This window comes from Gymnoscopelus microlampas (assembly GCF_963454915.1).
Source record: "Gymnoscopelus microlampas genome assembly, chromosome: 9".
Classification (NCBI taxonomy): domain Eukaryota; kingdom Metazoa; phylum Chordata; class Actinopteri; order Myctophiformes; family Myctophidae; genus Gymnoscopelus; species Gymnoscopelus microlampas.
In genome coordinates this window covers 46,761,384-46,833,472 of record NC_139946.1, presented here as the reverse complement: position 1 = coordinate 46,833,472, position 72,089 = coordinate 46,761,384, and the positions used below count along the sequence as shown (strand labels likewise).

The following is a 72,089-nucleotide window of genomic DNA, read 5'->3' as shown; positions in this document are numbered from 1 at the left end:
AATCCTTCGGGATTAATAAAGTATATATCTATCTATCTATCTATCTATCTAATAGAAGCGCAAAGAAACTAAATACAACCACCCCAATTGTATGAGTTATATTGTATTAACATACTCTACCATACAGATTGGACAAAAAAAAAATCATACAAATAAAGTTACATAGTGAGGCATTAGCTCTTGTTTAAACTGTATTGCTGTTTATGTTTCTTTTAACTATGCAGTATTTTAGTCTATGTGATGTTATTTTGAATGGAAAGCACTTTAGGTCAACTTCAACTTTAGTTGTTTTTAAATGTGCTATACAAATAAAGGTGACGTGACTTGTATCCCGGTCTCAATTCAGTGAGGTCCAGACACAGATTGAAAAGCAAGAGCACCTCTGAACCAGTCACACCACTGGACAGCTGGTCAAGTCAAACAACCACACATCACCTGTTGAAACACAAAATAATATACCTTTAGGATGTAGGACTTTTAGTCACTGTGATGTTAGAGTACACTGAATCATGACACTCCACACTGTTGGACTGAAACCTTGTATCTGCTTATTTCATCTAGTTTTTTTTCTTGTTTATAAATTAATGTTCTATGTTATACTTGGTCGAATAACAGTTTCATGTAAAAGTAGCCAAAATATCTACAAGCTTGGTTCTTGACTCTTGCCAGTAACTCTGCTGTTTCATTCCCACTGCTGTTGCTGCTATGACACTTGAATTTAATCAAAGGTTTATCTAATCTGGATGTGAACAAATTATTACAGTATTACAGTAGATTTGTGATGTGGGATAATGCCTGTGGATCTCACCTCATGTTATGCAGACCTTTTATGAAAGATCAACATGATCACTCATTTCGTCTCTGTCGAGTGGAAACTCAAAACGTTTACTTTTGAGGATAAAAAAAACTAAAACCTTATTACCATATCTACAAGCTCAAAATGTGTCGTTTTGCCCCGCGTTTCGAGCTTGTAGATCTGCTACGTTTGATGCTTTTGTGTGACGCTTTAGTATGATCAAGTAGGGCATTAATTTAAGAAGAAATGAGATAAAGAATATGGAGATAAGAGGTTTCTGCCGGACAGCAACTATAAGGCCTTTATTGATGTAAATACTGGAACAAACAGTTTCCTTCAACTCAATTTGACCAACACATTCCCCCACAAAAAACAATTAAGTGTACCCCACAATATTTAGGCTAATATCCCTCTAATCAGAGACTGGATACTGGTCATTATAGTCAGGACTTCATCTAGGTTTCCTTGCATGCACCCCTGGCCTGTATTGTACCAGAGTATGTAACAGACACTTTGCTTAAGAACTATAAAGCACAGAAAGGTCAAACACTAGATCAGCCGTTTGCTTAACTAAGGAGTATGGGTATTGTAGTCAAAATGACTGCATGTTCCTATATGTTCAATAGCTGTCTTTAGCAGAGAATGTTTAGTGCATCAAAAACATTACTAACCAAAAAAAAATTCTCAAGGAATAATTCAGTATAATTATAAACTCAAGGTGTGCACTTAGGAAATGAACAGTAAGGGTTAAATGTTAACAAACAGTCAAGGTACTTGACAAAAGTGGAACTTTATCACACAGTATATTATTAATTAACACTTTCCCATTTTAAAGAGATTCTGCCAGTGTAGTGATACATGACTGGAGGCACTGTCTTCATGTGGGTCTGAATGAGAGAGAGAGAGAGAGAGAGAGAGAGAGAGAGAGAGAGAGAGAGAGAGAGAGAGAGAGAGAGAGAGAGAGAGACAGAGAGACAGAGAGACACAGAGACACAGAGACACAGAGACACAGAGAGAGAGAGAGAGAGAGAGAGAGAGAGAGAGAGAGAGAGAGAGAGAGAGAGAGAGAGAGAGAGAGAGAGAGAGAGAGAGATGATAAATACCAATATCAGGATTTTGGATATATGCATGTCATGCTTTTTGTTTAAACTGTATTGCTGTTTATGTTTCTTTTAACTATGCAGTATTTTAGTCTATGTGATGTTATTTTGAATGGAAAGCACTTTAGGTCAACTTCAACTTTAGTTGTTTTTAAATGTGCTATACAAATAAAGGTGACGTGACTTGTATCCCGGTCTCAATTCAGTGAGGTCCAGACACAGATTGAAAAGCAAGAGCACCTCTGAACCAGTCACACCACTGGACAGCTGGTCAAGTCAAACAACCACACATCACCTGTTGAAACACAAAATAATATACCTTTAGGATGTAGGACTTTTAGTCACTGTGATGTTAGAGTACACTGAATCATGACACTCCACACTGTTGGACTGAAACCTTGTATATGCTTATTTCATCTAGTTTTTTTTCTTGTTTATAAATTAATGTTCTATGTTATACTTGGTCGAATAACAGTTTCATGTAAAAGTAGCCAAAATATCTACAAGCTTGGTTCTTGACTCTTGCCAGTAACTCTGCTGTTTCATTCCCACTGCTGTTGCTGCTATGACACTTGAATTTAATCAAAGGTTTATCTAATCTGGATGTGAACAAATTATTACAGTATTACAGTAGATTTGTGATGTGGGATAATGCCTGTGGATCTCACCTCATGTTATGCAGACCTTTTATGAAAGATCAACATGATCACTCATTTCGTCTCTGTCGAGTGGAAACTCAAAACGTTTACTTTTGAGGATAAAAAAAACTAAAACCTTATTACCATATCTACAAGCTCAAAATGTGTCGTTTTGCCCCGCGTTTCGAGCTTGTAGATCTGCTACTTTTGATGCTTTTGTGTGACGCTTTAGTATGATCAAGTAGGGCATTAATTTAAGAAGAAATGAGATAAAGAATATGGAGATAAGAGGTTTCTGCCGGACAGCAACTATAAGGCCTTTATTGATGTAAATACTGGAACATACAGTTTCCTTCAACTCAATTTGACCAACACATTCCCCCCCAAAAAACAATTAAGTGTACCCCACAATATTTAGGCTAATATCCCTCTAATCAGAGACTGGATACTGGTCATTATAGTCAGGACTTCATCTAGGTTTCCTTGCATGCACCCCTGGCCTGTATTGTACCAGAGTATGTAACAGACACTTTGCTTAAGAACTATAAAGCACAGAAAGGTCAAACACTAGATCAGCTGTTTGCTTAACTAAGGAGTATGGGTATTGTAGTCAAAATGACTGCATGTTCCTATATGTTCAATAGCTGTCTTTAGCAGAGAATGTTTAGTGCATCAAAAACATTACTAACCAAAAAAAAATTCTCAAGGAATAATTCAGTATAATTATAAACTCAAGGTGTGCACTTAGGAAATGAACAGTAAGGGTTAAATGTTAACAAACAGTCAAGGTACTTGACAAAAGTGGAACTTTATCACACAGTATATTATTAATTAACACTTTCCCATTTTAAAGAGATTCTGCCAGTGTAGTGATACATGACTGGAGGCACTGTCTTCATGTGGGTCTGAATGAGAGAGAGAGAGAGAGAGAGAGAGAGAGAGAGAGAGAGAGAGAGAGAGAGAGAGAGAGAGAGAGAGAGAGAGAGAGAGAGAGAGAGAGACACACACACACACACACACAGAGAGACAGAGAGACACAGAGAGACACAGAGACACAGAGAGACAGAGAGAGAGAGAGAGAGAGAGAGAGAGAGAGAGAGAGAGAGAGAGAGAGAGAGAGAGAGAGAGAGAGAGAGAGAGAGAGAGAGAGAGATGATAAATACCAATATCAGGATTTTGGATATATGCATGTCATGCTTTTAATCATTGAATCACTTAAACCCTATATACAGTACTTCTATAATCTATAATATAGTCTTTCCTAAAATGTCCACTATGCAAGCTCACATTAGAGTTTGGAGAGCTGCTATTTTCACCACATTTTTTAGCTAGTATGACATGATCAAAATAGGGAAGTTAGGGTCCATCTGGTTAAACACTATTTTATATGTTCAAATGTGTTTTGGGGGAAATGTTCCAAACTAATCTGCTATAATAAAAAAAGACACATCACATCACAATTGAATTATCATCACAATCTAAATATTAAGTTATTTGGTCAATATTGTGATATTAGATTTTGCCCATATGGCCCAGTCCTAGTGGGGAATTTGTGGGAAAAGCTAATAATCAGGCAGACACACTGACAACCACCAGAGAGCCATGTGTCACAATGATCTGAGGCAGTTAGTGCTAGATTAGATGGACCAGAGGGAGGGGAGCACTTGTTTTGTTTCACTCTCAACTTATTAAAGGACACTTTACATGTATGACAGAGGTAGGATTTATAACTCTATGGGTAAGACCCATGCACAGCACACAAAACCTAACAAAGGAGCCTTACATCGTGCAATTATTACTGTATTGTGTTTAGTACACATTTTTCAACTATTTCAATTATTGTTTAGTTTTTTTGGTTTGTTTGTTTTATATAGATGTATATAGATATATAGATTAGATGTACCTGAAGTCTTTGTCTTTACTTTTGGAGCCCTTGGGCCGGCCTGCCCTCTTCCTCTTGGACTTGTTGTCACCCTTCACTCCCATCAATGAATGAACCTCTGTACAGAAAATGATACACAATCCAATGCAACTCTCCAAATATTAACCTTTAGCTCATGCTTCAATAGTGGTATATTTATGAATGATAACTATAAACACCACCATAAAATTGTCATCCATTAGTAATGGATAGTTTGATGCTAAAATAGAATAATAGCAAAATGGCCAGAACCAAATCAATGCTTGACATCTAAACCCTTTAAAGTAAGGCCTGACAATCTCTATTATTGTTCTATTCTTTCTTTTATCCTTAGATAGTAAAGCAGATATACTTATATTCAGAAATACATAAAATAATATTGATAATAAGAATAAGGAGAAGAGTACATATTTTGTCTCCATTACCGTCACTGGGCGCCTCCTGCAGTTCAGAGGTGGTAGTTCGGCCCCTCTTTTTAACAGGGTCTCCATCAGTGGAGGACTGTCGCTGCTTCTTGTCTAATGGAACACACACACATTATTCTATTTTTAAGGTCATTATAATATATAATAATAGTTAAGTGTGTTTGGTGTTCGGTGTTTGGGATGGGTTATGTAGAACAGGGTGTAATGAAAGATTAATTGTGTTGATTTGATTTGATCATGTTGACATCATCAGATTGTGTAATTCATCTGCTTTAGTATTCAAGACTTTTCACTTACAATATTACATTTACATAATATTACATTTCATTTACAATAAATAAATGATATAATTGTTGCTGTCGGGCAGAAACCTTGTATCTCCATACTGTATCACATCTGTTTGCCTTTTTCCCCTTTTTTATACCATGTTGTATCACAGTGTCACACAAAAGAGTTAAAAAAAACTACAGATAGTGCTATATTTTTACCTGTATGGATCCTCATGTGCTTCTTCAGATTTCCATTGAAGCTCTTTTGACAAAATGTACAAGTGAAGGGCTTTTCCCCTGTATGAGTCTTCATGTGTGTCTTCAGATGATCCATTCGAGCAAAGCCCTTGGCACAAACTGTACAAGCAAAGGGCTTTTCCCCTGTATGAGATCTCATGTGCATCTTCAGACGATCCATTCGAGCAAAGCCCTTGGCACAAACTGTACAAGTGAAGGGTTTTTCCCCTGTATGAGATCTCATGTGTCTCTTCAAATCACCCATTTGAGCAAAGCCTTTGGCACAAACTGTACAAGTGAAGGGCTTTTCCCTTGTATGAGTCAACATGTGTGACTTCAGATGATCCATTCGAGCAAAGCCCTTGGCACAAACTGTGCAAGTAAAGGGCTTTTCCCCTGTATGAGATCTCATGTGTATCTTCAAATCACCCATTTGAGCAAAGCCTTTGGCACAAACTGTACAAGTAAATGGCTTTGCCCCAGTGTGAATGTGTGATGTGTGAATGCCTGTGCCACACTGTGTACAATTAAAACTTTTCTTCCCTGTGTGACTCCTCATAGATGTAGTTTGTTTTAATGATTTCAGGTCCTGGGACAGCCGGTTGCTCAAAGACGATCTTTGTTCTTCCAGATGTTGTGTCTTGTGTGATTTCACTGTGTTTAAAACTGACTGATCTTGCCTAGTCTCCTCCCACGCATCACTGTCTTCAGTGTCAGATTCAGAACAGTGTGAAGAGAGGAGATGGCCATCACTAGTTGTTTGTGATGTTCCACAGTTCTCTACATCAGCTTGTGTTTTCAAGTGTAGAGTTGAGGTGATGGCTAGAGGCTCTGTCTCTCTGTTTTCATCATCATCTTCATGTTTTACTGCTAGTAATGTCAGCGTTGACCCAGCAGCCTCCTCTGGTCTTTGAGGTAGCTCCTGCTGTTCCTCTTTGATCTGTGGATGCTCTGTTTCCTCCTGGATCAGACTAGTACTCCTCTCCTGCTGTTCAGTGGAAACCTCCTCTTTACACACAGGGAGGTGCAGGAAGTCTAGACAAAAGATAAAATGAGTAAACCACCAGACTCATTTTAGGTCACAATCTGATTGGGAAAAATTAAACTTTTTAGGACCACTTGTGTATGCTGTAGGAGTACACATGTAAAACAGCATCTGAGACACTAAGATATGGTGTCTCTGACAATTCTTGGACAGTATATTTCACTGCAAATAAAATGATATGCGTTTTGGTAAATTATGTTCCTATTTATAAAATTGACGATAAAGTAGCTTATGCTCTAGGAGTGGCCGGATGATTTGATTGACAATCGCCTTCATTTACTGTCTGTAAAAAAACAGGGGTGTGGCTTAGTCCATTATTTTTTACATTCTATGCTTGAACCTTAATTCACAAAAAACATCTGTTTGTATATCGATACTTGTGCCTGATCCACCACTCATTAGCTCTCTGACATTAAAAGAACAGCTGTCATTACGCACTGTTGTTAATAGGCTAAAGACCATTATGGACCAGGCTATCAAGCTGCATGCAGACCTGGAAACGATTCTGAAATGTACGTTTCAGCTGTGATATTTTGTCCATGTTGTAAATATTCCCATGAGCAACACACACAGACTGCAAAGAGCGGAAATGTCTGGGTTGCCCCAGGAAACAGAGCTAATTTAATTTGAAAGGCACTAATGCTGTCGTAGTATTCTGTAACGACTCTGTTGCAGCCTTACATGTTAACATTAAACACATTTAAATGATCTATTATATGCCCCAAAAATGTAAGCTCATGAAGCCTGTCTGGGTCATCCAACTCTGCCACTGGCTTCCCTTTCTCATTAATGAGCAGTTCAGTTTCTGCACGTAATATTAAAAGAAAAAGAAAATAAGCTCCTCTGCTCAACCAGTGGACTTCAGTGTGGTAGAGTATGTTTAATAAAATCAATTATTTGGATTACTACGAGGCTGAAGAACATATTGTTCCTTGTGTCTAATTATGTAATTGGAGCTCTAATGGTGCTCAATAAACACAAGTTAAAAAATAAAAGGACACAGGTATGTGGGGATGTTTGCTTTTTGCAGTGGAGATTAGTGAACTAATTTTGTTTTCACAATAAATAATTTTGAGAAATGCACTTCACCTCCTCTATAAGTGACCACACTCATTTACTGTAAACTAGAGTGGCAACCATATTTAATACAACACTGTATTGAAACTTAACCACATGAACCAAGGCATCCCTATGCTGTACATGTCATAATAGGCAAACATCACACAGTCTAACAGATTTAACGGATATATTAAATAAAGGTATAATATAAGTATAAATGTACAATATATCAACATTGACAGATCACCAGTGATTGTAAATTGATTGAATATTAAAAGATATGTACATTGTACAGACTGTCAACAGTGAATAAGTATGAGACTGATTTGCATCTATGACATTTAATGACATGGCCAAGAGGGACATCAAGTTGAAAGTGGTTCAGTACATCAAGGAGATGAGTGTAGTTAAAGTGTTTATTTAAACAGACATGATAAAAACACCACAAGGCCTCAGTCTTCATCAGAGTAAAGAAGGAATGTTCATATACATCATTGGAGGTGTTCTAAGTGCCCTGGGAGGAAAACTGAAGGCCCAAGTGGAGACAATTCTATTCAAGTCCATTTTACACAGAGGAATGACATTCAATACAATATATTTTTTTTAAATGAATACGAAAAAACACAGCTATAAAATATGGCTATGAAATTAATATCATAATGAAAGTCAATCCTAAAATAAATACATCCTGAAATAAATACATCCTGAAATAAATAAATCAGGCAATACATACATGAATACATTTAAATATATAAATGAGTCAGTTACAGAGCACTGTGGCTGCCAGGGTTTTACCCTCAGTCTTTCTAAGCATGGATGGATTATTATGGACTGTGCCAATAGGGCCAGCAGGGGCCCTTGTCAACCATCATTCATTTTACTACATAAACCCTGGGGATGACATTTGGCAAAAATAGCAGATCTACAAGCTCACAACACAGCATGTTTTCAGTGAAGTGGTTAAATGTAAATATATATTTAAATAGAGAACCGAACCACTAAAGGCCACTATCCCCTAGGGTCTCAGATTATGTTTCCATTGAAAATAAACAAATGAGCCTGGTGATTTTACTCATTTGGATATGAGGCATTTAATGACTAATTTATGAGTATCTAATGAGTGCAAAATAAATATATATATATATTTTCCAAACACAGTCTTTATCAAATGTAACTCAATATCATCAACAACACAGAGTCACATACTGTACCTGACAGAATCGCCGGGCTGATTTGTTTGTTTTTGGAACACAGTTCTTATATGACACGATTCTATGATGACCATACGGTATTTTCAAGAGAAAAATATACTTTTGTGACCCAGGAGATAGGTAATGATGTGACGATGTGATCCATGTTTGTGTCGCGGACACATTTTTATGGATCGTGAGTAAATATCGCCCTTTTTTGTTTCCTATATTTAAAAAAAACAATATATTATTTCAAGAGATTAAACAAAAAGTTTAAACAGAAAAAAATCACAACTTTTCATCAATTAAAAATTGGCAACATTTTTCAAAAGTATTTCATAAATCAAATCAAATAATTTCCCCAAAAATCTAAAATAACTTTTAATAAGTAGTGAAAATAGCAGATCTGCAAGCTCACAGTGTGTTGTGAGCTTTGATTTGCTATTTTCACTAGTTTGGGTCCTTCACCTAAAAGGTTTGGCTACCACTGCCCTAGGGTACCCTGATCAATGAAGTATACATAGGTTTAAAGTGGTTAAAATCATTTGGTGCTTGTCGTCATTAAATGTTTGTCTTGTATCCTTTTTCATATTTGTTTTAAAGCCTTTAATGACTTAGCTCCAAAATGATCTGCTTACTGCACCTCCTGCTCCCAGGTCACTTAGGTCATCTTCCCAAAAGCTCCTTACAGTTCCCCCAACACACCTTAAAACCAAAGGTGACCTTTAACCTTTTAATAGGGCCTTTTCTGTTGTTGCCCACAGACTCTGGAACAATCTCCCACATTACACATGATGTCCAGCTCCACCATTGAACATTTTAGATCCACTTCTTTTCTATTGCTTGTAGCTCAGTCTGAAGGCAAATAACTCATTGTCTGTTTTGACCACTGAATGTAATTAAAGCAACACTATGTAACTTTCCTCTTCTAACCCAGATGTTAACCCGGTTTCCTGCGAAAGTGCTGGCATTTATACCATTGAGCTAATAGAGCCAGCCTGCTTGCTCAGGGGATAAATTGAATCTTGACCATCAGGTCAACATTGGTGTCAGATCCTGTGTCTATAGGTGAGACATGACCTTTGAGACGGGTCTAAATGTCTCAATAGAAGAGCAAAGAAACTAAATACAACCACCCCAATTGTATGAGTTATATTTTATTAACATACTCTACCATACAGATTGGACCAAAAAAAAATCATACAAAAAAAGTTACATAGTGAGGCATTAGCTCTTGTTTAAACTGTATTGCTGTTTATGTTTCTTTTAACTATGCAGTATTTTAGTCTATGACATTTTGAATGGAAAGCACTTTAGGTCGACTTCAACTTTAGTTGTTTTTAAATGTGATATACAAATAAAGGTGACTTGACTTGTATCCCGGTCTCAATTCAGTGAGGTCCAGACACAGATTGAAAAGCAAGAGCACCTCTGAACCAGTCACACCACTGGACAGCTGGTCAAGTCAAACAACCACACATCACCTGTTGAAACACAAAATAATATACCATTTGGATGTAGGACTTTTAGTCACTGTCATGTTAGAGTACACTGAATCATAATACTCCACACTGTTGGACTGAAACCTTGTATCTGCTTATTTCATCTATTTTTTTCTTGTTTTCTTGTTTATAAATTAATGTTCTATTTTATACTTGGTCGAATAACAGTTTCATGTAAAATTAGCCAAAATATCTACAAGCTTGGTTCTTGACTCTTGCCAGTAACTCTGCTGTTTCATTCCCACTGCTGTTGCTGACACTTGAATTTAATCAAAGGTTTATCTAATCTGGATGTGAACAAATTATTACAGTATTACAGTAGATTTGTGCTGTGGAATAATGCCTGTGGATCTCACCTCATGTTGTGCAGACCTTTTATGAAAGATAAACATGATCACTCATATCGTCTCTGTTGAGTGGAAACTCAAAACGTTTACTTTTGAGGATAAAAAAACTAAAACCTTATTACCATATCTACAAGCTCAAAATGTGTCGTTTTGCCCCGCGGTTCGAGCTTGTAGATCTGCTACTTTTGATGCTTTTGTGTGACGCTTTAGTATAATCAAGTAGGGCATTCATTTAAGAAGAAATGATAAAAAGAATATGGAGATAAGAGGTTTCTGCCGGACAGCAACTATAAGGCCTTTATTGATGTAAATACTGGAACAAACAGTTTCCTTCAACTCAATTTGACCAACACATTCCCCCCAAAAAAACAATTAAGTGTACCCCACAATATTTAGGCTAATATCCCTCTAATCAGAGACTGGATACTGGTCATTATAGTCAGGACTTCATTTAGGTTTCCTTGCATGCACCCCTGGCCTGTATTGTACCAGAGTATGTAACAGACACACTTTGCTTAAGAACTATGCAGCACAGAAAGGTCAAACACTAGATCAGCCGTTTGCTTAACTAAGGAGTATGGGTATTGTAGTCAAAATGACTGCATGTTCCTATATGTTCAATAGCTGTCTTTAGCAGAGAATGTTTAGTGCATCAAAAACATTACTAACCAAAAACAAATTCTCAAGGAATAATTCAGTATAATTATAAACTCAAGGTGTGCACTTGACATGAACAGTAAGGGTTAAATGTGAACAAACAGTCAAGGTACTTGACAAAAGTGGAACTTTATCACACAGTATATTATTAATTAACACTTTCCCATTTTAAAGAGACTGGAGGCACTGTCTTCATGTGGGTCTGAATGAGAGAGAGAGAGAGAGAGAGAGAGAGAGAGAGAGAGAGAGAGAGAGAGAGAGAGAGAGAGAGAGAGAGAGAGAGAGAGAGAGAGAGATGATAAATACCAATATCAGGATTTTGGATACATACATATCATGCTTTTAATCATTGAATCACTTAAACCCTATATACAGTACTTCTATAATCTATAATATAGTCTTTCCTAAAATGTCCACTATGCAAGCTCACATTAGAGTTTGGAGAGCTGCTATTTTCACCACATTTTTTAGCTAGTATGACATGATCAAAATAGGGAAGTTAGGGTCCATCTGGTTAAACACTATTTTATATGTTCAAATGTGTTTTGGGGGAAATGTTCCAAACTAATCTGCTATAATAAAATAAAAAGACACATCACATCACAATTGAATTATCATCACAATTTAAATATTACGTTATTTGGTCAATATTGTGATATTAGATTTTGCCCATATGGTCCAGTCCTAGTGGGAAAAGCTAATAATCAGGCTGACACACTGACAACCACCAGAGAGCCATGTGTCACAATGATCTGAGGCAGTTAGTGCTAGATTAGATGGACCAGAGGGAGGGGAGCACTTGTTTTGTTTCACTCTCAACTTATTAAAGGACACTTTACATGTATGACTTTTTATATCACCGATAGAAAAACAGAGGTAGGACTTATAACTCTATGGGTAGGACCCATGCACAGCACACAAAACCTAACAAAGGAGCCTTACATCATGCAATTATTACTGTATTGTGTTTAGTACACATTTTCCAGCTATTTCAATTATTGTTTAGTTTTTTTGGTTTGTTTGTTTTATATAGATGTATATAGATTAGATGTACCTGAAGTCTTTGTCTTTACTTTTGGAGCCTTTGGGCCGGTCTGCCCTCTTCTTCTTGGACATGTTGTCACCCTTCACTCTCAGCAATGATTGAACCTCTGTACAGAAAATGATACACAATCCAATGCAACTCTCCAAATATTAACCTTTAGCTCATGCTTCAATAGTGGTATATTTATGAATGATAACTATAAACACCACCATAAAATTGTCATGTATTAGTAATGGATAGTTTGATGCTAAAAAAGAATAATAGCAAAATGGCCAGAACCAAATCAATGCTTGACATCTATACTCTTTAAAGTAAGGCCTGACAATCTCTATTATTGTTCTATTCTTTCTTTCATCCTTAGATAGTAAAGCAGATATACTTATATTCAGAAATACATAAAATAATACTAATAATAAGAATAAGGAGAAGAGTACATCATTTGTCTCCATTACCGTCACTGGGCGCCCCCTGCAGTTCAGAGGTGGTAGTTCGGCCCCTTTTTTTAACAGGATCTCCATCAGAGGAGGATCGTCGCTGCTTCTTGTCATCTAATGGAACACACACAAATTATTACATTTTTAACGTCATTATAATGTACAGTATGATAAAAGTTAACATCAATATTACGACGAGTTATAATAAAGGAAAACACGGAAATACAAAATTTTGGAGGTTGGGGAGAATTATGAAATGTTGGAACTATTGAGAATAGAAGCAAAATTAATGAGAACATACAATCCTAATGAAGTGTGTGTGGGTGTGGGTGTGGGTGTGTGTGTGTGTGTGTGTGTGTGTGTGTGTGTGTGTGTGTGTGGGGGGGTTATGTAGAACAGGGTGTAATGAGAAAAAGATTAATTGTGTTGATTTAATTTGATCATGTTGACATCATCAGATTGTGTAATTCCTCTGCTTTAGTATGCAGAACTTTTCACTGTCATTTATAATGAATAAATGATAAAATTGTTGCTGTCAGGTAGAAACCTTGTATCTCCATACAGTATCACATCTGTTTGCTTTTTTGCCCTATTTAACACCATGTTGTATCACAGTGTCACACAAAAGAGTGGCATTTCATCCAAAGAATTTAAAAAAGAACTATACAATTAGTGCTGTATTTTTACCTGTATGGGTCCTCATGTGCTTCTTCAGATCTCCACTGAAGCTATTTTGACAAACTGTACAAGTGAAGGGCTTTTCCCCTGTATGGGATCTCATGTGTTTCTTCAGATTGCTCATATCACCAAAGCCTTTGGCACAAACTGTACAAGTGAAGGGCTTTTCTCCTGTATGAGTCTTCATGTGTGTCTTCAGATGATCCATTCGAGCAAAGCCCTTGGCACAAACTGTACAAGTGAAGGGCTTTTCCCCTGTATGAGATCTCATGTGCATCTTCAAATCACACATTTGAGCAAAGCCTTTGGCACAAACTGTACAAGTGAAGGGCTTTTCTCCTGTATGAGATCTCATGTGCATCTTCAGATGACCCATTTGAGCAAAGCCCTTGGCACAAACTGTACAAGTGAAGGGCTTTTCCCCTGTATGAGATCTCATGTGTTTCTTCAAATCACCCATTTGAGCAAAGCCTTTGGCACAAACTGTACAAGTGAAGGGCTTTTCTCCTGTATGAGATCTCATGTGCATCTTCAGATGACCCATTTGAGCAAAGCCCTTGGCACAAACTGTACAAGTGAAGGGCTTTTCCCCTGTATGAGATCTCATGTGTTTCTTCAAATCACCCATTTGAGCAAAGCCTTTGGCACAAACTGTACAAGTGAAGGGCTTTTCTCCTGTATGAGATCTCATGTGTATCTTCAAATCACCCATTTGAGCAAAGCCTTTGGCACAATCTGTACAAGTGAAGGGCTTTTCCCCTGTATGAGATCTCATGTGTCTCTTCAGGTTAACATCTAGATTGAATCTTCTTTCACAAACTGTACAGGTAAAGGGCTTTTCCCCTGTATGGGTCCTCATGTGTGTCTTTAGGTTAACATCTTGATTGAAGCTTCTTTCACAAACTGAACAAGAAAAGGGCTTTTCCCCAGTGTGTATCCTCATGTGTCGTTTTAGATGTCTCATTTCACCAAAGCCTGTGCCACACTCTGTACAATTGAAGCTTTTCTTCCCTGTGTGAATCCTCATGGATGGAGTTTCTTTGGATGATTTCAGGTCCTGGGACAGTTTGCTGCTGAAAGACAATATTTTTCCTTCCAAATGTCTTGTTTTGTGCGATTTCAGTGTGTTTAAAGCTGACTTATCTTCCCTGGTCTCCTTCCCCTCATCACTGTCTTCAGTGTCAGATTCAGAACAGTGTGAAGAGAGGAGTTGGCCATCACTAGTTGGTTGTGATGTTCCACAGTCCTCTACATCAGCTTGTGTTTTCATGTGTTCAGTTGAGGTGCTGGCTAGAGGCTCTGTCTCTATTCTGTTTACATCATCTTCATGTTTTACTGCTAGTAATATCAACATCAACTCAGCATTCTCCTCTGGTCTTTGAAGTAGCTCCTGCTGTTTCTCTTTAATCTGTGGAGGCTCTGGTTCCTCCTGGACCAGACTGGAGTTCCACTCCTGCTGTTCTACGGAAACCTCCTCTTTAAACATAGGGAGGTGCAGGAATTCTAGACAAAAGATAAAATGAGAGTTAACCACTCAAAAGTTTGAAACATTTTAGTTGGTTCTAGACCTGGCATTCCTTTGGTCAAAGGTTTGATTCTAGTGAGAGTTGTGATACCAATGTTGTATAGGGAACGGGCATAGGGAGGAGTCGAGGCGGAGCCTAGCTACCAGTGACGTATTTCGGCAGCCATCTTAGTTAGCCTCGTATCAATAACAACATTGACAGTTACTCACAACGTGTCCTGAACGCACAGTCTGTGTAAAGTCTACAACACATTAAAGGACAGAAGATGGACCGGGCAATGCGTGACATTACCATACAGAGAGAAGCTGAACGCGGACGCAAAGGCACGCTACCTGGGAAAAATGTCATTACATCTGTGCCCCTGTAATGACAGTGCCCAGTCAGAGTCACAATCATTCATTTCATAGACTGGTTCACCTGAACCGAAAATAAAATATAGTCATCTTGAGTACTGATTATCTATATATTATTATTATTATTAGCGAAGTATTATTATTATTATTATTATTATTATTATTATTATATTGTTCATTCATTAATCATTGAGCTAGTAAGTGAATGGAACGGGACCTGTGTTGCCAGATTTCGCGAGAGAAATAAGCAACCAGGTATATGAAAACAAGCCCAAAAGAAGTGGCTTTGTGACATTGGCTACTTGAAAAAAATAGCCGATCTACAAGCTCACGTGAGCTTGTACATAGGCTATTTAAAAAAAAACTCTTGCAATAAAATAAACAATATTTGGATTTTTTTTTAAACATTCTAACAACACAAATGCTCCCTGGCACAGAACATTTTCATGACAATATTTGAGAACCACTGGTTTAATTTTTATTTTTTTGGAAACAAGCCTAAATAAGCAATAACACTTTATAAATAAGCCACACAAAAAACGCAACCCGCCGCAAATACCAATTTTACAAGCAACTTAACAGAAAAAGCCAGAAAAAGTTCTGCCCAAAGTCGCTTATAATAAGCCGACATGGCAACGCTGATTCTCTCCCAGAAACGGTCTTATCAACACAACATGTTTATATTTTTATTGTGTGCTGTCATGCTTGTTTGAACACGGGTAGAGAGCCTAAATGTGTTTGTTTCATTGTATTTAAGATATTCGATATCATTTTTTTTTTTTTTATGCCAGATTTAGCTAATACTGCCGTAAACGTCCCATTCAAACTGCTAGCCTAGCCACTTAGCCGATGCTCTGCTCTGAGACTCTGAGCACAACAGATATGTATACTTTTATTGTGTGCTGTCATGCTTGTTTGAGCACAGAAGCATATGTGTTAGAGATTATACAAGTTAGATATAGATAGAAGAGAGGTGGAAGATAATGTACATCGTCTACACATTGCTGCTTGCTGAACGAGCAGGACTACGAGTGATGTACCAGGATGTACTAGCGTGACCAGATAGATAGTAGAGAGATGGAAGATCATGTACACAGTGTCTACACTTGCTGCTTGCTGAGAACAACGAGCACAGGACTACAGAGTGATGTACCAGGATGTACCAGCGCGACCACAAAGATAGTAGAGAGATGGAAGATCATGTACACCATCTACACTTGCTGCATGCTCACTACAGAGTGATGTACCAGCGCGACCAAACAAGCTAAGGCTTATGGCGGCCAAAGTGGGCGGAGTTAACGGCGTGACGAAACTGTGACATCGCTACGCCCTTTCCCTATTGAACAGACCATAAGCCAGGGGGGCAAACTCATTTAGGTCGCAATCTGATTGGGCAACATTTTACTTCATGTGACCACTTGTGCGTGCATTAATGCACACATGATGTGGGGATACAGGGGAAAAATAAAGCCTCCTTGAACCGTATTTCACAAAAAACATCTGTTTGTATATTGATACTTGTGCCTGATCCACCACTCATTAGCGTCATTGCATCAGCAGTGTTATCTGACATTACGTTAATAGGCTATTTATAGCTCCTGTACCACAAATGAATCACATGCACATCAAGCTGAATGCAGACTGAAGCTATTTTGTCCATGTTGTAATTATGCCCATGAGCAACACACACAGACAGCTAATTTAATTTGAAAGGCACCAATGCTGTCGTAGTATTCTGTGACAACTCTGTTGCAGCCTTACATGTTAATGTTTAACACATTCAAGTGATCTATTATTTCCACCAAAAATAAAATCAACTATTTGGATTACTACGAGGTTGAAGAAAACATTGTCGCTTATGTGTAATGATGTAATTGGAGCCCTAGTGCTCTTCAGTACAGGGTGTTACAGAGATAGCAAACAGAGAACAGCATCAGAGTGGTTTCCGTACAGATATAAAGTAGATTATCAATGATCATGAGTCATTTCCCCCCAAAACACACTGCGTATTGAACCCCTTTGGTGGCTGTGCTCCAGATTGATCAACAATTAAGTTGAATGCGTTTTTCTTTCTTTCTTTTTTCATGTACATATATAAACAAATCAACGCCAAAACATTCTAATTGTTTTTTTTATATAGTTGACCAAATTGATTCGTCTGATTAACCACTAAAGCTCTACTTTAAACTTTGTCATAATGGTGCAAAAATAGCAGATCTACAAGCTCACAACAGGTCATGACATGACACATTTTGACTGAGCTGGAGATCCAGTGGAGATTAGTGATGTAACTAATTTTATTTTCACAATAAAGACTTTTAAAGAGAGGAAATGCATTACTCACTCGCTTGTGTTTTCATGTGTTCAGTTGATGTGCTGGCTAGAGCCTCTGTCTCTATGTTTACATCATCCTCTTCATGTTTCACTTCTAGTAATGTCAGCGTTGACCCAGCAGCCTCCTCTGGTCTTTGAAGTAGCTCCTGCTGCTCCTCAATCTGCAGAGCCTCTGGTTCCTCCTGGATCAGACTAGGATTCCTCTCCTGCTGCTCAACGTAAACCTCCTCTTTACACACAGGGAGGTGCAGGAAGTCTAGACAAAAGATAACATCACAGTAAACCATTGAATGGAAAAGGAACTTTCACATTTTTCATACTGTGTTTCCTTTTGTTGCATCGGCAGAGTTCTCCGACAGCTTGTCATTACACACTGTTGTTAATAGGAGATGTATAGCTCCTGTACCATTAATTAATCATATACACAACAAGGTGAATGCAGATTCTGAAACTCATGTTGTAATTATTCCCATGAGCAACACACACAGACTGTAAAGAGGGAAAATTATGTGGGTTGCAGAGCTAATTTAATTTGAAAGCATGAATGCTGTTGTAGTATTCTGTAACAACTCTGCCACTGGCTTCCCTTTCTCGCTCATGATCAGTCCAATTTCACACACATAATTGAAAAACATAAATTAATTAAATAAAATCTCTGCTCAAGCAGTGGACTTCAGTGTGATAAGAGTATGGTTAATAAAATTAACCATTTTGATAGAGGCGGGCGAACACATTGTTCCTCGTGTCTAATGATGTAATTGGAGGCCTAGTGGTCTTCAGTACAGGGTGTTAGGTACTCATACACAGGGGATGGCTATCTGCCATCTGGTTGCTGTATATATAGAGTAGATAATAAATTATCATGAATTAATTTGCCCCCAAACATACATTGAACCCCTTTGGTGGCTGTGCTGATTAACAATTAATGTAAAGGTTCATCATTATACATACAGCCCATACAGAGAGCATTTTCGGGGGTCGGGACTGGCGCGGCCGCGCCGCTGTAATCTTTTCATGGACAGTGTCAGTGAGGTCTCCCAAAACTATACTCCATAGCGTGTCCTATGGAGTAAACCTGACGCTCCAAACCTGTGTCCAGCACAGGTTATTCTTCATGCTGTGGATTAATTTGGGCCACCGCGGGAGATCGGACATTTAACCCTCCCAACACACACCAGCCTTCATCCATTAATGTTTATGCATTCATTCATCAGTCACTCCATACACGTTCAGATTTATGCCTCTCAGGCTATCTCTCATTAATGTGGCGGCACGGGACTGACTGCAGCCCGAGTCTCATGAGGAACGACTGCTTTATTTAAGCGTAACTCTGTTCGGTATATGGGTTAAATAATTAAATATACAAACGTATACCATTGATGGCGATGCGATCATAATCTGTCATTCATGTAGGCTACTAGCCTAGCCTACTTGACAAAGATTGTACCGTTACGGAATACATGAAAGTGTAGGTAAGTGCATGTGTGTGCGTGCACGTGTGACTTGACAGGCAGTTAGATGGACGGGGGAAACTTTTATCCATGCTTTTTTTTTTACGTATTCCGGTTCTTCATGTCGTAAAATCGGGGCGTTTTGAGAATATTTAAGGGCGTTTTATTAAAATGACGCTCGGTTTCAGCCATCAGATTTATCAAAGCTCCGACCAAATGCTAGGATTGGCTGTATAGGATCCTTTGATAAATGCCACTTGGACGTTGGCTTACGGGTGAATTTAAGGCAAAAAATAAGCCGTTTTTTACACTCTATTGATAAATGAGGGCCAGTATATCGACAAATCAACACGAAAACATTCTAATTGATTTATTTTATAGTTGACAAAATGTATTAATCTCATTAAGCACTAAAGCCCTACTTCATACCTTGTCGTATAACGGTGTCGTCCAAAAATTATAAACATAGCAAACCTACAAGCTCACAACATGTCATGATGTGAGCTTGTAGATCTGCTCTTTTGGTTATTTTTGAAAGTAAGAAAATTGGGATGCAGCCCTGTTGAGCTACTGTATTTTAATAAAGGACATTTCAAAATGTCCTCCGAAAAATCTATGATTCTTTAAAATAATACATTAAGTTGATTAGTTTGATAACTGTTGCACCCCTACAGTGATGTTAATTTTATTGGGGGCACAGCTGATTGGTTTAGAGGATTGACACACAGCAGTGACACTGGTACAGCTGGCACTAAACAGCAGGTCTTTGCCCTGGTATTTTTACAGCCTGCTGTGGTAAAATCCTCACCTGTCCAATTAAAATGTGTTTCAAGTAGGATAAAAACGTTGTAAAATGCATGATGAAGACATTTTGGGAGTTTCTGATTTAATGTGGAGGTGGAAAGCTCTCTCAGGAAACAGGTTGTGGGGATGTTTGCTTTTTCTAGTGGAAAATAGTTGTATAACTAAAATACCACTTTTATTTTCACAATAAATAATGTTAAAGAAAGAAATACACTTCACCTCCTCTCTAAGTAATGAAACCCATTTCCGACTAACTTGAATGGCTTCCCTATTTAAAGTAAACCAACCCTGTATAATGAACACCTTAACCAAATGAACCTTAGCGTCTCTATTCTGGACATCTCATAATAGAAAAACATTCGGTGAAAATACAGATCTAAAAGCGATTTTGTGTAGAGTGAAAAAGCGTATTAAAGGAATGAAAGACCCCTGGGGGACCCCGGTCAATGAAGTATAGGTCAATGTATATAGGGTTTTAAGTGTTTAAAACAATGCTGTATTGAGTATGTGACAAACACAGACATCCCAAAACAAACTGGTCAGGCTACTGCTTGGCCTCACACCTACAACTCATTTAACCCCTGCTCATTTTGCTAGGGTGGGATGGCTAGGGCAGAGGACAGAGTATAGCAACTTGCAATGGGCCTGGTCTACAAGATACACTACACCAAAATGTCAAAGACCACATTCACAACACCAGAGGGAGCTCCACAGATCACATTCAACCCAGATTTGGCTCAAACAAGGGGTTAAATTCACTCTACTGCTATGCCACCAAGATGTGGAATCCTTACTCTCCTTCAAAACCTTACAGGTGGGCACTTACAGTTGGCTGCAGTTCGGAGCTGGCCCTTATAACCCCCCCCCCCCTTTACTGTACATATTTTTATTTGACTAATTGTTTATATGATGTTTTGTATTAATTATAGTATTATAGTATTGTATATGTCTGTTATTAAATGTTTCGATTAATTGAGTACACAGGACCCCAATGGAAACAAGCCATAGTGTTTTCTTGGGTATACTCCTCTTAGCAGACCTTGTATTGAACTGAACTCCCCTGTGCTTTATTTTTTTGCAAACGGCTAATAAAGTATTCAATCAATCAATCAAGCTTAGCTATGAGTATGTACAGTCCAACACTGGTAAAAATGTTAACTTAGCTATACGTATCTTAGCTATGAGTATGTACAGTCCAACAGTGGTAAACATGTTAACTTAGCTATAAGTATCTTAACTATGAGTATGTACAGTCCAACAGTGGTAAACATGTGGTATAAATGCAGCATTATTCCATTAACAAACCTGCTCTGATTAACAAACCTGCTCTGTGTAGTTTGATGTGTGGCTGTAGCATCACGTGCAGCAGTTTGTTTTCTCTCTTCAGCAGAGTTTCTAGTGTCTCTATCTCTCTCTGGAAGAGGTTGCACATGAACTCTGCAGCCGCACTGAGACGCTCCAACACAACCATTCTGACAAGCTTCACACAACAAACATCACCACGCTGTTTTTCCAAAACACACAATATCTCCTCTCCCACCGACGTCAGCTGTTCATTTATCGACAGCCGTACAGACTCGATCTGAGACATTTTACCTCGTTTATCACACATTTTGCACCACGACGTTTCGCGCATTATATTGTTATGCAACTATTTTCTGGCAAGTCCCAGAACCTAGTTACCATTCAATGATACGCTTCTACATATAGGTGTATGACTCTATGTGTTCACGTTCAGAGACATGAAAACAGTTAGCGTCATGGTTACCATGAAAACAACATGCTTTTACTTCCGGGTCAACGTGTTTCGCACATGCTCAGTAAATGGTCGATGCAATGTTGCTTTCGCCCCCTGGTGGAGGAGGGGTATAACTGTCAATGAAGAAAGAAAGAAAGAACAGACAGACAGACAAATCCCCTTGAGAAAATGTAGGTGCTGTAGCAGCAAATAGAATAGAATAGAGCTGAATAGAAAAATTAAATAAACATAATTAGAGTGTGACTCCAAACATCACACAGTCTGACTGCTTTAACATGTGTATATAATATCAAATATAGAATACGTATAAATGAAAGGATACAAAAGGGGGTTCAAACCCAAACACCGTGTTCACCAGACAAGATGAAGACGGCGATCGCATCTTGGCTGTGGCTGCAGCTGCAAAAGCAGGAGCGTAGAAACGAGGAGCATGCCCTTTCAGAGCGCAGGTAATAACCTAAACCACCGGTTCTTAAATCAAATGTTAATAAGTGGGCAGGGAATTTCATGGATGCCAAAATCCTACAAGTCACACATCTTGTGTTTGGCATGCAGACTACATCAAGCAATCATTAAGGTCAGAGTAATTTATATGGATGGATACATAGCAAGTATTGACAGACCATGAAGGGAGAGTGACATCTGCTGGATATGAGCAGTCATGACAGTATCACCAATTCCTTTGGAATGATCAGACTCATATTGTAAAAGGCATCATATCATAGCGTTCAATTTACACATCATTAAGACAAATGATTCCAAAACTATTATTGTTAAAACTTAGGTCTATCCCTAGCTCTGGTCCAGCGTTTTAGACTATATTAGCCTACATGGCAGTACAAAGGTTACATGATTCAGTGGTTGTGATGCTATTAACATACTTGTAGTCATATAGTTCATGTGTACACGCCAACAATCACACACTTTCAACTCAATTCACAGGACCACAGTCCTGCTCTGGTCCAGTATGCCAGGGTCAACAGGGTTGTGCCAGTCCTGGCACAATTCTTTGACCCTGATCAGGATTTGCGCCCAGACTACTGCCTGAGGCGTGAGTCCATACTGGCCATCATCGGGCTTTTTCCTTCAGAGGCGACGCATGGCTGGGGAAGGGACATCATGGTCCTGGTCACTCTCTACTGGCTGGCACATGGCCTGTCATACATTGTGGTGTCCCGGGCCTTCCACATCCCCAAAACTACCGTCCACAGGCTGGTCCACAGTGGCACTGATGGGATCGCAGCACTCCACTCCGCACATACCTGTAGGTGATCCATTTTCAGTTCTGTTTATCATGAGAAATGATATTATAGCAACCTTTCAACAGCTCATTCCAAATACACATGCTTCAACATACAAACAACAACAACAGTCAGTGAAACACAACACATACTGTAAAGACACACTCTAAAATACAGATGCAATGCAGAAAATAATCATAATGTTTTTAACAACTATATGCAGGTCATCCGGTTCCCTGCTGCTGATGAGCTGGCAGAGGTTGGCCGTGGTTTTGCAACCTTGGGCAACAGCCCGGTGTTTGCCAGGTGTGTGGGTGCCATTGATGGGTGCCATATAAGGATCAAGATCCCCGCTGGACCCCACAGCCAGGACTATATGAATAGGAAGCTGTTCTATTCCATACAGGTACGTACCGCACCTTATATGTCTTACCTCAGGTACTATGTGTAAATCTAAATATATGTAGATTTTGTGAATTTTATTTATCTCTCTTCCCCCTTTCCCCCCTTCTCCTTGTTCCCTTTATTTTTTATGGAAAGAACCAAAACTATGGGCCTTCCAAAACGCATTTCACCCACTGTTTTACACCTGTAAACCTGTGTTGTCACAATAAAGTTGATTCTGATTCTACAGCTGCAAGGCTTATGTGACGCGAAGGCCAGGTTCCTCAACACCTTCGTGGGTTATCCTGGCCGTGTTAACGACGCCAGAATCCTAAGAAACAGGTAAGATAATTTTATCATTCCATCTTCCATAAAGATATCAAATAGCAATAAATAGTGGTGCTGCATGATGGGACTAAGATATTGTGACATTATTTCACTATGTGGCTGAATCATGGTCCAAATGCCTGTAGTTGCCATCATTGTGTCTGTGTGTGTGTGTGTGTGTGTGTGTGTGTGTGTGTGTGTGTGTGTGTGTGTGTGTGTGTGTGTGTGTGTGTGTGTGTGTGTGTGTGTGCGTGCGTGCGTGTGTGCGTGTTTTATCTACATTGCTTATATATATTGGTGTGGGAGGCCCAGACATATTCCCCTTGCAGCACAATAAATAACATATTTTCTTTTCTCCCAACAGTGGGATGTACAGGGATCCGCCAGGGTACTTCATTGTGGGTGACGGTGGCTACCCCTGTATCAGTGCTCCCATCACTCTTCTCGCCCCCTTTCGGGATCCAGTGCAACCAATCAAAATCCGCTACAACCACCACCATGCCAAGGCTCGCTCCATTATTGAGCGGGCCTTTGGCAGGATGAAGGTTCGCTGGAGGTGCCTGCTCTTCAAGGCCCTGGAGGTACACAACATCTTTATCCCAGCGGTCATCGCGTTCTTATCGTTTACTATCCCCTTTTGAATAGGGGAGAGTAAACGATAAGATTGATAACGTTTCACATCTGACTTTCAAATCATGTGTCTGTTGCAGGGAATGAAAACAAGAGATGAAGGAAGAATTGCGATGAATTGTCTATTCTTCTATTCTGTACTATTCTATACCTGCATATTATTCTATGCATGTATATTATTTTTATGCCAATGACTAGCTCCGACGGAACCTCTCCCTCCGCTGTATAGCTCCGAGATGAGGTTCCTCGTTAGTTACTGCCGTCATTTTTCGAAATGGTCACACGTCGTCCACTTTACATGTTTCTTACCCCTTTCTGCACATCGTATCCAAAAAGTAAAGCATTTCCGCCACTCTCTCAGATGTTTGAAGTTTTAACGCGCCATAAAAGCCATCCAACGGGTTGAAGAATGTATTTAATTTGCCTCGGTTTTCATCCGGTTACATGGTTTTTAAGACATTGCGCAAGAGTTGCACCCGTAGAGATAACATTACTGTTTACCCTACTGGTCAAATGTTGAATTGCATCCTCTAATGCAAAATATTATGGAACCGGATGAAAACCGAGGCAAATTAAATACTTTCTTCAACCCGTTGGATAGCTTTTATGGCGCGTTAAAACTTCAAACATCTGAGAGAGTGGCGGAAATGCTTTACTTTTTGGATACGATGTGCAGAAAGGGGTAAGAAACATGTAAAGTGGACGACGTGTGACCATTTCGAAAACAGACGGCAGTAACTAACGAGGGACCTCATCTCGGAGCTATACAGCGTACAGCGGAGGGAGAGGTTCCGTAGGGGCTAGCCAATGACAAGCTATATGATCGGTTCGGTTGCCTGTGTTGGCTGTGTTCAGATAGCAGATCTACAAGCTCACAACGCGTCGCTATGCGATGCGTTGTGAGCTTGTAGATCGGCTATTTTCAAATATCTGAGTACTTTTACTTTTTGGTTTAAGTACATTTTGATGCCAATACTTTTGTATTTTTACTCAAGTAAATTTGGAATTCCGTATTCCGCACTTTTACTTGTAACGGAGTACTTCTGCATTGCAGTATTGATACTTTTACTTAAGTAAAACATTTGAGTACTTTTTCCACCACTGCCTAAATGTAGATTGCAGTCATCTCATCTGTTTTCTCTTTTCTCTGTCTTTCTCTGCTGCTTTTAATGACATGCTTTGATATACTGTTTGTAGCCACTAGATGTCAGTGTTGCAGTCTCTAAATACAGCAGATGTCTTGAGGTGTCTGTATCTGTGTGTACATTCTCACCACTTGTGAGCTTGCCTTGTAAATCTACTATTTTTGAAGAATTCTGAAGAATCTTGAATAAACTCTTATGGGGGTCCCTGGAACAAAAACGTAGTTCAATTTGGGAGTTCTGGACAAGAACTTGTTTGATACAATTTACAATTACAATTTAGGCAGACGCTCTCAATCCATAGTGATTTAAAGTGAGCAAGGTAAACATGAGGCAATTAAATCAAAATCAAAATGCATAGAAATTGTAATCTAGGATCCAAACAGTAGGCTATATTAAAAATGTTATCCCCATACACATTTCTGTCTGTTGTCACTGCTACTAGCTCACCTGTCAGTATTTATTTATTTATTTACTTAGGCTACTTACTTACTTACTTATTTATTTATTGAATTGCCAATTTTGTTATCCTCTTTTCTCCTCAATGTAGTCGTTATGCCAATTAATTTATCCCCGCACACATTTATGTCTGTTGTCTGTAGACGGTATTTAGTCACCAGTGTCTTTTGTTGGGTTTGTGAAGTGTTAAAGGGATAGTCCACCCCCAAAATGACTTTTTTTCTATCAATTAGTCACCCCATGGAGACTTGAATTAATTGATACATTTCGGCCATTTGAAAATAGCTGATCTACAAGCTTGCAATGTGTTGCATCTTTTTTACATCTTTTTCAAAAGATCTTTCATACATTATTCTATACATTTGAAAACTTGTGAAATGGGACATTCTACATAACGAGTACTTTCTACTTTTGGTACTTTAAGCACATTTTGATTCCAATATTTTTGTAATTTTAGGTAAGTAAGTAAGTAAGTTTAGAATTCCGGATTTTTACTTGTAAGGGTGCAGTCACACCAAAATATGGTTACCCGCTGCTAAACGCTGCATTCTGTCCCAATAACCAGTGACGCATCTGTCACTCACTTTCAGGACCCTCCCGCGTAGCCACCTTCGACTCACACGATTGGACAGAGGGCAATCAGCATCTGTCTCGAGCATTTATCTGCTTCAAATAAACGCAAGGTGTGCGCGACAATACCATCAATCCACGCGATTCTCATTGAAAAAGCATTGGCAGATTCCGCCCCATAGGTAAAACAAAATTGCGGTGTGACCGCGCCCTAACAGAGTATTTCTACATTGCAGTGTTTGATACTTTTACTTAAGTAAAAAAAATGGAGTACTTTTTCCACCACTGCGTGTCACATTTCAGGGCAGGGTCACTGTTTTGTTCGGGGCAGAGTCAATGAATGAGCGCCCAGGGCGCACCGTGGCATCAAACTGCGTGCAGCACTGACACAGTTTGAGGGAACAATCTGTCTGTGGAATAATAATAATAGATAGACCTTTTCTGCTTTGCCAGAGAAAAGTGTAAAACAGGAATCGCTTGTGCAACGGACAAACCCTATTCCCCGAACCTTCGACAAATGTGGAAAATAGCAGATCTACAAGCTCATAATGAATCGCTTGTGGGCTTGTAGATCGGCTATTCATACCACGCTACACCGTCCTTTGTACTAAATTCATCGGGGAAAAAAGGTAGGCCTATCTCTGTCCTGTGTGTAATGGCTCTTTCTGTCCTGCGAGCAACTTTCATTCCCTTAAAATGTCAGGGACTGTGTGTGTGTGTGTGTGTGTGTGTGTGTGTGTGTGTGTGTGTGTGTGTGTGTGTGTGTGTGTGTGTGTGTGTGTGTGTGTGTGTGTGTGTGTGTGTGTGTGCAATCAGCAAATCAATCAACCACTTAGGCGTTATTTTATACTTTGTCACTCGATGGTGTCATGCAAAAATGTGATATGTTGTGAACTTGTTGATCTGCTATTTTCAAAATGTTTGAACGTGTTTGAATTTTTTACTTTCCACCTTTAATGACATGCCCAAAATAGGGACTGATTATTAAGTGATTATTTTAGCAAATTATCGAGTTTCTTTATATATAATCAATTAAACCGATTAGTTCAATTAAGAGTTGCACCCCTAAATCAACATGATGACTGCAGTGGTTGTATTCCTTCCCACAACCCCTCCCAGATCCCGGGTCTTCAACAGGGGGTCCGGGACCCCTAAGGGGTCCTCAGAGTTATTACAGGGGGGTTGCCAAATCTTTGTGTGATTGGAACTTCTTCTTTTCTTTTACACTAACCACTTAAACCCTTGCATCACTATTCTGAGGGGAACATTAGCCCAAAAAAAAGCAGATCTACAAGCACAGGCGTTGTGAGCTTGTAGATCGGCTATTTTCGGCAAAGAGAGCGAGATTAACATGAATCCAACATGTTAATAGAAAAGATAATGTGTAAACAAACAACATTAATTTACACAACAACACTGATGATGATAGTGCAAGGCTATGAAGCTATCTATGAAATCTAATCTGCAAAACCATTTTATACAATATGTAGTAGGGGGGTCCCTGCTTCATCTCTCTCTCAGCTAAGGGGTCCTTGGTCTGAAAAACTTTGAAGAGCCAGATCATTCTGTCTCTCTCTGCAGTGTAGTTGTATTCCTCCCCACTTGACATTGTCATATTGCATTTTCTAATGTAATGTGCTACAATACAGTATGTGCTTAGTCTCTGAATGGATAAAATTGGTATCCCAACCTGAAAATGTAGCTATTTTCTGTTTAATAGAGAGCTGGAGAGACCCCCGTTACTGAACAAATACTCTATAGCAATGGTTACAATCAGAATAGAGCTCTAGGGGGGAGGAGGAGTTATCAGTGAGAACCAGTCATAAAACAGGCAGTGGTGGAAAAAGTACAAAAATGCTTTACTTAAGTAAAAGTGTCAATACTGCAGTGTAGAAATACTCTGATACAAGTAAAAGTCCGGGTTTTAAAGTACAAAAGTATTGCCATCAAAATATATTTAAAGTACCAAAAGTAGAAAGTACTCATTATGCAGAATGTCCCATTTCACAAGTTCAACATGTATAACAAATCTTTTGTAAATAGCAGATCTACAAGCTCACAATTATGGAAGTCCATAGGTCCAAAAATTAAATAATAAATATCACAATGAAATAAATAATACACACAATGATATAAATACAAAATACAATTAAATAAATAAAAAATACAATGAAATAAAATACATTTATTTATTTATTGTGTATTTTTTTTTTATATCATTGGGTTTTCTATTTATTTCTTTGTGGTTCTTATTTATTTCATTGTAACTTTTAATGTCAACCTATATATATTACATGATGCCACCTTTAGCTATTTAATCAAGTCCATAGGTCCAAAAATTAAAAAATAAATATCGCAATGAAATTAATAAAATCCACAATAAATTAGATAAAAAACACAATGATATAAATAAAAATCACACCCAGTGTGAAGTGGGCGGTGTGTGGTCATCACAACATGACTCACTTTAAAAAAAGGATTATTGACTTTTTTTAAAGTCCATACTGCTATTCATAGGGCTGCACATGTGTCATGTGTTTCGCTAGCCAATCACAGTCCTGAATTTGCAAAGTCAGCCAATCACATTACAGTTAGTGGTGATGACACTAGCTGTAATGTGATTGGCTGATATGAAAAAAGTATCGATTTGCATTAACAATGGAAGGGTTAGGGGGTACACAAATGTTTTGGTCGGTGTCCAAAACTCACTTATAGGGGGCGGCTACACCGCCCCAAAAATACAATGAAATAAATAGAAAAAAAATTAAATACATAAATGTATTTATTTAGTGTGTAATGTTTTCTATTTTATTGCGTTTTATATTTATTTCATTGTGACTTTTAATGTCAACCTATATATATTACATGTTGCCACTTTTAGCTATTTCATAAGGTACATTGGTCCAAAAATGTTATAACAAATACCACAATGAAATATATAAAAAACATAATGATATAAATAAAAAATGCAAATAAATAAATAAATACATTTATTTATTTTTTAGTGTTTTTCATTTAATTGTGCTTTTTATTTATTTATTTTGTTATTTATTTAATGGTTCTTTTATTTCATGCTGTCTTTTCAAAAGAATGGCTTCCATTTACAGGATAATGGTTTGACATCGCCGTCTGTCAATCAACAGGAACGGGGCGGGACCATGGGGCGGGACCTATTTGCTGATTGGGTAATCCCTGGCTCTGGATTACTTTGGTCTGTCTGTAAACATAGGAGACTGAAGCCAGCTCCGCCATTTTTAAATCCCACTGAATATCACTAGTGTTTTTATCTGTAGGTAAAGTAGGCCTATTATAATCGATTTTGAAGTAGATGTGATGTTTACTTTAGATTAGATAGTTGTTGCTTTTTTTGCGGACCCCCGCGGACCCCCCGCGGACCCCCCCCCCCCCCCCCCCCCCCCCGCGATTTCCTCCCTCACAAAAATGATAGCCTACTTACTTGTTAATGTTTTTTTTTCTTCACACATTTGGTAAATAGATCAGAGAGAGAGAGAGAGAGAGAGAGAGAGAAGTTGCCACAATAAGGTGTCAACGAGGTGGTCAGCAGTGTAAATGGCTCTTACAATAAGGCTGCAATGACCAGTTACAGATACACTCCATCCGGGTGTGAACAGTTGCTACTATACTTTTTACTTTTTGGGAGGGATGTTCAGCAATAAAAATGACCCAAAAAATGACAGTATCAGTATGCTCAGGTTTAAAAACGTGACAGTGCTTACAGACAAATTATATGCTTGGCTTGATTAATAAGCTAAATTGAAAAAAGAAAGAAAAAAAAACAGATTACAAGACAACAATATCAGATATCCCCATCATGCAAGAATAAAGACAGTAAACTCAAATAGCATTCAATGTGGGTTAATAATGAAAAAATATGTAATCAGTTACTTCAACTTGATTATATATAAGTATAAAGACCGTAAAACTAGATATACATTGGGGGTGGTTAATAATGAATAATACAAATGAATTTTTGATGGGGCGCTGGCCTGGGTCCGCGGAAGTTTACAAAATTGTGGAGGGGGGTCCTTTGGTCCTAAAAGGATGGGGACCCCTGAGATAGAGAATGCCAGTGTTAAACATTACTTACAGCGGCCCTGAAGGTTAAATCTGTACTCCAGGTTGAACACCTGTATATCGGTATCAGAGAATGAACATTTTAAATTGAATGTTCAATAAGAAGGTTCAAGCATGTTTGTTTTTACTTTCTTTTCTTTTTCCCCCAGTTTTTTTTTCCATAAGCAGAATTAGAGGGTATCCAACAACATATGATTTGTTTTGGTTTTCATTTCATTTAATTGTATTATTTAAATATTGTGTTATATATACATCGTGGGTTTTCCTTTCCTTTAATGCCTATGCGAACCCGGGGTCTGGAGAAGGGGGTAAGAAGCGGCCTGGGATGTTTTACAATCACATGACCACCAGATCAGAGGATGAGAATGTCCCTATTTCTAGCAGGCAAACTATAGAGTACATTAATGATCACTGACTGATCTATGTACTGAAATTATATGCTTTTTTATGCTAGTGTGTGATGTTGTGTGAACTGTTTGTCCATACATAGTGATGTGATGTAATGTCCCTCCCCTCTGAAAAGCTTTTTTTTTTTTAAATACAAAGTTGGTAACCAAAAGAAATAAGCAGGTTCAGAGGGTATCCAGATATATATGTTTTTTTTTGTCTTTATTTTATGTTTTAAAATGTTTTGTTATACATAATTGTTTTCTTTTCTGAGGGTAAATTAGTAATGTCTGTGAGAACCCTGGGGTCTAGTGTGGTTTGTTTTGCAACCACAGGACAGCTATGTCGAAGAGATATTTATTATTGTTGTAAGCAAGCAAACAGCCGAATACATTAATATATATCACTGATAGACAATCTGTACACTGGAAAAAGAGGCACCTCTTTCATTTGCAGTGGGAATTTGTGTGAACTGTTTGTCTCTGCTTACATGACATTATATCTTATCTCAGGTACGTGATATAGGTAGTGTAAATATGTAGATAATGTGTTTACTTGATTGATCTCCTTTCTCCCTTGCACCCCCACACCCTTCTTTTTCTTCCCTTTCTTTTTTTCTATGGAAATAATCTGATGGGAACTATGCACAAAAACACATTTCACCCACTTTTTTACTTCTGTAAACCTGTGATGTGACAATAAAGCTGATTCTGAAGGGACCGGGCCGAGTTCGTAGTCAAAAAGAGCAGAGAGCTCCATTCTTTTCTTGCTCCCCTGATGAGGCAATCCACCCTAGGTATAGCCTGTGGGCTGCTCTCTCGCTTTCTCCAGGAATACCATTATCTACTCATGAGTCTTTTCTCCCTCCTCTAAGAAGTCTTGAAGAAGAACAGACACTACCATGCAGAAGGCACATCCTTGGACCAGGCCTTTCCATTAAAGATGGACTCCAAATGACACACCTACTAGCTCCTCCACCTCCACAGCTGTTGAATCAATATGTTATCGGGTTAAGCCGACAAAAGACATTAGAGTGTGCATCATCCCAGGTCTGAGCACCACTGATGACCATCGCTGTGGATCACTCCACTAGATCAGGCAAGCGACCATACAGCTGCATGTCACACGTTATATGACTGTAGCTCATGCTTGCTGAGTGATGTATCTTAAGTAGGCAGTGGTACTGAGCACTGTATCAGGATGGGCAGGGGGCAAGTCAAGCAGCGGACAAAGACACTTATTGTTTTCAGCTTCATCACCATTGTGATCTTGCACAACATTATAGGCCAACCAGCCCAGGGGAAGAGTGGAGCTGACAGAGCCAAGTCAAGAGTGTCAAGAGTCAAGAGCCAAGAGTCCTCCTTCTGTGCTCTTGAAACATGGCATCTTGGATAGCATCAGTTCTTGGTACTTGTTTTAGAGCTGGTATATAGATACATCTTATTGGGGCCTGTATAATGCTCAATCTCTCTTATCAGCTAGACAAAGTTTCCCCGCTTCGAGGTACGAGGACGGGGGTAGTTTTAGTGATATGACCCCAGTACCAGGAGTGGCTCCTCCAGTGAAGAGGATATCTGCTAGATTCTGCACAAACTGACTGGCTATGGCATGATTCGTGTGGTGACCATTGGCTGTGAAGACCACAAGATCAGCATTATTCAACTGTGTATAGTCCCAAATTGTAAGATTTCAGAGAAAGTTCCATACAGGTTCTGAACCAGATCTGAGATACCATGCTTATAAGCAAGCCTTGCCTAGCCCTGAGGCCGGGCAGGAGCCTGTTTCCTTAGCGTAAGGCAGCTTGATGTACAAGCACATCCACTGGACAGGACGCTAGTATGTCGCAGGGACTTACCCCAATCCAACCATCGATGCTGTGCCAATCAGGGAGGCACTTTGCCTGCTAGAAATAGGGACATTCTCTTCCTCTGATCTGGTGGTCATGTGATTGTAAAACATCCCAGGCCGCTTCTTACCCCCTTCTCCAGACCCCGGGTTCGCATAGGCATTAAAGGAAAGGAAAACCCACGATGTATATATAACACAATATTTAAATAATACAATTGAATGAAATGAAAATCAAAACAAATCATAATTATGTTGTTGGATACCCTCTAATTCTGCTTATGGAAAAAAAAACTGGGGAAAAAAGAAAAGAAAGTAAAAACAAACATGCTTGAACCTCCTTATTGAACATTCAATTCAAAATGTTCATTCTGTGATACCGATATACAGGTGTTCAACCTGGAGTACAGATTTAACCTTCAGGGCCGCTGTAAGTAATGTTTAACACTGGCATTCTCTATCTCAGGGGTCCCCATCCTTTTAGGACCAAAGGACCCCCTCCACAATTTTGTAAACTTCCGCGGACCCAGCGCCCCATCAAATAGTATTATTCATTATTAACCACCCCCAATGTATATAGTTTTACGGTCTTTATACTTGCATATAATCAAGTTGAAGTAACTGATTACATATTTTTTTCATTATTAACCCACATTGAATGCTATTTGAGTTTACTGTCTTTATTCTTGCATGATGGGGATATCTGATATTGTTGTCCTGTAATTTGTTTTTTTCTTTCTTTTTTCAATTTAGCTTATTAATCAAGCCAAGCATATAATTTGTCTGTAAGCCCTGTCACGTTTTTAAACCTGAGCATATACTGATACTGTCATTTTTTGGGTCATTTTTATTGCTGAACATCCCTCCCAAAAAGTATAGTAGCAACTACTCGCACCTTTCAGGTGGATGAAGTGTATCTGTAACTGGTCATTGTAGCCTTATTTAAATTGTAAGAGCCATTTACACTGCTGACCACCTCGTTGACACCTTATTGTGGCAACTTCTCTCTCTCTCTCTCTCTCTCTCTCTCTGATCTATTTACCAAATGTGTGAAGAAAAAAAAACATTAACAAGTAAGTAGGCTATCATTTTTGTAAGGGAGGAAATCACGGGGGTGGGGGGGGGGGGGAGGTCCGCGGGGGGTCCGCGAAAAAAACAACAACTATCTAATCTAAAGTAAACATCACATCCCTCAAGTCATTCTCATTCAAATATGCCATAACTTTTACTTCAAAATCGATTATAATAGGCCTACTTTACCTACAGATAAAAACACTAGTGATATTCAGTGGGATTTAAAAATGGCGGAGCTGGCTTCAGTCTCCTATGTTTACAGACAGACCAAAGTAATCCAGAGCCAGGGATTACCCAATCAGCAAATAGGTCCCGCCCCATGGTCCCGCCCCGTTCCTGTTGATTGACATACGGCGATGTCAAACCATTATCCTGTAAATGGAAGCCATTCTTTTGAAAAGACAGCATGAAATAAAAGAACCATTAAATAAATAACAAAATAAATAAATAAAAAGCACAATTAAATGAAAAACACTAAAAAATAAATAAATGTATTTATTTATTTATTTGCATTTTTTATTTATATCATTATGTTTTTTATATATTTCATTGTGGTATTTGTTATAACATTTTTGGACCAATGTACCTTATGAAATAGCTAAAAGTGGCAACATGTAATATATATAGGTTGACATTAAAAGTCACAATGAAATAAATATAAAACGCAATAAAATAGAAAACATTACACAATAAATAAATACATTTATGTATTTAATTGTATTTTTTATTTATTTAATTGTATTTTTATTTTTATCATTGTGTTTTTTATCTAATTCATTGTGGATTTTATTAATTTCATTGCGATATTTATTTTTTAATTTTTGGACCTATGGACTTGATTAAATAGCTAAAGGTGGCATCATGTAATATATATAGGTTGACATTAAAAGTTACAATGAAATAAATAAGAACCACAAAGAAATAAATAGAAAACCCAATGATATAAAAAAAAATACACAATAAATAAATAAATGTATTTATTTCATTGTATTTTTTATTTATTTAATTGTATTTTGTATTTATATCATCGTGTGTATTATTTATTTCATTGTGATATTTATTATTTAATTTTTGGACCTATGGACTTCCATACACAATGTGTCGCATCGCAACGCATTGTGAGCTTGTAGATCGGCTATTTTCAAATGGCCGAAATGTATATACTGTAGGGCTGAAGTGGTTCATGCATGTTTTGTAATAATAATCTAAATCTGCAAACTAACTAGTTACTAAAGCTATCAAATAATTGTAGTGGAGTAAAAGTACAATATTTGCCTCTGAGATGTAGTGGAGTAGAAGTAAAAGTATTGAAAATGGGAAATAAGCCAGTAAAGTAAAAAAAAATCCTCAAAAGTGTACTTAGTAACTTACAGTACAGTTCCTCAGTGTTACTTTACACCACTGAAAACAGGTTTGCAAGCTATTAGTACACATGGAGCACATTGAGAATGTATTGAAATGGCTGGGAAGGGTTCGTTGCCCCCATTGCACATGGATGAGCCGGCCCGTCACTGCCGTCCAGATCATACTGTCTCTCTCTCTCAGACACGTTGATCCATCATCCACGTTGTGGAGGCCTTTCCATTCTATTAAGTATACACTTACACAACCACCTACACACACACCCCTACACGTGTGTCATACACACACACCTACACATGTCTCACACACTAGTGCAGAGGGCTCATGGGATTTGGTGTCCATAAATAGTATGCAAAGCTTGTTTTAGCCACTTTATCCCCTGTAGTGTGTGGGAGGACCTTGAAGGATTAATGTAGGGGGGGGTTTCCCAACCTTCCATCTGTGAGGCCTTGTCTGCTTGCTTTGGAGGTAGTCCAACTTTTTAAACGTAATCATGGCTAAACTCCCAGCATGTAACATCATTGTGGAACGCACTGTAACTGTAAAACAAAGGTTTCAAAATGTTTAAAAAAAAATAGCTGATCTAGAAGTCAAAACTGCAACTCGTTCTGCATACGAGTGTATTAGGGCTTACAGTAAGTGGTTGAAATGTTTGAAAAACACAAGTGTGTACGTGTGTGTGTGTGTGTGTGTGTGTGTGTGTGTGTGTGTGTGTGTGTGTGTGTGTGTGTGTGTGTGTGTGTGTGTGTGTGTGTGTGTGTGTGTGTGTGTGTGTGTGTGTGTGTGTGTGTGTGTGTTCTTGCATGTGTTTCATGCAAGTGTGGAGGGGTCTCAGCTGTCACATGTAAGGGGGGGATCCGAGGTGTTATGAATTATGATTATGATTATGGGACTGACCTTTATCTGTTTGGCCCAGTAGGCTACACATACTGTACATGTGTTGAATCACTCTCATCTGCGATCTGCGTAAGCACTACTGATACACTTGACGCCATGACAATCAACTACTTTCTGTTTTGGTCCTTGTCTCATATATTCTGGTCGCGTCATGTGTGAAATACTGTAACTGTATATAATCTCTATGTGTAATACATTTCAGAACATGTCGTGTGATAGGCTACTGAGGTAAGTCACTTTTCAGGAAGTACTTTCCTCTTGTTTGGTATTGTACAAATTCTTCTGTGATACAAAGTTTATTTTATTTCAATCTTGTCTGTTTTCCCTTGCTTCCAAATTCCAATTTCTAGTTGTCCAAAGCAATGTCCAGTTGTCCGTCACACCTTATAAGTGACATCATGGTAGTGTGTTGTCCTACCATTTAGTATAAGAATGCTTTGTGTTTCTTAGCAGGGTATAGCGTGTTTCGTACCATATTTGAGCCTGTATAGTGTGTTTCCTACAGCGTAACAGTGTGTTTCCTGTTATCAACAAAGGCCTGCTTTGTGTTTGAAGCAGAGAATGGTTTCCTACAGCATGACAGTGTGTGCTATAATGCTATGTTATAAGTCACTTTAGAGCATAACACAAGGGAAACAGGTTGTTACCAATGTAGACAACAGTGCTTCTTTCTGCTGCCACTTAGGTTGCCAATTAATCTTTACACACACACACACACACACACACACACACACACACACACACACACACACACACACACACACACACACACACACACACACACACACACACATCCTGCATGCCTCTATAGCCTCGGGCTGGCAGCACAGTGGGTGAGCAGAGAAGACCGTGGCGCTCCATACTTATTGACAGGCCTGGTGCATCGCTCCACTCAGCCAGCGGAAAGTATGGGAGAAATGTGACTTTTCACTGGTCTGTAGTGTAGCCTCCAGGGCCCTGAAGCTGGCTGATGGAAAGATTAAAAGCAATGGTCTCACATACACACACACACACACACACACACACACACACACGCACACGCACACGCACACGCACACGCACACGCACACGCACACGCACGCACACGCACACGCACACTCACACACACAATCATCCCCACTCTTCCCCAGTCCCTCTTTGCTTTTCACTTTCTAACACAGCGACGATGTTAACCGGATTATAAGAGGATTCCACTTATTTAAAGACTCTTAGACAAACGCGGCAGGCAGGGTTTATTTTTGGCTTAGTTCCAGGAATAATAGATCTACACTGACTGACTGTGTCTAATTAAAGTAACTTTACTCCTATAGCCCTGCCCTGTGGGAGGAGAGCTGTTGTGTTGTGTGAACCAGCTTAGGATCCATCAGTGACTGCATTGGTCCACCAACCTCAATGCTGTCCAGACTTCATCGTTGACGGTGTTTGGTTGATGTTGTCCTTCTTTTGACTCCTTTTTGTCTCTTTTTGGATCGCTATACCCTTCCTGTATCTCACTTCTCTTACTCTGTATCTGTACCTTAACTGCTGTGCGGCCTCTGGAGACTGAATCACTTAAAGGTCTTATCTACTGTTATCTATCCAATCTTTTGGTCTCCCCGTCCAAGCATCATACATCATCATCATCATGTCGCTGAGACTTCTGCCCGCCATCGTCAACGAGGACGAGGACGACGACGGGAACTTCACCAACTGGATGAGCAGCTACTGGGGCCACGGCTCAGACGTGGGGCCCTCCAGAGAGAGGAAGCGCAGCTTCAGGAGACCCAACAACAGAGCGCACGCCGACCGGAGGTCCTCACTGCCCTGTGTGGTGAGTAAGGGCAACCCGTCTGCATTTTAGTGCATTGGTTTTCAACCTTTTTTATGCTGTCAAGGACCCCCAAAATGAGATGTATTTGGCTGTGGACCCCCATCTCAAAAATATTTTGTGCCAGGGATTTTTCAAAAAATAGCAGATATACAAGTTCATAGCGAGGCACTCGGTGCCACGCTATGAACTTGTATATCTGCTATTTTTGAATAGCCAAAGTATAAAATGGTGGTTTTCAACCCTTTTCATATCAAGGTTCCATTATTTATTCGGCATTTGAGCCACGGAACCACCGTTTGATGAGATTTAGACTCTCAGACGCAAAAGCTTGAATATTTTGTTATCGTTGGATAAGATTTTGTCCACAATTCCATGCTGTATTGATGTTGGTACCAATAGGAGAGAACAGGCAAATGTTGATCAAAATAAAAAATCTTTAATCAACTAATGCAGATGTTTAACAATTATTTAACTCTTGAGAGAGTAAAATGAAACCAAATGGACCCGTAAAGGGTCCATTTGGTTTAATTTACGTTAAAGATCATTTACGTTAAAGATGCCTCAGTTAAAGCTCTATAAGGCTCCATTTGGTTTCATTTTACAGTCTCAAGAGTTAAAGATCTATAAGGGTCCTTTTGGTTACCAACTCTCCGTCATTTATCTGGGGACCACCTTGAACCCACCTCAAGGACCATTGGTAGTGATCACTGATTTAGTGTATTCATAAATAATACAGTAATTCATAATGCAGTGGTTCTCAAGCTTTTTAATTTAAAAGACCGGAAATAATGTGTTCCAGGGACCCCCCAGAGGCCCAGAAGCAAAGATTTGAGTTAAAAAATGTTCGCTTTGAAAATATTCAAAGATGTTCAACTTTTCACGATTTTTCAAAAATAATTGCAGATATACAAGCTCATAGCCGCGATGAGCTTGTATATCTGCTATTTTTGAAGAGCCAAAGTATGAAATAATGGTTTAAGTGGTTACGCAGATGCGTTCCCGGTTTGAATGGGTTAAAGGATGACTTCACCCATTTCCAACCTTCCAAATCTTCCTACTGTATAACTGGTCATGATAAAATGGTAAAATAAATTATAATAATCTTCTCTGTCTGTGTACCATAGGGGGGTTGTGGACATTTCAGAAACCCACCTACCTTTATAAAAAGGCCTATATTGACAATAGTATGTAGAGCAGAGGGCTGCCATCCCATATTATTGATGTTTGGAAAATCCTTACATGGGTCACCATTTTAGGTCAACATGAATCCCAACCATAATGTTATGTGTTTTGACATTTGTATTAACCATAATAATGGCCTTCTTACGTGTGTTTTAACATTAATTCTAAACATAAAAATTACGTTCTTAATTATACTATGTTCTTTCATTTGGCAGCAGCTGCAGAGATGCTTAAAAACATAGTGCAGCTACAATCTGTATGTTTTATATCCGCTGTGTCTCTCTCCATCGGTGAGAGGCAGTGGTGGAAAAAGTACTCCATTATTAAAATTATAGTAAAAGAAGTAAAGTAAAAGTATCAATACTGCAATATATGGAAGAGCAGGGAGGAAGACCACCTCGAACCACTGCAGATCAACTTGTATTGTATTTACTACGGGTGCAACAGTTAATCAAACTTATCAATTTAATTGATTATAAAATAATCGACAATTTTATAAAAATACAGTAGATTGGCTATTTTCACTATTATTGCACAATACTGTCTTGATGAAGTAAAAAACTACAATTAAGCGATTAATCGATTAGTTCATAAGCATAACAGAAACACGCTTCTTGATAATTTGATTAATCAAAAAATGAATCGATATAATAATGGCTAAAGCAGGGACCCAATGCCTCCCGGCTTGGCACTGCGACATACCAGCGTCATGTCCAGGGGGTGTACTTGTACATCATGGCTAGGGGATGTACTTTTACATCAAGCCGCCTCATGCTACACAAATAGGAGATAGGCTCCTGCATTATGGGCCACATGCCTCAGCAAGGATTACATGCATGTGTGTGTGTGTGGGGGCGTGTGGGCGTGTGGTGTAGTAAGGTGAAGCGTAAGGCAGGGTAAAGCTTTATTATCTCCAAGGGGGCAATTTGGTTTAGCCTGGCATTGGCCAGACTGATAACGTGGAATCACTCTCACGTTCCTCAATCAGTGACTGCGTTTCAAGTGCTGTCCGTACAACAGTGAAAACCATCAAAATAATTTTCTGATTTCTCATACTCGCATTCGGCGCATGGCCGAAGTCCAGACTGATATCGGGGAGGAACGTGAATGCCAGGCTAGATTTGGTTTACAGCAGCTGTAAGAGCTCTATAAAAAAACAATGGAACATATATATAGACATACATACTGTACAGATTATAGATATACAGTTAACACCTCGTCATTGTTGTCATTGTCACCTGTCACCAGAACCATCAGACTGCATCAGGGAAGCAAGAAATGAAATGGTGTCACATCAACAGATGATCGCATCCTCAATTTGTTCTGTCAAACTCTGTTACTTGGTACCAAAGTATCTGTTATTGACTACTCTAGGGTGGCAAAACCTCTATAAGGCCCTATATCAGGGCTGGGCAACTTTGATGATGGAGAGGGCCACTATATTTCCACACTCACTCCAGAGGGGCCACATTGCATAATACTGTCGGACCATTCTATATGTCACAGAAAAGTTGCAAAAATAGCAGATCTACAGGCTCAAAACGTGTCGCAGTGCGACGCGTTTTGAGCTTATAGATCTGCTATTTTTTAATTGGAATCCTGAAAAGTAACATTTTTATTTAATTTCAAATACATTTAGATATACTTATGTTAACTTTATGAACTTAAATACAAATACATTGGACATAAAAAAGACAATAGAATTTTTAATACTAGTCATTAAGCTAGTAATATAGACTGATGTAATTAAAGCGGGTCATGTTTGCATGTTTGGAATTGTAACAGCTGAAATCAACAATACATCAGTATTCTGATATTAACCTGCGGCCGCATTAAGTGAAGGTGGGGGCCACATGTGGACCCCGGGCCGCCAGTTGCCCATGTATGCCCTATATGCTTCCTAAGGGGAGCAGATTAAACTCACTGTGTAAGGTGTGATGATGGGAGGCAAATACATGAGCTTTCTATGTTCTACTGTATGTGCCACTCTGGCTTGGTACAGGTGACAAAGATCTTTCAGATTATCACCCCGCACTGACCTTTTGTTTCCTCCTTTTGTGTGTGTGTGTGTGTGTGTGTGTGTGTGTGTGTGTGTGTGTGTGTGTGTGTGTGTGTGTGTGTGTGTGTGTGTGTGTGTGTGTGTGTGTGTGTGTGTGTGTGCGCGCGCGCGCGTGCGTGCGCGTGTGTCATGTTTATGCACACACACACACATGGCTGTTCTCTGCTAAGCCTTGTCATGCTCTCAGACATACCTCATGCCTTCTTTTAATCCATAGTCACCCAGGCCGATGCCACACAGCGGAATCCTCTTTGTTACGTTAACCTACGTAAGTGTAAAAATAGACCCTCATGCAGTACAGTACGTGCCTTTGTAGAGTTAGACTAACACTTATGACTCTGCTGTGCACTTTCATATGGGAAGAAATGCACCTTCAAAAATATTCACAGACCTGTGTATGTTTGCTTTGGTCAGCATCATTCACATTTTTGATGAACAGGAATTGGCATTTTTCCTGGAACAACGCTATAAAGTGAGAGCAATTGTTTTTTTCCATCTCTCAAGTCATTTTGGGGGTGAACTAACCCTTTAAGTTAGGACCCTGACCCCTCTTGCTCTGAATCAGAGTACATGTTGATCTACTAGATGGAAGTTGCAGTGACATGTGCACCGTTCTACAGTAATGGAGTATACTCGTTCTCTCAGTCAGAAGTTGATCTTCTTTACTCTGTTTTGAACCATGTGTTCTGTATGTAATAATGAGATTATTGTTGTTATGTAAACATTCAGTAGCCTTGACAGCTTGCAAAACCGTCGTAATGAGCTTGGCGCCTCAATAACGACCACGGTGACACCACTCAGTCCTTTGAAATGCAATGCCACTATAATCTCTATTATTTTCACAATAAATAAATAAATGTAAATATAATGTCAGAGAAGAGAAATAAGAAAAAAGGACCAGCAATTGCAAGATTAGGCAGAGAGAGAAACACACAAACCCACAGACATACAAATCTATGCTCTTGTAGACAGTGTTGATTTTGACAGCAAATTTAGATTTAGTTCTAGTCACAGTCTATGGAATAGAATTTTAGTTAGTAGTTTATTTTTAGTCATATTTTAGTAATCTGAAATGTTTAGTTTTAGTCTAGTTTTAGTCGACTAAATCTACAGTTGATTTAGTCGACTAAAATGTATGTCGGTGGTGCCTTGATGTCGTAATGGCTGATTTTACACTTGATTGCATGCTGAAAATAGCCGATCGACAAGCGACACGTTGTGAGGTTGTAGATCTGCTATTTTCAGAGCGCAATACCCGAGCACAACCAAACATAAAATGCCTTGTCTTTTAGTTCTACTGGATCTCTTCTCCACTAGTCACTCCCTAACATTGTAGTCTAGTTTTTATTTGTTGACGAAATTGTCAATATATTTAGTCTTAGTTTTATTTTATTTTATTATCTATGTTTGAAAAATCTTGAAAATGTGTGCAAATCTATGAATATATATATACTTTTAAAGGGATCATTTTTGACTCAAATCTTTGCCTCTGGGGGTCCCTGGAACAAAATATTTTCAGATGGGGGTCCGCGGCCAAATACATATCATTTTGTTAGGATTTAGAATTTGTATTTGTTGATACGTTCCCGGATTGAATGGGTTAAAGATAACACTTTTGTTGGAGCAATGAAGAATTGCTTAAAAGAAATTGCTTAAAGAACTACTTCGCCCATTTTCAAGGTATATATCTTCATACACTGTAATTGGTCCTCACTAATGCTCATTATAAGATGTCTGTCTACTCACTCAGAGGAGGGCTGTGGACAGCTCAGAAACCTGCCTACCAATCACATCATTGGTAGGCAGGTTTGGTTGTAACAAGATGTAAAAAAAAAAAAAAAAAAAGAAGTATTTCCCCTTGCATTGTGTTAGAAACCTGCATCCACTTGTGGTGTTACTGGGTCAAATTTGAATACCTGTTTTAGTTTTTTAACTTTAAAAAATGTTAATATTATTACAAATAGTGACATTGTGGTGTTAGGGTCCGAAATTACCCGTATACCATAGAAGGTAAAAAGTCTGAGTGAGTAGACAGACAATTATATGAAGATATGGTTGGAAAAGGGTGAAATGCTCCTATAAGTACATAGAAGAACTGTAACATTATTTGTTCCCATTGGACACAAATGTGTAAACTTTCCAACAAGTGGAGAAGTTGGAATGCATGATATAATATATAATGTATAATGATATAGCTGTTCTCCTCTCTATTTCTGTGTGATGCTCAGTCACAACTAGATGCCTTGAAGTTGAACCGGCTCCATGCGGCTACGATGGCGGCCTCCCCCATCTACACCAAGCCATACAGGGACGAGAAACCGTACAGGGACGAGAAACCGTACAGGGACGAGAAACCGTACAGGGACGAGAAAGCCGAGTTTAGGCCGCACCCCAGGGCGCGGCGCGCCTCCTCAGGCGACATCATGCGCCCGAGGACAGCCACCACAGACTACCACAACATCAGCACCATCAATGAACTCGCAGAATCCTTTGACAAGAGGTTTTGTTTCAGTGTCCAGAAGACGTCTTTGGTGAGGAGAAATACAAGTGGCTGTTGAGTTGTGCCCTGTCAAAAAGCAGATCATTTCAAATCACAATCACCATGAAAACAAAGATTCTTAAACCGAAACAGACTGCTGCCAGTAGGCCTAATCTGTCAGACTATGGCTGTCAGGCCTCGATTCAGATTATAGACTTTTGATGGGGATGAACAAACTGGATTGCATTTACATATTTGCCTCTGTAATTACATAATCTGTTATAATAATTTCAGTGGTGGAAAGTAACTAAGTACATGTACTGAAGTACTGTAATTAAGTACAAATTTGAGGTATTTTTACCTCAACATTTACTTGTGTAATTCCAATTTCAAATACTTTTACTTCTATCCCACTACATCTCAGAGGTAAATATTGTACTTTTACTCCACTACAATTATTTGAAAACTTTAGTTACTAGTTACTTTGTTGATTTTGATTATTATTACAAACACATTAACCACTTCAGCCCTATACATTTCGGCCATTTGAAAATAGCAGATATACAAGCTCAATGTAATTGATGCCAATACTTTTATACTTTTACTCATTACGCATTTTGAATTCCGGACTACAGAGTATTTCTACGTTGCAGTATTGATACTTTTACTTAAGTAAAACTTGTTTGATGTCATCATAAGTTCCCTGTTACAGCATGTAACAGAGTTACATGCTGTAACCCCCCCCCCCCCTCTATGTGTAAACCCAGCCCCCTTACCCACTCCATAAAGAGCCCTTGCCTTTTGCCAGGCTGCAGTTGAAAATATGAATTTGCTCTTAATCTTGCTGCCTGGCAAAATAAAGGTTAAAAAAAAGGTTTGTCAGGTATCTCTATATCTGCCTCTAGCTCTGTGCATAGGCAACAATAGCACACAAAGCTTCTGTTAAGTACGATAGCACATCATTGATGATGTGTAGGCTTTGTGATAGGCCTATGTGCATACTGTATCACAATTTTAGCCATAGTTTTCCTTTTAATTGACTTGCACTTGCCACCCACTAGAAGGTGCTGTACACCATCAGTTGTTCAGTGCATGTTGGAGGACTGCCATTCCTATCTGGAAGCTTCAGTGACTATGAGTGATAATTTACAAAACTGTATTCTCCCTGTAGCAATATCATTATTGGCTCTGCTGCATTGTTTCAAGTATCAGCAAGAAAAAGAAAAGATCTGTAATTCAGCTGCTTCAGTCACAAAGCCTGCTCAGGCTAGTATTTCAGTGTAGGACTAAAGTGACATTGGCATTTCAATCCATGGGAAAGACATCAGTAAATAGAGTCTGGAAATGGTGCACATTTGATGACGGTGATATATGACATATCTAAAAAAATGTTTTCTAAATCCTAACAGCATGTTGCTATATCAGTGGTGCTCCAACTTTTTCATGTCAAGGACCACCAAAATGATGTATTTGGCCGCGGAGTCCCATTTCAAAATATGTTGTTCCAGGGACCCCCAGGAGCAAAGATTGGAGTTAAAAATGCTTTGAAAATACAAATATTAAAAGATTTGAACACATTTTCACGATAAAAATAAATAAATAGCAGATCTACAAGCTCGTAGCACGGCACTCTGTGCCGCGCTATGAGCTTGTATATCTGCTATTTTTGAATAGCCCAAAGAAATCTCAAAATGACACAGATGCGTTCCCGGTCTTAATGGGTTGATGAAGGACGTGATCAGACTGTCAGCAAGAACAGACTGTCGACAGCTACATGGAGAGAGAGAGAGGTTATAGTATGGATGCGGTGCATAAGCCCCTCATTACAAAGCCTAATACACATTGAGACTTCAGTGCTATACAGAGATGTGGGGGAAAATAGGGAAGAAGTCACTGCAAAATCAATACTTAAACTTATAGTGAGTTGAGCTGGGGGTTGGATGAGTATGAAAACGATGTGAATCCTTATGCTATGGCCTTCACAGCCACCAGATCTCAACCCAATGTAACACCTATGGGAGATGTAGGAACAAAAGACAGGGCTCTCCACCACCACCACCATCATTATCACCAGTGGTGGTACTCACATTTTTTACTTAAGTAAAAGTATCAATACTGCAATGTAGAAATAATACTCTGTTACAAGTAAAAGTCAGAAATTCAGAATTTACTTGAGTAAAAGTAAAAAAGTATTGTTTTCAAATGTGTAAAAGTTTTCAAATGTATAAAATGTATACAAATCGTTTGAAAATAGCAGATCTACAAGCTCACAATGCGTCTCATCGCGACGCATTGTGAGCTTGTAGATCGGCTATTTTCAAATGGCCGAAATGTATATAGGGCTGAAGTGGGTAATGTAGAATAATAATCAAAATCTACAAAGTAACTAGTAACTAGTTTTATACTAAGTTTTCAAATAATTTTAGTGGAGTAAAAGTATAATATTTGCCTCTGAGATGTAGTGGAGTAGAAGTAAAAGTACTGCAAATTGGAAATACTCCAGTAAAGTAAAACAAATACCTCAAAATTGTACTTAATTATAGTACTTGAGTAAATGTACTTAGTTACTTTACACCACTGATTATCACCAACATCAAAACACCAAATGAGTGAATATGTTTAGTTAGAATGGTGTTCCGTCCCCCCAGAAGAGTTGCACAGACTTGTACAATCTATGCCAATGTGTATTGCAGCTGTTCTTGTGGCTCGTGGTGGCCCAACAACACCTTACTAGGTCACACTCTATTATGTTGGTGTTTCCTTTGGTTTGTCATACGTCTCTACATAGCGTGTGGTGAGACATGATTGAGTGTTGCATTTACTTCTGTGCCAACCTTGTCTGAATCACATACCACTCATTATGAGCTGATGTTCCCTCTGCCAACCACCTGCCATCTCTAGCTGAACGTCACTGGCCATAAGCCACTGGCATTCTATCATACGTACCTGTGTAGACAGCTGGTGTCACCATGACACTGCGTTTCCAAGGTGCGCACATTTGTCACCTGGCAGGAATTCTAGAGTCTAGGCAACCTTTTTGACATGAAGTCAATGCCATATATGACACCACATCAAATTAAACAAATATTGAACTCGCAAAACAGATTTTGACTGTCCAGATACATTAACACTGACTTGTTTTAAACATTATCTTTCACATCAGACCATTGTAATGAGCATTAGACTGATAGACTCAGAGCACTTATCTCCCAGACTCCCACCGTATCTTATTCATCAGTCAGAGTTCAGAGGTCGCATACCTGGACATTTGATTGGCTCTGGCTTATCTGCCTTAACAGGTTTATGTCTCAGTCAGAGTGAATGGCATGAACCCTAGTCAACAAACGACATGAACCCTAGTCAACAAACAACAATGTAGGTCAAGAAGAATAGAGTGGGTTTTTAAAAAAAGCATTTACTGCCTGAAATAAATAGGATTTGAGGTATCGTCAAACCTTTAGCAAACAACAGCTATCTACTCTAAATAACATAGGATTTCTAAGCATTTGTGGGCAAGCAAAAAAAAAACAGCAAACATGTAAATAATATAACATATGTGAGCAAGTAGAATGCATATCAAACTGGGGGCCCTTGAAATTAAAAAGGTTGAGAATTTGTGCTTGCTTGCGTGCGTGTGAGCGTACATGCATGCATGCATAGCATGAACGCTGCCTTAAACGCTACAATATCATATTCACACCTTGTCTTGTGTGTTTGTTTGTTTGTTTGAAGTGTGATGAAGTGTGTCTCATCTGCCGCGAGGACATACGGAACGGCGGAGCCATTCATGAGCTGCACTGCGCACATCGCTTCCACAAACCGGTAAAACCACACTTCACTTCTTTATTAATGTCAACTGTTGCGTGTCTGTTCATCTGTGTTACCTTGCTGCTGCTGCTGCTTTTTCTTCTTCTTCCGGCTAATTCCCTGCTGCCACAGCGGATCATCTGTTTCCACCTGGTTCTGTTTTCTGCGTCTTCCTCAGTGACTCCTCCTGCCACCTGCATGTCCTCTTTCCCCGCATCCATCTGTGTTACTTTGCACTCATTGGATAAAAAACCCCATTGGATTATTATGTTTAATGTCTGTGACCCCAATCTACACTGTAAAATTCTCAGTGTTCATTTAACTCTGAGAGTGTACAGATGGAACCAAATGGACCCGTAAAGGGTCCATTTGGTTCCATCTGTACGCTCTCCATCTACACCGTCATATGTTGGTGTGAAATCAATGCCGAACATGCACCGTGCATGATATGACTGCTGCCCACCTGAATCCCTGCCTGAATGCCCACCTGAATGCCCACCTGAATCCCTGCCCCACCCACATTCTAAACCAAAGCCAAGCATGGACGCATGGAGCCCCTCCACTCGATGTGCTTTATTGTGGTAAAGTGACACTTGAAGGTAATAACTGTAAGTTATATTTATTTGGTTAAAATAACTGATAAAAATAGCTCTATATTCTGATAGCAATCATTGCTAATGCTATAGTGCTTGTTCATTAACAGGGGTCTCCCCAGCTCTTCTAGTGAACACAAAATGCCTTCTCGGGTCGGGGATACCACTTTTGTCCAATCAAGAGAGAGAACTCATACAGGATACACAGAATAAACAAGTGAAATTGGAAGTGCGGACACAAAGAAGTGAGCGGAGACCCCCTGTTACTGAACAAACACTCTAGTAGTCTATAGCGATGATTACTATCACAATATCACAGAGCTTTAACTTTAACCAAAAAACATATCACTTTACACTACGTTTAACGTGATGTTTCTGGCCTGGTGGCTCCATAAGGGGACGAAGAGGACAGATCAGGATGGACAACATCCCCCTGCTGCCAGTACCTCTGGTACCGCAGGCAGTGATACAGAGACACGCTCCTGTGACACCAGGGGACGTCTGGAGGAACGGAGGGGATTGTCCGACGAACAACTCTGCAAGCCGTCGGAGGAGAAGAAGCACCACACACCCCGTCGCCAGCTGTCCCTGAGAGGAAAACGCTGTGTCAGACACACGTGTGAAATGGTGTGATGGTGACCTTTGGAAGTGAAGAGGCAGGATTTAAGGCATCTTCTAGCCTGGGATCAATACCATTTGTGGGTTTCTGATCCGGTCGGAGCGGAAATAACTTTACGGCATCATTACGTCATCAGGTGGCCGGTACCAGTGACCGGAACCACCGGCGCCGTGCATCTCCAAAATGCTTCCCCTAGTTTAAAACTTGTTTAGTTTGGTATAATCGTTTAGTTTCTTTTGGTATAATAATCGCTTGATACGTCCGTCTTTTATTCTAACTCGTAGCACGACTAGCGAGACTAAACAAATTGATTCGCAGTATTTAAGGAACAAAAACAATGACAACCGGAACCAACCACTGGTACCACGAGTATTCTTTTCCTTTTTTTTTCTAAACCGGATCACACGGCTAGTTTTAGAACGAATACCAGGCTTTCCTCCAAGGTGGAGAATCTGGTGACGCGAGGTTAGGCATCTTCTAACCCAGTGTTTTCAACCAACCAGTGGTCCTTTGAGGGGTTCCAGGTGGTCCCCAGCTAATGGATAGTGGGGTACCAAATGGACCCCATTACTTCTGTAACGCTTGAGAGTGTAAAATTAAACCAATATGGTTGGTTTCATTTTACACTCTCGAGAGTTTTATTGTTAAACATCTGCATTACTTGATTTGAAAGCAGTTTACACAATTAGAGAATGTAGAAGAATTGTTATTTTGATCAACCTTTGCCTGTCATCTCTCTGCCACATCAATACAGCATAGAATTGTGGGCAAAAAAAAAAATCTTCTCCAACAATAACAAAATATTCAAAGTTTGGGGTCTGAGAACCTAAATCTCATCAAATGGTGATCTGTGGCTGAGTGGCTCTAATGCAAACTAAATAATGGTCCTTGATATGAAAAGGAACTTGATATAAACCTCTGTTCTAACCTAATGCCAGGATCTTATAGCCTCAGTTTATTAGGCTATTATTATGGTGTTTCACTGAAACTGGGCCTATTCGCTGTGCATGGCCTCTGTACAAATCTGTTCAAGCTGCGATCTGTACGTTTCATGTCCTAACAACGATGATTTGCACAGTCCACCTCGTTGGCTCTCTTTTACGCCCATATATGGAGTTCCGTGTCGGCAATGAGCAAGTATGGAGTCCAGGCCAGACTATGATGTCAGTACTATTGATGACATCAGACTCCATATATGGGGATTTTAGGATTGATCTCTATTTCTTGTACAACCACCACTCTGCCCATCACTCCCTTGGACTCGCACGCAGAGTTTGATGTCAATCGGTCGGACGGTCTCCATATATGACCATAATACCGTATGGGCAATGGGCATATGTGTCAGATGGGTGGTTATGGACAACCGAATCTCCATATATGCCCTTATATACGTATATATGTGCATACTGTATATGCCCATATATGGGTTGGATCGGCGGCGTGACCATAGATGTATAAATGTATAGAACCTCTAGTTCTATGTATTTCCAGTGCTGCTTTAATTGTTGTAGTTAATCTCTAGATTGTATTTAAGTTACATGCTGTAGACCCATATTTGCAGGTGGTTTGGATTTATGTATTGTATTCTTTGCTACTGTGTGTCAGAGTGTCATTTGATCTTTGCCCCCAAAACTATTTTCATGGGTTCAATGGTTAACTTTATTCCTTTACAGTCTTGTTCTCTGTGCTCTATAAATAGCTACACGACTGAATTAATCACCTTTACCACACTTGGAGAGCTACAGTGATTTTTTACAGTGAATGGACTCACTGCTTTCCATCAACTCAGCAGTATCATGCTTTATTTCTTTACTCCGTTGTACGACGGTGTCATGTGATGAAAATAGCAAATGTACAAGCTCACAACGCGTCAATGCGACACGTTGTGAGCTTGTAGATCTGCTGCAACAACCAGAGTAGCATGTGATGGAATTTCCTCTGAAGTAAGGTCAAGGGTGAATGTCGGGTGCAGGTCAGATGCATTGGAAAATAGCATCATTACAGAAAATCAATACCGGCAGAAACCATCAGGGGGTATCTGTTAGCTACACACCAACACTAACACTAACAGTAACATAACATTTTCATGTAAAATACATATTTTTTCCTCTAAAAAATGATTATGATTGCGACATAACAATTTTAATGATTTTTTCGGGTCCAAAATTATTGTTTTGCTTTCCTCTGTAAGCTGCCATTATACAATTGTGTGCATTTTCAATAGGGAAGGTAATTTTCCCCTAACTCCTATGCTGCAAACTGCATAAGTGCTGCCGTGTCCACTTTTACACCCTCTAGACTTACTAAACTGGCTCTGTACTTGGACCACTTTTTTTCCGTCGACACCAAGGGCCCTATCTTGCCGCCTTACCCCTTGTACCTAAACCTTTTAGACATTTTACTATTTTGAAAAACATTTCAAAATAGTGACAATCTACCTCGACTACGATTTTTATGATAATGCAACAATAATATTTGAAAAATAATGTTTTCATTGTGATAAAAGATAAATAGCAACGTAAATTGATTCAAATAAACATGCTCGGACAACGCCCGCTCACCCATCTGACTACTTGGATGCGGCAGCAGATGGCTGGGCCACGGGAAAAGGTTGAGAACCACTGGTCTATTGCAGGTTATTCATCCATTTGAAGAGTGCACGACTGCAGCATCCATAAGGATGGCCTTCTGTCTAGGATGATTTTAAGTGTGTCCCCCACTCCTCCCCATAATAACACCCTCCCTGTCAATGTGTTACTTACAGTGCATGGAGCAGTGGCTGTGGAGCAAACACACCTGTCCCGTCTGTCATGTGATCGTGGCCTCCCCCAAGCCCCTCTACTGGAACTCGGTGGAGGGGCTCCAAATCAAACTGCCGTGATGACGCGGCTGTCCCTCCCCTAACCCGTCCTTCAGCATGAAGCCCCCCCTGTTCCTTTGGCTAAAGGTATATAACATCATGGATAATGTGCTACTCTTGTTGCTGAGATTCACACAGGAGGACGGCACTCTGGAAGAAGAGACTTTTGATTCATCTGCAAGGGATTGCTTGGTTTATATGTAATTTATACTGTATACTCTGATGATCTAGGGATGCACTAGGGATGAAATTCCGGCGCCGATACCGGTGGTTAAAGGGATAGTTCACCCAAAACATTACTTTTAGTCACCCCATGGAGACTTTATGTATATATTTTTTTGTTTTTGTCGCATTCCTAAGCCAATAATTCGATGACCAGCGGAACGGTGGGCAGCGGTTCCAGTAGGGGACACAAAGGAGATTCTTTGAGTCTCCTACCGGTCATCATATTATTGGCTTAGGAATGCTACAATCAGCCACTTCGGCAAGGCAAATATCAGCCAATACCAATATGCTTCCCCAGTGATGACACAACTGAATACTTATATTAGTAAGTATTCAGTTGTGTCAACTTAGCTGTTTATGCATTGTCTAACAGAATATCAATTCAGAGTGAGATGTGTATCTTTTAGCAGAGTGTATATAGACCTGATTTGTAACTCTGAAAGGGAACACATTTGGTTACATTTGTACACTCTCAGAGTTAAATTTACACTGAGGATTTTACTGTGTAGACCTAGTTTTCCATGTTCCTCATTACCCTGCCTTACCCCTGTAATTTGTGTGCAATAATTAGTGCATGTGACCTCAAACCTATCTATCTATCTATCGCCATCCCTTTAACATCTGTCAACCAACATGTGTGTGTCTACCAAAGGGATACAGTAGGCCTACGGAGCATTGCAATCAGGCAGAAACCTTCTATCTCCATATTTTAATTGTTTATGTTGTTTCCCCCCCCAGAAATGTATGCCCTATACTTCATCATACAGGTGTCCTGAAAATTAAGTTAACACAGCAGATCTACAAGCTCATTCATAGATTGATTGATTGATTGATTGATTGATTGATTGATTGATTGATTGAATAGTGCACAGTGGTACGATTATACGATGATGCTAAAAAGGACAACACAAAAAGTCCTAAGGGCTTAAGTCTGTGGTTTTATACTGAACCAATGGTATTTACAAGAGCTTGTGACTAAATAATAACTCTGATCCATTGGAACACAGGTTTCTTTTTTCCATTTCCTGAAAAGTAATGCTTTCTGGACATACAGTACACGGTTTCCACCTGACAGCGACGACATACATCTTGTGCTAAAACTGTCACGCATAATCTGGTTGTCATGTACAGTAGATAATCTGTTCGGACTTTGTGTAAATATTTTTTTTTGATTGAACACTATTTCATTGCATGTCTGTGTGACAAAGAAATGACTTTTCATGTGTACGGTAACCCAGAGACAACAGGGTGTGAATAGTGCATTTGAACTATTATGAACTGTGTTTATGGGATAATGTTTTTATTCATTTCTGCTGTCATGCTGTCTGGGTTTATTATGACCAACCAACCAACCTGTAAATGAATGTTTCTGAAGTCTGCCCTTTGGATGTAATACAAATATTCTAGAGTCCAGTTGGATATAGCCACGTTCATTATTTTCTTTTACTACTTCTGTAAGAGGAACCTACATTGTAACTAATAAAAATGCACATGAAAGCATATATTTCATCGTCTTGTGCATGCATTTGTATACAACTACAGGTTCGGGCCGCTGCGCGGCCCTCCCGACTAGCCGCTGCGCGGGGATCCCGTCTAGTAGCCTGGGCCGCACATCGGAGACAGAGACAGCAGAGCGTGTTGACGTTCATTGCAACACGGGTGTTTGTGTCGCCACGCAAATCGAAAGCGAAACCAAACTGCAACATGCAAACCGAAAGCGAAGCGAGACCTAACTTGTTGGAGACCCTGACAGAAAAACAGCTTGTAGACGCAGAGAGCCACGCATGCCGACCGCTCATCCCCCACTATGCCTATAGGCATAGTTTACTGAGGTTACGTTTAGGCATAGTTTACTGAGGTTACGTTTAGGAATAAGGTTAGGTTTAGGCATAGTTTACTGAGGTTAAGTTTAGGAATAAGGTTAGGTTTAGGGCATAGTTTTACTGAGGTTACGTTTAGGAATAAGGTTAAGTTTAGGCATAGTTTTACTGAGTTAACGTTTAGGAATAAGGTTAGGTTTAGGCATAGTTTTACTGAGGTTACGGTTAGGAATACCTGGTGGCGACCGTTCCGAGGTCGCCGGATTAGACCCGGGGTGAGCGTGTTTTGGGGCGAGAGTTCTTGTATTCCTGTAGCTTTGCAAAGAATTCTTAACAGTATAATTAAACGAGAATAATAACAGTTTCTGCATTTTCAAAAGAATCTCCCTCACATCGTGAACAAGTTCTGACGACTACTGTGTGCACAGTGCAACACAGTGTAGCCTTTTTCTTTTAATTACCACCCTATAGCAGAGCCGGTTTTATATATCATCTCTGTCGGGTGAAAACCTCATAATATGTCATATGTTTCAGGATAAAAATTCAAAAATAGCAAAAGTAGCAGATCTACAAGCTCAAAACGTGTCGCTTCAGGCCGCGTTTTGAGCTTGTGGATCTGCTACTTTTAATGTATTTGTGTGACGCTGTAGTATGATCAAGTAGGGCGTTAAATTACAAAAAAAAACACAAAAAGTTAGAATATGGAGAAAAGAGGTTTCTACCTGACAACGATATATAGGGAGATTAGGGACATTACAACAGCCCAGACCCACATTGCTGTGCAGTCCTGAGGTACAACAAAACATGATTTTATATTTTTTCATCCCGGTATGTCCCTGTCATTAAATTGATGGTCTAAATAAAATAAAAGATATTTACTGCAATAGTGATTAAATAAACTTACTTTCACCATTGGAGGGGTGAAAGTTTTAAGTTTCCAATACATTTTATTTCATTTTATTGCTTGGGTTTTGTTCAAACTTGCAACAATATTTGTATTGCTGTGAGGTGTAATTAATATGAAAGTATATGTTTTAAGTTGTGATAGGTAAATCAGCATCCATTCATCCCATATGACAGAGTGATTTACAACTAGTGTCAGATCAGAGTAAACATGAACCCTCAACTAACAACAAGGTAAATAGCCACATAAGTCGAGTGCAAAGAGGGAAAACAATCTGCTTGAAAGAAAACTAGGATACTCAGGTAAACATCAAACCTAGCATCTGTCTAAACAACAAGCATGTTATCTAAATAACATTCTTGTGGTCGAGTAATTAACACATCCAAATAACACAAACATGTGAACAAAGCATCTGACATAGATCTGCCTAGCATAACTAGTATCCAGTGGTGTAAAGTAACTAAGTGCAATTACTCAAGTACTGTTCTCAAGTACAATTTTGAGGTATTTTTACTTTACAGTACTTTTACTTCTACTCCACTGCATCTCAGAGGAAAATATTGTACTTTTACTCCACTACTATTATTTGAAAACTTTAGTTACTAGCTACTTTGTAGATTTTGATTATGATCTATTTTCAAAAGTTGTGTAAACATTTGAAAACGTGTGAAATGGGACATTCTGCATAATGAATACTGTGAAAAGGCTTGAACGGCCAAGGCTCCAAAGACAGTCAGAGATGCATTTTGGTTTTTTTCACTTCGCCCAACTCCTCCATCAAACTCCAGTGCAAAAATATATACATTTAGCAACAATAATACTGGCCTAAAAGTCTAAAATAGAGCAATGAGAACAATAAATAAGCACTTAAGGGAAACGCTATAAACAAGACCCAACTGGATAAAAGCTCTCTTGAGGCTAACCTTGATCACACAAGGCCCTGTAGTTCTCCCTCAGGGATCATACCTGTGTTTCTGCTCATATCTAACTAACTACTTGTCTATCACTGCAGCCTCCATTAAATAGGGAGTGGATCCTACCACAGGACACAGAACCAATTAGCAACCATTCCAAATACTTCCATAAATACTCCCCAGAGCTTCCCCCGTGCCACAGTATAAAAGTAACCTAAACATTCCCAATGATGCGTTACAATTAAACACATATAACTTGGGGTAAAGACTCAATGATAGTTTAAATAAACACAATACTCCTACAGCATATGAAACACCCCTCCTCCACCGCACTTGGCACCTTCCCAATCAAGGGGATTGCCACCAGCAGTGTAGGAGAGACAACCAGCAAACAATCAGTGAACATTTCATCATCAATACACAAGTTTAAAACCATTAGTCCTTGCATAACTTTCAATGCAGTCAGATGTGTGTATGTGTAGCCTATATAGGGCACGGGTTGCCCCGTGACAAGTACTTTCTACTTTTGGTACTTTAAGTACATTTTGATACCAATACTTTTGTACTTTAGTAAATTTAGAATTCCGGACTTTTACTTGCAACAGAGAATTTCTACATTGCGGTATTGATACTTTTACTTAAATAAAACATTTGAGTACTTTTCCCACCACTGCTAGTATCTATCAAATGTAATTATTCAGCTGTATATAACAGTTTTTTCAAGACCAAAATGTGTTCTGTTGAGCCATGCCGATGCCAAGAGGATATGCCCAAGGGATAAATCACTACATGTAAATAAGTGTTTTTTTCCCCCCAGTGAAAATATTTGAAACAGCTGCATTAAATTATTTTTTTGTGCTTAATCTCAGCTACCACTAACTTTCCCTCACTTCTCCAGTGCCATTAGATCTATTTATAGATGATGATGACACACCAAGCCTGCCATAATAACAGGGATTTATGACATACACACACATTATAGCCTACAATCACCCATGGCAAGCTGCCCATATGTCATTATCAGACCAAGAGAGTGTGGTCTCACAATGAACACAATGAGGTCACTCCACTGACAATGGAGGGGTGTGTGTGTGTGTGTGTGTGTGTGTGTGTGTGTGTGTGTGTGTGTGTGTGTGTGTGTGCGTGTGTACGTGCGTGCGTGCGTGCGTGCGTGCGTGTGTGTGTGTGTGCGCGCGCGCGCTGCTAGGTGCTTATCAGTGGTGGAAAGTCACTTTTACTTAAGTAGGCTTACTTTAAGTACAATTTTGAGGTACTTGCATGCAATGACCATTTTTCAACACTTTTTTATATCATCTCAGAGGCAAATATTGTATTTTTTGTTTTAGCCTACTCCACTACAATTTGAAAACTTTTGTTACAAGTTACTTTGTAGATTCAGAGGTGATGCCTTGTGGGCTTGCAGATCAGCTAGATTTGGACAACTTTTGACAAAAATAAGAAAGAAACATGTTTTTTTTATTTTTTAATGGGACATTCTGCATAATGATGAGTAGACTGTGACTAGGCTACTTTTACTTTTCGAATTTGAAATTGTGAAGCCAGTACTTTTGTACTTTTACTCAAGTAATGTTTTTAAACAGAGTAACATAGTTAGAAACAGAGTATTTCTACTTTTACTTTTACTTTTTTTTTTAAAACTACTACTTCTTCCACCACTTTGGGAATGATTGTGTTTTTCTTATGTCTGTCATGTCAGGGTCAGGGGTAGTCATATATTATGAAAACTAACTCTATGAGTACGTGCTCAAACTCGCGTCTTCTTGTGTCCTCCGAGCTATGGGGTCGTATTAGACTTGAGACTCAAGTCTAGTGTGATCCCATAGCTCGGAGCGATGAATGCGCCGTGATTGGCTATAGTTGTTGTTGTCATGGGAACCGCCGAGTTTACCCAAAGTACCATGATAAAATCCTTGCACATGTTCAGTTCAACTCAAGTAGGCCTACACTACACATTTAACAGAGGAACCTTCACTTGTAGTCGAGTGATATTTGACCAGGAAAAAATATATATACATAGCCGATCTACAAGCCCACAATGCGTCGCATTGTGAGCTTGTAGATATGCTTTTATGCATTTCATACATTTGAAATGGAACATTCTGCATAACGAGTACTTTTACATTTGGTACTTTAAATACATCTTGATACCAATACTTTTGTAGGCCTACTTACTCAAGTAACATTTTTATTCCGGACTTTTACTTGCAACAGAGTATTTCGACATTGAAGTATTGATACTTTTACCTAAGTAAAGAATTACGTTTTCCACCACTGGTTCGTTTATCCAGCTGTTTTGTAGGAGGAGAGCAGACGGAAAGTCGCAGTGCACCATGGGAAGTGTAGTAGTGTTGTTATTTCTGGAGGAAAGTAGCGGTTCAGTTCTCTCTCCATCAGGGCGGGGCCATAGGGGGCGGGGCGGGCACAACTTTGCACACGTGGAATACTCCACTGGGCCAAGACTGACGGCGAATTGGACCAATCAGAGCACACAAGGACGAGGCGCTCTCACAGTATTCCTCCAATCAGATCCATTTAGGGGACGTGACTTAGGGGAGGGGAAAAAGGGGAGAAAAAAGGAAAGAAAAAGGCAGACGGTTTACAGTCAGTCTGGAAAAATGATTGTGAAACAGAGGGTTTTTTATTGTCTGAAGGGAATAAGTCTGGAAAAACGTGCGGTTTTTGAACGGGTTGCTTTTCGCGACATGTTTCAGTCTTTAGTTCAGAGATAAAGCAGTGTCATCAACACAACTGTGGGAAAATAATGTTCTGATTTAAAATGTAAATTATTAGTTTGTTGTTGATCCAATTCCACTTTGAGGAACTTTTTTTTCATCATCAGCAAGAAACCAGCTTGTTGGGTAAGACAACTTTTATTTTATTTTATTGTAGCTATACTATGCTGTGTGATGATGATAAGTTTTGGTCGTTTAGGTATCCTAATATAGGTTAACTATAAGTACTTAACTCATATGACACATTGTGATTAAACCTTGTTTAATCGAACTATAATTAAATTAAACCACAGTTTAATAATATAATAGCAGAACTAAAGTGTCTGTTAAATAAATGAGTTCAATTAGTCTAAATGTGTATTTAACCCATATGATTTCAGCACCCAGTTTGCTATTAAACCTGTAAACCTAGTTCAATTAAACTATTCTTTAATATCAGAGTTACATTAACAGAACTTAGCAGAACTAAATGTTACATATGAGCTAAATGAATGTAGGACCCAGATCCACTATGCAGGTTATATCTATTATTCCTGATGTGTGATTATGAAACCAACACCCAGTTTGCTATTAAAACCTGTAAACCTAGTTTTAATCAAAACTATTCTTTAATTAAACCACAGTGTCAATATCAGCTGAATAAAGGTTTATTAACCACTCTACACCACTTTTGGTGTAGAGTGAAAAAAAGACCAATAAGTAGCCTACTATTACAATTCAGCTGTTGTATAAAGCATTGGTTGTCAACATGGGGTCCGGGGTCCCCCAGGCGTCCTTGGGGGGGTTCCAGTGGGTTACCGGCAGCAAAATAAGTACATAGTACATCATTTTAATCCTTTTAACCATATTTTATACTTTGGCTCTTCAAAAATAGCAGATATTCAAGCTCACAAGTGGCACACTGTGAGCTTAAATTGTAGATCTGCTATTTTTGAAAAAAATGGAACATTTGTGCAAATCTATGAATATATATTTCTTTTAAAGCGATAACTTTTTATAACTCAAAGCCATGAGACACAGGGAAAGCATCTGTCATTTTAGATTTTAACCACTTTAACCATTATCTTATACTTTGGCTATTCAACATCTTTCTTTCTTTTTTTTTTTAAATCTCGAAGATTTGTGAAAATCTTTGAATATATATTTATTTTAAAGTGAACATTTGTAACTGAAATCTTCTACAATGTCCTCTATCCTTTTTTCAAACAAAAAAACATGTTGCTAATATCAGAGGGTCTAAAACCTTTTTCATGTCAAGAAATGACCCCCAAAATGAAAAGTATTTGGCTGCGGACCCCCATCTCAGAATATGTTGATATCCCCCGCCCCCCCCCCCGTGCGTGTGTTGAAGTCCTTGTCATGTTTGTCTCAGTCCCTCCTTACTGGTACACACACAACACCACTGATCACTTTCTTAACACTCAGAGGAAGGCCTGACGCCGAAACGCTATTCATTAAAAAGTGCCGGAAGGTTTGTTTTTTTAACTGGCAGTCTTGACTTAGGGGGCGTCGCCCCCTCACGCCCCCCCCCCCCCCGTGTGATGCCGGGGCTGATTATACGACCCTACAACGGTGGTTCTCAAACCTTTTCATGTCAAGGACCCCCAAATTGACACTTAATAGCCCGCGGACCCCCATTTCAAAAGATATGCCAGGGACCCCCATAAGAGAAGATTTTTTTACGGCTCTAGCAGTGATTCTCAACCATTTTAATTTCAAGGACCCCCAGTTTGACATGCATTAGGGCTACAGACCCCCCATTTAATGGCATTTCTATCACTTGGACCGCAATTTATATTGTAAAATCAATGTCATTTTAACTCTGAGAGTGTAGAAATGGTTCCATTTGTACACTCTCAGAGTTACAGACCCATAAGGGTCCATTTGGTGCGTAATCTATCATTTAGCTGGGGCCCCCCTGGAACTCCCTCAAGGACCCCTGGGGGTCCCCGGACCCCACTTTGAGAACCAATGCCCTACAATATGCCCTGAGCAATGCATGCATTATCTACCAAGGGCCTTTAACAGAGGCAGGTAAAGTCATGCTTAAGGGGTCATTTAGCTGCACGGGGACCCACGGTTCCAGGGGGTCCCCAGCTAAATGATTGATAGTTAGGAACCAAATGGATGGCTCCATTTGGACATAATTCAATTCAAAGGAGCTTTATTGGCGTGATGTTTACATTGCCAAAGCAACTGTCAAAAACACAATAAAACAATTTAAGAAACAAACTGGGGAAAGTCAAAGTACATACAGTTAGTGGTGGAGGTATAGCATTGTGTAAACAGAGCTATGTGTCACATTGCAACTTGAAAAAAACTGTCTGTTAGAAAATAGACATAGAGGTTGGTGAGGGTAGCTCTGTATAAAGCTTTCTGATATTAAGGCTTTTTGAAACAAATAGCAGCAGTCTTTCAGGGTTCTGCAGTCTCTTTTTGGGACAAATAGCAGCAGTTTTCCAAAACTATTTAAATAGTGTATACCAAAAAAGAGTTTTTCAAATGTGTTTAAAGGTAGTAGCTCTGTTCATACCGGTATGTACAGTATGTCTGAGGTCCACTTGGTACAGATAGTGTTCATATGGACAGTAGGTCTATGTCTGGGGTCCACTTGGTACATATAGTGTTCATATTGTCATATACAGTACTGTAGGTCTATCTCTGAGGTCCACCATAGTGCAGTAAAACCCATAGTGGTCGTAAGGGGGTTCCATTTAACCTTCTCAGTTCACACATCTTGCTGCTGTGTTCGCACATTGTTGTTACACTCTCAGAGTTAAATTAACACTGAGGATGAATCACATTTTATTGTCACAACACAACACAAATACAAGCAGGTCAAAGTGAGGTGAAATTCTTTTTTTTATGGCAGGCCTTCACTATTGTTAAAAGTGAAAGCCTGCATGTCAATAAGAATGTCACCTCACTTGTTTACCAGGTTTGGTGTTACTCTTTATCAGTAAGATAAAGCAGAGTAAGCTCCAGCTGTAGTTTTGTGTTTTCCTCCCATCATGCGTGATGGATACGCGTCTCTGCAAACCGGGCTCATTTGCCTGATGTTGTTGATGGCTTGTTGTGAGCCAAGCACACGCACACTTGAGGCAAATGAGGAAGCGATCGCCATGGCGACTAATCTGGAGAGGTCGAACAGGATCTTACACAGACACGCAGTAAAAGTCCTCAGTGTTAGTTTAACTGTGAGAGAGCCCCGAATGTCATCAAATGGACCTCCATTTAGGCTCCATTTGGTTACTTTCGGGCTCTCTCACAGTTACAAAAACCCTGAGGATTTTTATTGTGTGCGTGAGACCATTGACCAGTCTCACAAAGCATATTTTGAACCCAACAAAAAAGCCCTCATTTGGGTCCATTTGGGCTCAAATCGGATTAAATGAGCCCTCAGGATTTTACTGTGTGAGTGAGAAACCACTGACCATCTCTCACAGGGCATATTTTAACCCAACAAAAAGCCTCTCTTTTTTCTTTTTTGAGCGTCCATCTTCAAACGGCTGTGGTTTTGTCAGAATCTATCATTCTCTCATTTAAATCACAAAGGGAAGCCGAGCGCTAGGGAGGCAGGCGTGTATCATAGGCAGTGGTGGAGTACATTTACTTGAGTATACTGTACTTCAGTACCTTTTTTGAGTATCTGTAGGCTTACTTTACTTTACTTAACTCAAATCTTTGCTTCTGGGAGTTCCTGGAATAAAAATATTTTGAAATGGGGGGTCCGCAGCCAAATACATATCATTTTGGGGGTCCTTGACATGAAAAAGTTTGAGAACCACTGTCATAAGTACTGGGGTATGTTTTTCCACCACTGATCCTATAGTTCCTTCTCTCATTCTCATCTCATGTTCATAACGGCTTCCCACTCTGCGTTTAGAATTTACAACGCCTCGTCGTTTATCTCCAATAAAAAGAGAACAAAGGCAAACATCCCAGCAGGCTTTATGAACCCTCCCACTGTAATCTGTTTTATTTTACAGTGTACCCATAAAATGGTTAATGTGAAGGTATACACACACACACACACGCACACGCACACGCACACGCACACGCACACGCGCACGCACGCACGCACGCACATATACAGGTCTGCTATTTTCAAAGAAATCTTGAAAAAAGGTGAACATTTTAACAACACAAATCTAATGTGGGGATCCCTGGCACAACATTATGTTCAGATGGGGGGGGGGGGGGGGGGTACGTGGACAAACACTATTCATTTCCATCATCCTTGACATGAAAACGTGAAGGACTGGGCCTGGTGTGAGATATGATTTACACATTTCAACATGAAGTTGGAGATCAAATTGAACGCTTCTGTATCTTTAGTCATACTTCTCTATTTTCTTTTATCTTCTATCTAAGTAGTGTCAAAATATGAGATGGTTTCACAAGCCTGTACAGATACTATGGACCTGTGGAATGTCATGCTGAGGCCCTTCAGTTTGTAATGTTGTGATAGACCGACTTATCTGCTGATTGATTAGTGTTTCACTACTTTAGAACAACACGCACGCACGCACGCACGCACACACACACACACACACACACACACACACTACAACACGGTTGCCATTAACCACTTAAACCCTATATACTTTGACCGAGGTCTCTGGGGTCTGTACTTGGCCCCCTCCTTTTTTCCCTCAGACTCTACAGTCTTGGTGTAGAGTCTGCACCAAGTCTTGGTGTAGAGTCTACACCCAGTCTTGGTGTAGAGTCTACACGCAGTCTTGGTGTAGAGTCTTGGTGTAATGTTTGCCTATTTTCACCTGTTAGCCTATGACATGCCCAAGCCAGAATAGGGACTCTCATATAGTTAGAAAATTATCTTTTTTTGTATCATTTCAGCTGTTTACAGTGGTTCTCAAACTTTTTAATGTCAAGGACCCCCCAATTTGGGTGTATTTGGGACCTCCATAAGAGTTTCTTTTTTTTTATATTTTTAGGGCTTTTCTGCCTTTATGTATAGGTATAGTGGAGATGGACAGGAACCAGGGAGAAATGCAATGTCAGGCTACAGCCTATTAGATTTGTATTTTATTTTAACGTCGCATTGCGACTATAAAAGATAGCTTGGCCATTTTCCAATAGGCAAACTGTAAAAGTAAGTGGTTAAATTGCTCCTCATTTTGGCGGGGAGCCCCCTGAAGCCTCTTCACGGATCCCTGGGCGTCCTCGGACCCCAATTTGAGAACCACTGCAGGAGAGGACTTTATACGCTCTGACCGGGGCTGAGCTTCCCAGGGCAAACAGCACTGACTGCAGTGCAGTGCACACACACCTTTAATTACACAGGAAACGATGATGGCTAATCATTACTGAAGATGACCTTCACCAGGGAGAAAAGAGGAAACAGAGAGAAGAAGAGGAAGCAACTGCAAAGAAACTAAATATGAGATATAGGGTTGGGTCCTCCTGGTGTCCCTCAGGGCTATATCCTTGGCCCCCTAATTTTGTCCCTCAATACCAAAATATCTTCACCGAAGATAGCCGATCTACAAGCTCACAACACGGTGCGTTGTGAGGTTCTATCTTTGGCCCCCTCATGCTCAGTTTCATTTGTCCAGGATAGAGTTGAGTGTCCTCCAGTCTGTCCCCCGGTCTAGACCTGGCCTCTCTGTCAGACTGAAGGTCAGACGCTGAGCTGTCATCAGCAGCAGCAGCGCACACACACACACACACACACACACACACACACACACACACACACACACACACACACACACACACACACACACACACACACACACACACACACACACACACACACACACACACACACACACACACACACACACACACACACTTCCTCTGATTGCAACGTTTAACACAAGTGCAGACCCCCTCCCCCCGCCTCCCCCTTCCCTTTTCCTGTTTCTTTGAACCTTTTCAACACTTTCTATTTCCACTGGAAGAACAGCAGTTATTAGAGACATCCGAGATGTTTTATGTGCTGCTGTGCAGTCTGCTGACGCAGACATGTCAGCCAGAAGACAGACAGCCTGTGTGTAAAGTAACTAAGTACATGTACTCAAGTACTGTACTTAAGTACAATTTTAGGTACTTTTACTTTACTGGAGTATATTTCCAATTTCCGATACTTTTACTTCTACTCCACTACATCTCGGAGGCAAATATTGTACTTTTACTCCACAACAATTATTTGAAAACTTTAGTTACTAGTCACTTTGCAGATATAAATGATTACATTATAAAACATACATTAACCACTTTAGAACGGTTTTATATATAGGCTGTTTGAAAATAGCAGATCTACAAGCTCACAACGCGTTGCATGTCGCATCGCGATGCGTTGTGAGCTTGTAGATCTGCTATTTTCAAACATTTTAGTACTTTTACTTTTGGTACTGTAAGTATATTTTGATGCCAATACTTTTGTACTTTTACTCAAGTAACAATTTGAATTCCAGACTTTCACTTGTAACACAGTATTTCTACATTGCAGTATTCATACTTTTACTTAAGTAAAACATGCAAGTACTTTTTCCACCACTGGCTGACATGTTTGCTGAGTGCTGACACAGACATGTCAGCCAGAAGACAGACAGCCTGTTTGTTTTTTCTCTCCTGTTCAGTCTGTATATTGTCGTTGTCAGGGGTAGAAACCGCTTATCCTATTTTAAAGGTAGGGTAAGTGATATTTTTTGGGTTAAAACAAAACGTTTTGTATTAAAAGGTTAAATCACTATATTCTATAGTATCATTGTAATAGTAATCATTGCTATAGAAGAGTATTTGTTCATTAACAGGAGCCTCCATGTCTCTCCAGCTCTTTGATAAACAGGTAGGTGACAACAATTCAGCCAATCAGGAGAGAGTACCCATTTATCAGCTTATTTCTTTTATAGTGTTCCAGTTCCAATTTGTTCAGCTCATTTATTTGTGTCAACACTTCCAATTTCACTTGTTTAATCTGTATCCTGACTGAGTTCTCTATTCTGATTGGATCAAATTGGTATCCTGACCTGATAATGCGTTTTCTGTTTACTAAAGAGCTGGAGAGACATGGAGACTCCTGTTACTGAACAAACACTCCATATATATATATATATATATATAGTAATGAGTACTATCATAATATAGAGTCATTTAACACTTATTTTGACCAAAGAAAATCACTTACCCTGCCTTTAACTTTTTATATAAAAAAAAGAGATTATCGTCACAATACGATATTATCGTCACGATATTAGATTATTTTCCATAACCTAATCAGTTCTGTTCCTTCTAGATCAAAGGGTACACAGTGAGGAGAGGTGAGGTGATCATGGGAAGCTTCAAGGGCCACGCGCTCCCCGGCTGTTTCTTCATCATCGCGGGGCTGTGGTGGACGGGGAAGTACTCCCTGTGGTACGCCACCCGCCGGAACAAGAACCTGGGCTCCACGCGGCTGGCCAGCCGGGCCTCGCAGCGACGCCTGGAGCTCATCGAGAACTCCGTCATCCTCTTCTTCTCCTTGGTTGGTAAGTTATAGTGCATGGTGGTGGAGCAAATTATTATTGGGAAACGCCATTTGGCCTCTGGAGGCAAGTTAGCAGTGGTGGAAGAAGTACTAAAAGTTTTTACTTAAGTAAAAGTATCAATACCGCAATTTAGAAATACTCTGTTACAAGTGAAAGTAAGGTATTCGGAATTTACTTGATATTATCATATGCTTTTACTCCACTACAATTATTTGAAAACTTGAGTTTACTACTACTGTAGATGTGGATTATTATTAAAAACATACACTAATAGTCAGGGGATATTAAAAAATCTTGGAATAAATTCCTTACCAAAAAATGTCTTCACCAATGTGTTTGTAAAGGTGTCTAGTAACACATCTCACAAAGACTGAAATGCAGTTTCCCTAGGAGATTTTTTGACAGCTCCTTAAAGTTGGGGTACCCACCATAACCTTGGTTTAAAAAAAAAATCAAAATTTTATTCTGTTTTAAGTAGCATGTGAGGGGTCAAACTAGGGTGTTTTTATGATTTTGAATCCATTGCAAGCATTTGTTTTGCACCAAAACCACTCCTTGGGCTAAAAACGGCCCAATCTCAATGGGCTTTTTACACAAAAGGTATACCTGGAAAAGGATGGATATGGCTGTTTTTTTTAAACTTTTGGTACTTTAAGTCCATTTTTGTGCCAATACTTTTGTACTTTTACTCAAGTCAATTTTGAATTTCCGGACTTTTACTTGTAACGGAGTATTTCTACATTCCAGTATTGATACTTTTACTTAAAGTACAACATTTGAGTACTTTTTCCCCAGCACTGGTGATATGGCAATAAAGTCGATTGTGGTTCCTAATGTAGTTTAACTCATGTGGGCGCTGTTGTCTTTGCAGGGATCCTGCTGGAGCAGTTTGCGGCGGGCGGTCCCAGGCTACAGCTGTACGACACAGAGAGGCACTGGGCCTTCCTGATGAACTGGCAGCATGCCACCATGTACCTGTTCTTCGGGCTGTCTGGAGCTGTGGCCCTGGTGGTCCACACCACCGAGGCCGCCCCCATGGCCCTGGACAGACTCATGCTGGCCATCGCCTTCTTTAACCAAGGTATAATGGACCGTATATCCGCCCGTGTTGGAAAAAGCACTCCCATTATTTTACTTAAGTAAAAAAGTATCAATACTGCAATGTAGAAATACTCTTGTGTAAAGGACTGGCCCAATAAGCGGCTGGAAACAGCACAGAGTCAGGAGGTAGATTGCAACCAAAGGTGCTTATATTCATCCAAAGTGCACAGACAGGTTAAGGCATCAGCGGCAAAAGGTGGCATGGTGGTCGGCAGCTCCACCATGTCCTAAAACTGAGTGTGTTTGTTTCTGGCAGCCTTTTATACTCAGATGAGCCAATCAAGTGTGTGTCAATCAAGTGTGGGTTCAACCATGTTGCAGGTTACTTCAAACATGCAACAAATATAAACCACACATTCACCATCTGAATCAATACCCCTGGTAAATACATATAACTTAAGCACCCTATTGCAAAACAAACCTTATCACATTATTAGCAGCTTCCAATATACAACACAAAACCCCCCTCTCTCTTCTACTGTGGTCCAGTCCAAACCCATATATGGTGCTCGGGCACCCTGGGGACTCTTTTGCCCGAACACCCTGGAACAGACAGACATAAGCAGTATTAAAATCACAATCCAACATCCCATATATATTGCCAAATTATATTGCACTAAAACATATTGCACATTCCTCTTATGGTATTGCACTGACTATATTGCAAAGTGCAAAATGCTGTGCAAATATAAATAAATCAATAAATACTGTTACAATATATATATGCAAAATACGTGGTGTGCAAAATAGTGCCAATTATAAGTAACGGAGGACCTCTTCCTTACATCTTGTTACAAGTAAAAGTCCGAAATTAAAAATGTACTTGAAGTACAAAAGTATTGGTATCGAAATGTACTTAAAGTACCAAAAGTAGAAAGTACTCATTATGTAGAAATGAGTTGTCCCATTTCACAAGTTTACAAATGTATAAAAATCTTTAGAAAATAGCAGATCTACAGATCTGCTATTTTAATAGCCCAAAGAAATCTAAAAATGACACTGATTCTTTCCCGGTCTAAATGGGTTAACAAAACGGCTTGTCGTCGCACGTTTCGTTTGTGACTAAACCCGCCGTATATTGTTTTCCTTGTCTTATTGTTGTCGTCGTAGGATTTCTCTTCCTGTACCACCTTCACGGCAGGGCCATGCTGGACGTGCACGTGCACCAGCTGCTGCTCTACGCCATCTTCGGCGGGGCTCTGGTGGCGTTCCTGGAGGTGTTCCACCGAGGGAACGTGCTGCTGGAGCTGCTGCGCTGCACGCTCACCCTGCTGCAGGGAAGCTGGTTCTGGCAGGTAAACACCTCTACTCAGACAAAAACACACTTACCCTGCTGCAGGGAAGCTGGTTCAGGCAGGTAACAACACCTCTACTCAGACAAAAACAAACAATAAAGCAACGCAAATCCTCCACTCACTGAAATAGCAGGTGCTGGGCAGAGGTCAGAATCCAAAAACAATAAAGTCTGCACACTGGATCATGCTCCAACGTTTAAAATATATTGGTTCCTTTGCACACCATTGGACGTGACGTTCGAGGCTCGAAACGTCACGTTTCGAGCCTCGAACTAGTTACTTTGTAGATTTTGATTATTTTTGCAAAACATACATTAACCACTTCAGCCCTATACACATTTCGGCCCTTTGAAAATAGGCGATCTACAAGCTCACAATGCGTCGCAATGCGTTGCTTGCTGTGCTAACGTTTCTGTTTTGTCCTCCTCTCTGTGGTCCAGATTGGCTTCGTGCTGTACCCGCCCAGCGGTCCGGAGTGGGACCAGAAAGACCACGGCAACATGATGTTCATCACCATGTGTTACTGCTGGCACCTGGCCTTCGCTATGCTGGTGGTGGGCGTGCTCTACAGCACTGTCTGCTGGTGAGAGCACCACACTGCGCCGCACTTCATACACACTCCCAGAGATTTTCAGCCCTTTTTTTCATTTCAAAGGACCCCTAGTTTGATATGCATTAGACTACGGACCCCCATTTGACAACCAGTGTATTCCTTGTACAACATATGCACACATTTTCATGTGAAGGACCCCCAAAAAGTCTATGTATTTGGCCGCAGACCAGATTTTGTACTTCGTCATACAACAGTTCTGCATAAAAATAGCGAAAATAGCCGATGTAAAAGCTCACAACCATGTCACGATGCGACACATTGTGAGCTTGTACATCGGCTATTTTAGCTATTCTTAAATGATTTTGGAGGGGAAAAAAGCTAACTCTCTATTCCCTCCCTCAAAATCAATTTGCTATTCTTTTATAATCGATTAACCGTTGCACCCTTTTACTTTGTCTCTGTCTAGCGCGGTGCGCTCCAGGCTGAAGAAGACTCCGCCCATGGAGATGGGACTTCTCAAGCCGCGGGAGAGGGACGCCGAATCGGAGGACGAACTGTTATGAAGGCCTTGATCCGCTTTGGCTCGCCTATAGCAGCAGCACCGACATTCACCACGTTGTTGTCCACGGTGTTGTCGTTTCACCGTGAAATCAGGGACGCAAAAAAACGCCACGATCGCCTGCATCGGAGAAAGAGAGAGAGGGACGTGGAAACGGAGGGACGAATACCTCTACCTCCTAGGCCAGGAGTCTTCAACGTTTTTACAGGCCAAGGACCCCGCCCTAGCTGAGAGAGAGATGAAGCAGGGACCCCCCTCCTCTATATTGTATAATATTGTGTTTCAGATTATTTGTACTTTTTTTTTACTTGGTTTGCTCTTTTTTCCCCTCTATACACCTATACCTCTTTGCCAAAAAAATAGCCGATCTACAAGAGCTTGTAGATCTGCTATTTTTGGCTAAAGTCCTCCTCAGAAGAGGGATGCTAGGGTTCAAGTGGTTAATGTAAAAAAAAGAAAATCTTATCACACAAAGACTTGGCGGCCCCCCTGTAGTAACTCTGAGGACCCCCTAGGGGTTCCGCCAGACCCCCTGTTGAAGACCCCTGCCCTAGCACTTTTACGACTTCGATTAACCACTTGAACCCTATAACCCTATTTTCAGGATTCAAATTCAAAAGTAGCAAAAGTAGCAGATCCACAAGCTCGAAACACGTCGCTTGCGGATCTGCTACTTTTGATGCTATTTATGTGACGCTGTATGTACTATGTAGTATGATCAAGTAGGGCATTCATTTACGAAAAACAAAACAAAAATTGAAATATGGATATAAGAGGTTTCTGCCCAACGGCAACGATATACAGTAGGGTTTAAGTGATTAATTAAATTAATGTAAACCCTCCATTAGCCAATAGCCATACACGTAACTGTTCATTGCTATTTATTATGCTGTATAGCGTAACATTGTGCGTATTTGTTCACGTATCGCAGCTGTCGGGTGGAAACCTTGTATGTCCAAAACTACTACTTTTCAGGAAATTAAAAAAGAAAAAAGAACCTGGGATTCAATAATTATTTAGTCACAAGCTCTTTTCATTGGTTCAATATTTATAAAACCAACAGACATTTAATCCCTTTGACTTTGACTTTCAGTATTTTTTGAAAATAGCAAAAATAGCAGACATAAGCTCACAACATGTCGCTTTGTGAGCTTGTAGATCGGCTACTTTTTGTGTGACTCTATTGCACGGCCAAGTAGGATTTTAACTTATGGGTCGGGGGGATATGGAGATAAGAGGCTTCTGCCCGACAGCATCAATGTCCTTCTGTCATCTGATGCTCTCCCGTTTGCACACACGAGAACATTAGATTAGGTTGTTGTTGTTGTTGTTGTTTTTGTTGCTTGCTTATTTTTTACCCCCTCATGGCCATGGGGTTGATGTGGACATTTCATTTGACCTGCCAAATTTGCAAGTTTACAGGGCGAAGTAGCGCCATCCTGTGGTGAAGACATTGCATTGTCGTCGCCACACTTTGAAATGCAGTACTTGAAAAATGGAGGTGTTATGAGGAAAAAATAACGCTTCTTTCCATATTGTTTTACCCACCTCTTATGTGTTCTGTAACGTTCAGATGTTGAAAGCTCTAACAATACTCTAAAAACATTTGTTTGTATGATTATTGAAAAGTTATTCATCAAAGAAACATTTCCTGTGAGTGTTGTGTTTTGATGTTGGGGGGAATTGAATGTCTTTTTTCTCTTTTTCGACTACAAAGGGGTAACTCAGTAGCCTACAGTACAAAAGTATTAGTATTAAAATATACTTAAGTACTTAAAGTATTTACATTTTGCAGAATGTTCCATTTCACAAGTTTCAAAAATGTATGAATGCTTTGAAAATAGCAGATCTACAAGCTCACAACGCATCGCTTTGCTACTTGTTGTGAGCTTGTAGATCGGCTATTTTCATAGGGCTGCAGTGGTTAATGTATGTTTTGTAATAATAATACAAATTTACAAAGTAACTATAACTAATGTTTTCAAATACTAGTGGAGTAAAAGTACAATATTTGACTCTGAGATGTAGTGGAGTAATAGTAAAAGTATTTGAAATTGGAAATACTCAAGTAAAGCACAAACACCTCAAAATTGTACTTAAGTACAGTACTTGAGTAAATGTACTTAGTTACTTTACACCACTGCATCCTCCACACAGCAGTAGATGATTTAGCGTTGATTACTTGAAAGCAGTCTGGGGATCAATTCACTCTGCAGGAAGAAGATCCGGTTGGAAAACGGAAACTGAAATGATGCGTCCACGTACGCGTTCAACATACCGGATCCAGTAGGCGGGGCTTTAGACCGGATGTGATACGGGTTTAAATTGGACGCAGGTGCGCCACGGCTGGTTCTTGCAGTTTTGTTTGTAACGTCACTAATGTGGTGCTGCTCTGTAGAAGAAGGTAAAACTGATGTTTGATTTATATCAACATGACACGTTTTTATCCACCAATATTTAACACCATTATTATTTAAGCATTCGAGGTGTGCTAGGACTGTGAATTATTATGACACCAAAATGGACATAAATATGAAATATTGTGTTTTATAACCGAGGGAGAAAATGCATCAAACTAGTCATTTTGATCAGTCAGATTTTTACGTCATTGATATGCAAATAATCAAAATTGAGAAAATACAACTATAATAAAAATTGAGAAAATACAACTATAATAGTCTTGATTCAAGGCTATTGCAACAAACATTTGTTCCAAATGATCACAACTAAATGTCACCTAAAGTTTAAACCTGGCTTAAACCACACTCACTGTGTGGGGGTTTGTAGATCTAACCCCACCATACAAACATTACATTCATGTGGGTTTATAATCTATTTAGGCCTTGGATCCAGACTGGTCAGGGATTTTATTTATGGTGATAGAGTCTGATGTTTGTTGGTAGTTTTAAACGGCTCGTAAATCCCCATAAATGAGCCCAATCCAACACATAACGCGTTTAAACCCAAAGACACGGATGTTACCCGTCCATACGGGTCAGGTTTGTTCCGTAATATTACTTAACGTTGAATAAAGACGTGTTTTAATCACGTGTGTCTGAACGCCGTTCTATTTCCAC

General features: G+C 39.6%; 1 protein-coding gene across 2 annotated transcripts; it reads left to right on the top strand.

The window, feature by feature from the left end:
- The first annotated feature begins 57,893 nt into the window (after nt 1–57,893).
- Nucleotides 57,894–70,406, top strand: tmem45a (transmembrane protein 45a). 2 transcript variants are annotated; one of them, XM_084067543.1, is made up of 6 exons: nt 57,894–58,134; nt 65,280–65,504; nt 66,376–66,585; nt 67,716–67,900; nt 68,341–68,483; nt 68,920–70,406. In XM_084067543.1, exons 2-6 carry the CDS (start codon nt 65,309–65,311, stop codon nt 69,014–69,016), a joined length of 831 nt encoding a protein of 276 aa, XP_083923669.1. In that variant the 5' UTR covers nt 57,894–58,134; nt 65,280–65,308; the 3' UTR covers nt 69,017–70,406. The 2 variants fall into 2 exon arrangements, with proteins under 2 accessions (XP_083923669.1, XP_083923668.1); XM_084067542.1 differs by having other exon boundaries at nt 65,273–65,504.
- The last annotated feature ends 1,683 nt before the right edge of the window (nt 70,407–72,089 follow it).

What these genes read in the sequence shown, in the direction of transcription:
- tmem45a (XM_084067543.1), top strand. Translation starts at nt 65,309, where the DNA reads ATGGGAAGCTTCAAGGGCCACGCGCTCCCCGGCTGTTTCTTCATCATC. An exon ending in CCTCTTCTTCTCCTTGGTTG is followed by an intron (nt 65,505 to 66,375) that starts GTAAGTTATAGT and finishes TTGTCTTTGCAG; the next exon opens with GGATCCTGCTGGAGCAGTTT. An exon ending in AGGGAAGCTGGTTCTGGCAG is followed by an intron (nt 67,901 to 68,340) that starts GTAAACACCTCT and finishes TCTGTGGTCCAG; the next exon opens with ATTGGCTTCGTGCTGTACCC.